We start from the raw sequence: 60,948 nt of genomic DNA, 5'->3' as shown, positions 1-60,948 counted from the left end.
ACATCATTATATAAGGGACCGGATCTTCTAGTCCCCTTATCCTGATCTATTTTTGATTCAGGATAAAAAGATTGATGGAAGATAATGACCTTTATCGACTAATAGATAAAGATTCATTAACTTCTATCAATATAAACATCGGACCATAAATTAAGCCAGTCTTTACAGACCAAAAATCCGCCCCCGTTACATAGACCATTTGCGCGGAGACCTGAGACGTCCTCGAGTTGCTCACATCGATTGGAACGCCCATAGAAAATATTGTGCACCCGTACCAAACTCTTTTCCATAATGCTCAATAATTTAGACTTTTTTTAAAAAAAGTCTCTCTTATCTCGCCTCAAATAATAGAGACTTTTTGAAAAAGAAAGGAAATAATACGTCACTTCACTCCGTACCCGCCACCGCTTCTGAGCAAAGGGATGAGCAATTAATCCGTCAATTCCATTAATCCGCTACCCGTTATTTTGCACCCGTACCAAACATAATGCTCAATAATTTAGACCTTTTTTTTTTAAAAAAGAAAAGTCTCTCTTATCTTGCCACAAATAATAGAGACTTTTTGAAAAAATAAATAAATAATACGTCACTCACTCCGAACCCGCCACCGCTTCTGGGGGACGAAACAGTGGAAGGGCCCATCCCTCCGGGTACGAGTTGGGGAAATCGTCAAATTGTTTTCTTTAAGAGCCGTTCCTTCTTCGTCCCCCGAGGAGAGAAATCGAGAGAAAGCGAGAATGGCTACGGAGGCGGCGGCGGCGGGGAAGCCGGTGATAGTGGTTGGCGTCGATGACAGCGAGCACAGCTTCCATGCCCTCCAGTGGACGCTTCTCCACTTCTTCTCTTCCGTCGCTCCTGGACATAGCTCGTCGTACAAGCTCGTCATTGTCAACGCCAAGCCCACGCCCTCGTCGGTCATCGGCCTCGCCGTCGCCGGCCCCGGTACCAACCTCTCCTCCTCACCGTTTCTCAATCTTTCAGTGGTTTTGCTACTTACTCTGATTGATGAAGTACTCCGATTTTTCTAGATACATACTGTTGTCGTTAGATATAGGGATTATTTGACCCGATTGGGCCTCTGGATTGTCGATCGCAGGAGCTTCTGATGCGCTGCCGTTTGTGGAGTCGGATCTGAGGAAGATCGCACTGAATGTGCTCGAGAAAGCTAAGGAGATCTGCATTGCTCATTCGGTAATTCTATGGCACTCAGATGCTAATTGCCGTTAAGAGTTTCGCAACTTTAGCGAATGTTCATGATTTGCCCTCATTGTGTATTTGCTTGGTAGTGTTTATACTCGACTTGTGCTTTCGTTTCTGGAACTGAGCTTCATTTTAGGCAATAATCTACTACTTTTCGTCGTTAGAAAATTTGTTACTGAGAAGCAATCTGTTGAATCATCTATTCCCAATACGACAATAACAATAGGACAACAAAACCAAACCCTAACTTTTTGGATTTGGCTGTATCTATTGAGTTCCTGTAAAGTAAAACAAGGAAACGCAATTTAGAATCCTAGACCTTCTATCTTTTCAATCACATACTTAATGGTATTCTTTTATGTTATACGGTGAACATAGTTCATCACTATGCGTTTTTAGGAGATAGACGAATACATAAGATGTACAGATACACCAAAAAGTAGCTGCCTCAACTTGAAACTGAAAAAAGGCACAGAGCAACTTTCTGTGCTGAAGAAACATATAAAGATAAAATGAGAACCAAACTACATGTATATTGGTAACAATCCCACCAAATTGTATTGATAAGAAGCTTGATTTGCTGTAAAAAAAAAAATTGCATTTATAATCTGAAGGCTTGTCCACATGTACATAAAATTTTACCAAGAATAAAAAAAGACCTATCTGCATCTTTCATGCAACCGCCGTTGCCAAGTTGAAATGGAGTCCACCAACTCTGCCCCTTTGCCAATAACAGAACAACATCTTTCAGTCAATATTGAGTGTAACCATGTGTAAATGTAGCTCAACATATGCTGATTCTTAGAGTGAAGATGATGTGACCAAGAGATCCAACTCCAATTATACAAAGTAGGATTAAAAGAATAAGGAAGATTAAATATATCCTTAATTAGATACTAGCCTATCTAGACAAAGCACACAGCCCAGAGAAGGAAGTGGAACACCCTTTCTCCAAAGGTTAACTGTAAATTTAATTTATCGTTGTAACTTGCCCAAATCAGCAGTAGCCAATTGCCAATGGGTACCCGTGAAATATGTCAGACTAATTATGCAAGCTCATAAGGAATTCAGTCTCAAGAAATATTGCCACCATCATTTGCAAAGGAAAGCTTAATTGACTTTCATATCCAGTACACCAAGCCCACTATAGTCTATCAAAATGTATTCACAACTATAAAGTCTTTTGTTTGATAGAGAAACCTCCATTTGTTGCTAAGACTTGTTTTTCCCTTCGTTTTATTTTATATAAATATAGGAGATTTCATTTCGAGTATCAATGGCACTTTTCGTATAATGGGTGAAGTTATACTAGCCAATATGTTCTTTTTTCTTCCCTTTTTATCATTCTTAATTCGCCAAGTCCCTCAATTTAGCCAGCCAATGTGATATAACAAGAGAGTTTCTTTCTTCATGAACTGTATATGTTTCATTCGACAAACATGTTAAAGGCCTTGTTGCATCATAATCCACAATATCAATTATGTATATGCTTTTGAATTCTGGAGTTCATCAGGAATTGCTTTCCTCAACCACAGGTGACTGATGTGGAGTACGAAATCATGGAAGGAGATGCTAGAAATGTCTTGTGCGAGGCGGTGGAGAAATACCACGCTGAGATGTTAGCTGTAGGAAGCCATGGTTACGGAGCAATTAAAAGGTACCGCAGCTTATCCTTTTCAAGCAACCCTCACATAACATGTCAAGATCATAGCAAACCATAAATGTGCTATGAGACTGATCAGAGCTTCTACTTTTTAGTTTATTCCATCAATTCACATTTCGGTTCCTTGAATAACAAGAACAAGCATCCTGATTTGTGCATCTGTATCTTCTTTCAGGGCGGTGTTGGGCAGTGTGAGTGATCACTGTGCTCACCATGCGCATTGCAGTGTGATGATCGTGAAGAAGCCGAAGTCAAAGCCAAAACACTAAGTTAGTCGATATCTCAAGCTACTGAAACACTACTTGGCTCATTTGGTGCACATAAATAACACCCAAAAGATGTGATTGGTAAAAATAAACTCTTTTTTATCGTCTTGTATCAATGTTCTCTGGATTCATGGCTTCTTGGTAGTAACTTTTTGCTTAGTTGTTGGAATGTCGATGTATCGCCTACAATGTGGCATTCTCCTCCCAAAGAATCTAGCGCACCTTCCCGACTGCAAATTGTGATCCTCAACAATATACCTAGGTCCTTGATCGAGGATACAGTCTACTGCCACATGTACCTAAATTGGTTAGGTTCGACAAAGGTTGCAGCCATGTTAATAAGATTTAAGAATAGAAAATTGTAATAAAATTTAAAATTTCTTTTTCTATTTTAGTAATCTAGGTATTTAGTTTTTAGAATATGACTAATTCTGTAGTTATTTGGTCTGATTATCAGGATAAATTGGAAAGTACATATAGTACTTTAGGTGAAATTTTAGAGTCAGAGATTTTAGGAGAAAATTCTGATGGTCGCAAATCAGGTGGAAGTCTGGACGGGTCATAGAGCAGACGTTCAGCATGAAAACTTGAAGTCTCAGACATTGAGCAAAAGTCTAAATGATCTGGAGGACCGATTCGACAAACCTAAATTCTCCTGAGAGGAGTAGATGGGGATACGTTCCCTCGATAAGGAAACAGTAGGCGTCAGTTCGGTCCAGAGTTTCAATGAAACTCAAAGTTAGAATTGGATAGTCTGAGACTGTCAAATTCATAGTAAAAATTCATACTCTGGATATTGGTTTTTACTTGGACTAATTTTATTTTGCAAAAAATAAAGTGCTGGAAAAAAACTGGTCCAAGCCCCCGGAATGCCATAGTCTATCCCTTTGACAGGTTGGAGTGTGCTGATTGGACGGGTTGACATCACAGTCCAGGCGTCTTGAAGGGATTTAGGCGTTTAGAACAACCTATATAAGCAGCATTCGGCTAAGAGACAAATACACACTTTGATTCGCGATTGCTTTCTTGCGTGTTGTTCCAAAGACGTTACGCTCCTGGAACTCCACGACGTGACTTTGACGACCGAGTGACGTTGCTCCAATGACTAAGCAACACAACTCTGACAACTGAGTGACACGACTCCAACAATTAAAAGCATAACCTTTCAAATCTCTATAAGTTGTTGGTATACTTTTAATTATAACACTTAAATTATAAATTTATTGTACTCGTTTCTGAAAAGATTTGCCGAATTGATAGTGAATTGCCCAACGAAAACAATCAACGATCGTCGCCCTTGAAATAGGAGTCGTCACAGACTTTGAACCAAATAAAAATAAACTATATTAGCTTTGTTTGTTTTTCGTTTCTATTTTAATTCCACTGCATAAATTGTGTTTTACTTGACTGTTTGAAACGAATTGACCTTATTCTCCCCTTCTAACGTAATGATCCTACGATACAAATTGTAAACTAATTTTTATAACAGGCACAAGCTACCGGTTAATTTTTATACGTTATAAAAATGATTAGACAGTTGTTACAATATATCTTGCAAGTGAGTTGAAATTTAAAATTTACATAAAATCTATCTAGTTACGGGTACAAAGCGTTTAGGATGAGTTTAAGGTAAGAGTTTCCAAAAAATCAAATAGACGCTCCTATAGTTTTATTCTAAAAATATCTTTGCATATAACGTTATTAACTGAAATCAACGGTTCAGATTTAAGGGAAGGGGAGACGGATGGTTAGATGCATGGACAGACGTATTCTATTTGTTCGCATCGATTGGAACGCCCACAGAAAATGTTGTACACTCGTAGCAAACTCTTTTCAATTATGCTCAATAATAGAGACTTTTTTGAAAAGAAGAAATCATACGTGCACTTCTTCTTTACCCGCCTCCGCTTCTGGTGGAAGAAACAGTGCCAGGGGACCATCCCTTCGGGTACGAGTTGGGGAAATCGTCAAATTGTTTTCTTTAAGAGCCGTGCCTTCTCCGTCCTCCGGCGTGAGAAATCGAGAGAAAGCGAGAATGGCTACAGGGGCGGAGGAGACGGCGGCGGCGGTGGGGAAGCCGGTGATGGTGGTGGGCGTCGACGACAGCGAGCACAGCGTCCATGCCCTCCAGTGGACGCTTCTCCACTTCTTCTCTTCCGTCGCCCCTGGGCATAGCTCGTCGTACAAGCTCGTCATAGTCAACGCCAAGCCCACGCCCACGTCCGTCATCAGCCTCGCCGGCCCTGGTACCAGCCTCTCCCCCTTACCTTTTCTCAATCTTTCAGTGGATTTGCTACTTACTCTGATTGATGAACTATTCCGATTTTCCTTGATGCATACTGTTGTCGTTAGATCAAGGGATTATTTGACCCGATTGGACCTTTGGATTGTCGATCGCAGGAGCTGCTGATGTGCTGCCGTTTGTGGAGTCGGATCTGAGGAAGATCGCACTGAATGTGCTCGAGAAAGCTAAGGAGATCTGTAGTGCTCATTCGGTAAATTCTATGGCTCTCAGATGCTAATTCCCGTTAAGAGTTTCCCAACTTTAGCTATTGTTCATGATTCGCCCTCATTGTCTATTTGCTTGGTAGTGTTTATACTCGAATTGTGCTTTCGTTTCTGGAACTGAGTTTCATTTTAGGGAAGAATCTACTACTCTTCGTCATTAGGAAACTTGTTACTGAGAAGCAATCTGTAACAAATACGGCAATAACAATAGGACAACAAAGCCAAACCCTAACTTTTTGGATTTGGCTGTATCTATTGAGTTCCTGGAAAGTAAAACAATAACAATAGAACAACAAAGTCAAACCCTAACTTTTGGATTTGGCTGTATCTATTGAGTTCCTGGAGAGTAAAACGAGGAAACCCAATGACTAATTTAGATAAGCCTAGACCTTCTATCTTTTCGATCACATACTTAATGGTATTCTTTTATGCTGATTAATAGGATGGCTTTCTTAGATTACTTCACCAAGCACTTGATTTGCTGTAAAAAACTTCATTATAATCTGAAGGCTTGTCCACATGTATATAAAATTTTACCAAAAATAAAAAAGATCTGTCTTAGTCTCTACTCACTCGCCCTTGCCAAGTTGAAATGGAATTCACCCTTTTGTCAGTAATAGAATCGACTTGAGGAGGTTTTCCATCAACATGACTCTACATCTTTCAGTCAATATTAAGTGTAACCATGTGTAAATGTAGTTCAACATATGCTGATCGTTAGAGTGAAGATGATGTGATCAAGAGATCCAACTCCAATTATACAAGGCAGGATTAAAAGAATAAGGAAGATTGAATATATCCTCAATTAGATACTAGCCTATCTTGACAAAGCACACAGCCTAGAGAAGGCAGTGGAACACCGTTTCTCCAAAGGTTAACTGTAAATTTAATTTATCGTCATAACTTGCCCAAATCAACAGTAGCCAACTGCCAATGGGTACCGGTGAAATATGCCAAACTAATTATGCAAGCTCATGAGGAATTCAGTCTCAAGAAATATGGCCACCATCATTTACAAAGGAAACCTAAATTGTCTTTCATATTCAGTACACCAAGCCCGCTATAGTCTATCAAAATGTATTCACAACTATAAAGTCTCTTGTTTGATAGAGAAACCTCCATTTGTTGCTAAGACTTGTTTTGCCCTTCGTTTCATTTTATATAAATTTAGGAGATTTCATTTCGAGTATCAATGGCTCTTTTCGCATAATGAGTGAAGTTATACTAGCCAATATGTTATTTTTTTCTTTCCTTTTAATCATTCTTAATTCGCCAAGTCATGTATCAATTTAGCTAGCCAATGCGATTTAACAACTCGAGAGTTTCTTTCTTCATGAACCTTATATGTTTCAATTCGACAAACATGTTAAAAGGTTGCATCATAATCCACAATACCAATAATATATATGCTTTTGAATTCTGGAGTTCATCAGGAATTTGTTTTCTTCAACCACAGGTGACTGATGTGGAGTACGTAATCATGGAAGGAGATGCTAGAAATGTCTTGTGTGAGGCAGTGGAGAAATACCACGCCGAGATGTTAGTCGTAGGAAGCCATGGTTATGGAGCAATTAAAAGGTACCGCGACATATCCTTTTCAAGCAACTCTCACATAACATGTCAAGATCATAGCAAACAATAAATGTGCTATAAGACTGATCAGAGCTTCTAGTTTAAAGTTTATTCCATCAATTCACATTTCGATTCCTTGAACATCAAGAACAAGCATCCTGATTTGTGCATCTGTGTTCTTCTTTCAGGGCGGTGTTGGGCAGTGTGAGTGATTACTGCGCTCACCATGCGCATTGCACTGTGATGATCGTGAAGAAGCCGAAGCCAAAACACTAAGTTTGTCGATATCTCAAGCTACTGAACACTACTTGGCTCGTTTGGTGCACATAAATAACACCTAAAAGATGTGATTGGTAAAAATAAACTCGTTTTTATCGTCTTGTATCAATGTTTTCTGGATTCATGCTTGTTAGTAGTAACTTATTGCTTAGTTGTTGGAATGTCGATGTATCGCCTAGAATGCGGCAGTCTCCTCCCCAAGGATCTAGTGCACATTTCCGACTGCAAATTGTGATCCCCAACGATATACCTAGGGCCTCGTTCGAGGATACATTCTAGTGCCTCGTGTACCTAAATTAGTTAGGTTCGACAAAGGTTGCAGCCTTGTCAACACCCCCCAAATCCTCCCTTGGTGTGTTGGAGAATTATTCTAAATTTAGTTCTATTTATGAAATTAGATACTCAAAAAACGGTTAACAACTTAAATGTTTAGAATATTTAAGAATAGAAATTTGTAATATATATATAGTAATTCACATATTGAGTTATGAGATGATTAACCTGATCACTAGGGTAAAACGGAAAATACAAATGATTATATAATGATGCGGTGATGGAGGGAGATCTATTTGGCACAGGGTCAATTGCTAGGTTGGAGGTTAAAATCAAGCAGGTCAATGCTTGGATGTCAAAGGGTCGAATGGAGGACAATAACAAGGGTTGGTCAGGTAGGCAGACCTTGACCGGCGGGAGATATGTTTGAGCAAACCATCCATTTGACTTAGGATGACACGTAAGGCAATTGATGCTTTGTACACAACAGTAAGACGTCAAGGGAGAGTGGATAACTTGTCTAAACGGGGGAGAATATGTTATTACACAGTCACCACACAGAAGAACCACCTGAGGTCGTCAGAGTGGAGGTCTCCCGGTCAAGCGGCTACCTCGCAAGGCCAAGCGGCGGGACCTGACCGCGGACGGAGCGGAGTCTCGGCTGAGCGACTACCTCGCTTGACCCAACAACATGACCACTATAGAATCTGTCGACATCCTTTTGGAAAATAGTACGCTAACACGAGGCATGGTCGACAGACGAATCATACGACGAAAGCTTCTAATGCCTTGTCAGGGATATCCTGTTAAGGTATGATGTCAGAGGTATTTTCTTGACAAGCTCTTTCGAGTAACACATTGGAGAGCATGTCAATGCCTTGAGAAGCGCACACGTCACCCATCAGAGATTTATATAAAGGGGGTCCATTACCGGTGGAAGTACGCGTTGTCTACTTTTTACGTACTATTGTTATTATTGCTCTTCTTATCTCCATATTCCGATGACTAACTTAAACATCAGGAGGTCAACATTGAGGACTCATTTCCTGAACACTAACATCATTTGATTTGTAAAGTGAAATGAAGTTCACGTCCTGTTAGTGGAACCGTCATTTTTAAATTTTTCAATTTTATATTTTTTGGACAGAATCATGTAAGTTTTTTTAAACTCCCCATGTCTTGGTGAGAGATTTGAATTTTTGTTGTCTCAGGATGTTGTTCCACCACTTATTAACGTTATAATAATTTATTTTTAGATTAGGTAAAGAGAGATAAATTATAAGGCATAGTTGACGTTTGTAAAGAAAAAAAAATTCTTTTATATCCCTAATAAAATTGTTTTTTTTTAAACAATATTTTTTAAGCCCATTAGAGGCGTGGCCCGGCCAAGATGCAGCCTAAAGCGGTGTGGGACGAGCAAAGAACAAAGTTACTAATCGCCTCTATGGAGATCAGAATCGGAGTTTGATTTGACTTCGATGGAGATCGAATCGGAAGACGGCGCTACGATCCCCATCGAGCGGGACTCGTCGACGGAGATCGGAAGACGCCCAGGTCTACTAGGGCTCCGCCGTCCCTCGCCCCCAGACTGCACCGTCTCGCGCCGCCACCTGTCGTTGCGACTCGTCGGAGGCGACTCCGAAGACGGGCCGAGGGTTCTATTCGAGGTCATCGGGCGAAATCCCGTCGTAGTTTGTGGCTGCGGCGGCAGGCCGAGGGTTTACAGGAAGTCAGAGAAGGGCGAGCTCAGAGACGGCGACCGGCTGTCTCTTTCTCTCAAAAATCTCTCCTTCTGGGTTCTGAGGAGGCGGGGAGCTGCGCCGGGAGCCGTGGACCAGAAGGTCGTCGACGCGGTGGCGAGGAGGGAGAAGAGGACTTCAGAGAGGAAGAAGAATGAAAGAAAATCAGTGATCGAAGCAATCGGAGCCGAAGAAGAAGATCTGGAACATGAGCTTGCTGCATTGGATGCCTCCCAAATCGATCCTGTCAAAGGTCAGAACCGAACTTTCCATCATAATTTCATCCCTTTTTTACTGCAATTTCGTTCGATCAACCCTCCTAGCGAATACTTTGTTCTTGCGGCCGTCTGTAGAGTTTGGGTTTTTGGTGAAAGGCCATGAGTTCGATCGTTTCCCAAGGCACAAGATCCGATCAGTGAAGGACTGGAATTGGTTCCTCGACCGCGACGATGATGATGATGAACATGAAGGAATTAGGAGGAATAGGAGTCTCGGGAAGAAGAAGAAGGGCGATGATTGTGAGGATGAGGAGTGGGCAGATGTTGAAGATGTTGTCGAAATGAGGAATGCTATTAGGCCTATGTACTCTACTAGGTCGAACAGAGCAAAGAAGCCTAAGAAACATGAACAAGAAGAAGAAGAAGAAGAAGATGATGATGATCATGATGACGATGATGAAGAAGAAACTTTAGGTGGTTTCATTGTCGATGATGGTGGTGATGATGAAGAAGATGAAGGGGAATTGGAGGAGGAAGAAGAGGAAGAAGAATTCGATGGCGAGGACGATGAAGAAGATGAATGATCCTGTAAAATTGGATGGTGAAGAAAGCAGAAGAGCTGTACCACTAGGAAAATCTTGAGTTGTTCTTGTCATCTCATTACATGTTGTGTTCGAGTTTGAATGATGTGCTTATTTTTTTTGAATTTTGTCTCAACTAATCTAACTATAACTCAAAGTTGTAAAACCTGTTTTTGTGATCCAAAAGGTTTCTTTTCAAATGATTTCGAATCTTAAATAGGATGAATATTCAAATTTAAAATGGGATGAATGTTAGAGAGAGATTTATTTAGAAAAATAATGCTATTTTATTGGATTTGTATAGGGGTGTAATCGAGCTGAGCCTGACTTTTGAATGTTTGAATTTGACTCGTTTATAATTAAGCCAAGTTCGAGTTTTATTTAACGAATATATTCATGACTCATAAATTTATTCAAACTTTTATTGAGCTTAAACGAGTTTAATAAATTTAAATATTCATTAAAATTAAATTATATATTTAGAGAAAATTATAATATTCTTATTAAAATTTATAATTTTATTTTAATAAATAAATTTAATATATTTTTCTATATATTTCATAATTAGAGTGTAAAATTTATAAATTTAATATTAAAATTATTATTTTTTATTTAAAAGTTGATTCACGAGCTAACGAGTCGAATATTGTGAAGTTTGAACTTGATTTATTTATCATAACGAGTCTCATTAAATGAGTTTTTATTGAACGAATTTCGAATAGTTCATGAACGGTTTGGTTCATTTACACCTCTAGATTTGTACCACTAATAGTGTGTATTTATTTTATTTTATTTATTCTAAAAATACCCTCTTCTAATAATATATGAAGGTTAAAGTTACCATACTTAGTAGTAATTTTAACAAATTAATAAGATTTGTTAGTAAGCAAAGCAGGTTTAATGAATGTTTAAAGTATTTTTTAAACTAATATTAGAGTAGTATTTATTGTACTTTTGATCAAAATTACTTGGTGATAATAAAAAATAAGAAGGTAAAAGATCCTTTTAAGAATAATTATAAATGATATTGCAATTAACTCTAAAAAATTTGAGCAATTCATTTACTTCGCCCTCTTAATTTTGTAAAGTCCTCCTATTCTGTCGTGGGCAGTGGCTGTTCAAAGGGAGTCCATCAAGTTTGGACTCGATTCCAATCCTTCGTGCGATGGCCGCCATCGCGGTGTTCCCTTCTTGCGGCGCCCGCCGCCTCAATGCTCGCCCTTGGCTCCGCGCCGTCCGCGCCGCCTCCGGCTCCTCTGCCTCCCGTTCCCCCTCTCCTCTTCCTCCGCCCTCCGGGATCGATGCCATCGTAGATGCGCCAAGTTCTGGCGCCGCTCCCCCTTCTCGCTCCTTCTTCCCGAAGCGAGGCCAGACCCTGGAGCTCGTCTGCGAGTCCCTCGCTTTCAAGGCCAAGGGAATCTGCAAGGTCGCTGATTCCGGATTCGTCTTAATGTGCGACCGCGCCCTCCCGGGCGAGCGCTTCCTCGGCCGCGTCTCCCGCAAGAAGGACAGCTATGCCGAGGTCGTAAAATCCCCCCATTCCCAGTCACTATTTCTATCCTATTAATACATCAATTCTCGATTAGTATGGTAGTCTCGGTTGTAGGTGACGAAGCTGAAAACGATTACTCCTCATTGGGACGCCGTGGAACCTCCCTGTCAGTATGCTTCGTACTGCGGAGGGTGTAAGACTCAGAATCTTTCGTACGAGGCTCAGATTCGAGCCAAGGAGCAACAAGTTCGGGATTTGATCGTTCACGTCGGCAGATTCTCAGACAAAGATGCTGGCTTTTCTAAGGTTATGAAGTCTATAGTGCCCTGCGATCTGCTGTTCCACTACCGTAACAAGGTCTGCGTCTTCTTTAGTGAAAGGCAATTTTTTGCCCTACTCGCTGTAGTAAAGTTGCAATCTTTACGTAGATGGAATTCTCATTTGGTCATGAAAGATGGATGCCGCCAGATGTATTGACTTCGGAGGATAAGATGGAGAGTGGTTATGCTTTGGGTTTGCATGCTCCAGGGTTCTTTTATAAGGTCCTTCATGTTGAGAAATGCTTATTACAGTCTGAAGTAGCTAACAAGGTAACACTTTATTTTCTTTTGGTGGATGGAAGTTTGATTTGTTGAAATGTATTTTTGCATCACGTGCACGAAATTTGATTTGTTTTTATTTTAGCATTAATTTTACTTTGGTTGAAATGTATTTGATTTGCTCATTTTGATTCATTCATTGATTTGTAGAATTTGGTCTTCATTAGGTTGATTCAGCAAATTTGTGTTCTCTGCTACTCATCAGTGGATATGGAATGTATTTCAGTTGATTGTTTCCTAATTTTATAGGTTCTTGCAGTTTTTCAAGATAGTTGGATGGACCCCGAGCTGGGCCTCTTGCCATATAATGTCCTTAATCATAGTGGATTTCTTAAGCATCTAATGCTAAGAACTGGAAGGTAAGCCATCTTCTCTGAGATCTATATGTAGATGAGAATATGCAGATGGATTAAATTTCCATATATTGCCACAATCGTTTTGGTTTACCTCCTATCATGCCTTTGCTTATCCGGTAATCAGTAGACTTGTTACTATTTTAATGTTTAGAAGTTTCTTCTTAAATGCATCCAAAGATATCATCCAATATCAGAACATGTTCTTTATGCTCTTAAAATTACATTTTTAGGTTGTTTCTTAATAATTTTTAGTAGTCCATGCTACGAAATTTTTATTTGATTCAACCCGATAGTCTCTTTTTGAATAAAAAGGGATCTCAAGTAATCAACTGGAAGGGATGCTGCAGAACAAAATTTGTATTTGTCTACCATAAGAGTGACTGGTCCAATTAGAATAGATGTTTAGAGTTATCGAGGAATTCAACAATCTATCTATATTTTTTAACATGTGTAACAATCCTCATATCATATTATTTTGACAATATTTTGCATTCAATAATAGTTTTTGAAATATTAAGGTTGTTAAATGTATTTATTCAAGTTACTTCGTTTTTTCAAACAAAAATATTATGGGAACCATAGTTGAACTATAATGTCCATCACCTATCACTAAATCTATAAAATTACATATGTGATGTTTGATCTTATTCATATATATTGTGTTGGACTCTAAGTGAATCTATTTAGTTAGCTGATAACTATAAAGTGCATACTTCACTTGACCCGGTAACATTCTAGACTCCCCACTTCCTTCTTGTCCCTTAAAGCATTCCATATCTTGCGTTCTAATCTGTTCTGGTTAACATCTGCATTACTAATTTCAGTAGTATTTTTTTTTTCATGTTTTTTCTTCTGTTTAGAGCTTTCTTCTGGCCATGCTAAAGAATTTCCATTTCCTGTAATTGGATTTATATACTGTCTCAGAGATGTCAAGACTGGCACACCAGAGGTCATGGTCAACTTTGTCACGTCTTCCTACATGCCTAGCCTGTTGATGCCTCTCGTTGACAAAATCATTGCATTTCCTGAAGTGGTTTGTACAAAATTGCATTTCATTACTTAATAAAGCCGTATGGTTGTACAAAACTACATCAACACCTCAATATATATATATATATATATATATATATATATATTTCAATTGTGTGAATAACTTGCCTTTGTGGTTGATCATAGGTCAGTGTTGTGAATAATGTAAACAGATCAGTTGGGAATACATCCGTAGGGGAAGAAGAATATACTTTGTATGGAAAATCCTCTATTACAGAGATGTTAAGAGGACTTGTATTTCAGATATCAGCCAATTCCTTCTTCCAGACCAATTCTCACCAGGTAAGCGATAATACTTGCACTGCTTGTTTTTCCTCCTGCTTTACATTGTTTTAAATTTTGATATTGCCAAAAGCTGTGATATATCACTTCCATATTGCATTCCTCTTTCTTCTGGAACAACTTTCTTCAAGTTCATGGAGAATGTTTCAATGATTACATAATTGAATGTGCAAACATCAGACATATTGCAGTAATGGTTTGATAGGAAGGTTTGAATTTCAATCTTTGACTGAATAGCATGGTCTTGATACCATGCTGAAGTGCCAACGGTTGATGCCAATGGCCAAGGGAGGAGAGAATTAAATAAGAAGAACAAGAAGAAGATTAGAAAACTATATAGTGGGGGAGGGGGGCTTGCAAGGTTTGAGGTACCATTTCATACTAGAGTTTTGTTCTCGATGTGACATGGTACTGCTTTGACAATGTATTGCGTTAATAATTGTAGCACTTTTGGTAGCATCAAATCATTGCCAACATAAATTTAGATGTGTTTTATTCTTTTAACACCCTTAAGTTTATTTATTTTTAAAAATAAGAATAATAATTATTATGTGGTAAAGCAAGCTAGATAAATTAAATAAGTTTTACTTATTTAATTATCTTTCACTTAGATTTTCAATTTTTAATAAAAAGAAATCAATTATGAATTGAGTTCAAAAATGATTTTATTTTCTATTTAAATGTGTGATTCATATAAATGTTAATCTTATAATTTTATTCCACTTAACATTTTTATTGATAAAAAAAAAACTCTAATTATTAGATAATCAATTTAACTAGAATTTTAGAGAAATGAGCTACAAAGATATAACAAAAATATGACATTACTTGAATTCATTTTGGCCGGGGTCATAGTATGCCAAGCCATAACGACTGATATCACAACACAATGTTTATTGACATAATCAGTACAGATGACACAGGATATTTTATCAGACTCAATTAGTACTGATTTCAGAATATTACTGTAACAATACATTTCAGCCGTGCCATTTGGCTTGGTGTGAGATTTCAAATCATGGTTGATAGTGATTTGGTGTTTTGGCTGGTATGTTTACATGCTTTGCTAATGACACATTAACTAATCCATGTTGTTCAAAATATTTGGTTACATTTTGAAAGACAATATTAGCGGCAGAACTTCTGCAGTTTTGCCTACTAAATGAAAGTGATGCTTAGGCTCATAGAATAAGCAAAGCATTTCCCTTAAAACAAGCAAAGTATAATTTCACTAGCTGTTTTCAGGCAGAGGTGCTGTACAAGCTTGTTGAAGACTGTGCTAGACTTAGAGGAGATGGTTCAGAGATTGTACTCGATCTATTTTGCGGTACAGGAAGTATTGGTTTGAGCCTTGCAAAAAGGTACTCTCTGATAGTTGAGTTACATGCTCGCTTTTAGTAGGAATCTAAAAAGAAAGTCTTGTTTGTTTTAAGGGTTAAGCATGTTTATGGATTTGAAGTCGTGGCTGAAGCTGTTTCTGATGCTCTCCAAAATGCCAAGTTAAATGGCATCGAAAATGCAACATATGTCCAAGGAGATCTTAATAAAATCAGCGATAGTTTTGGGAAGGATTTTCCAAAACCTGACATTGTAATTACAGGTATTGCTCTTGTTTATAGCTGCTTCCTTACTTTTTGGGTGAATTTTTTTTAGCTTGTCTTGTCATGAAAAATTCATTCCTTGATTATATTTATAAATGGTTCCTGAAATTTTGATGGATTTAACGACTACAACTTAAATACTCCAGTCTTTTTTTTTTTAAAAAAAAACAGTAGCTGATAGAGTCACGATATGAAATCATTGAATCTCACATGTGTTCTTGAATTTCAAGGTTCTGTTTTACAATTCTGCAGATCCAAACCGGCCAGGCATGCATATGAAGTTGATCAAATATCTTCTTAAACTAAAGGCACCACGCATTGTCTACGTCTCATGCAATCCAGCCACACTAGCTCGTGATCTTGATTACCTCTGTCATGGTGTTGTATGTATCCTTGAACCCGCTCTTTTGGTTTTAATGGTTTTTCATGAAAATACACATGCAGGGCATTATGAAGTTAAATTTTTATCAATTTTGCACAGACCGAGCAAGGAATAAGCGGATGCTACAGTTTGAAAAGTGTTCAGCCAGTTGATATGTTCCCTCATACTCCCCATATAGAATGTGTCTGCTTGCTGGAGCTTAGTTGATTGTTAGCTTTATGTCTCGTATGCCTACCGTGGGAATCAATGAAATGTTCGCTTCTCACAGCCGTACGTACTTGCCTATGATGATTATATTCCAATTTTACAGTGTTATGTGCCAAGCCTTTTGCAATATACGCATATAATTTTGCTCTTGTTTAATGTAGTTATTTTTTAACATCAATGACATATTATACTCTTTTTTCCTCAAACAGGTTGCTACGTTGCTAAAAATTACCGATCATGATTTTGTAAACAAGATGAGCTGCGAAAAATAATGTGAGCTTAAAAAGATGCACATTGAGATATTAAAATACAACCATGGAGGACAACTGCTTCAATTGAACAAACAATCAAAGGAGGTTATTTCATTATGCATGTGAAAGACAACTTTTCTTCAAACTCACATTGTCAATTTTGTAATTTCCATAAATCTGTTTTTTTTCCCTTTCACCTTACTGGTAAAATTAACTTGTATTTCCTAATGGCTTCGAGTTTGTTATCACTATTTCTTATAATCTTCAGTGTTTTAGTGAATTTTAGCATCTACCTTTCCTGTGTCATGTGGATTTGATTCTTTGTTCTTGGCATTGACAAGAACAAAAGAAGTTATGAAGTTGGAGAAATATACTTGGACTTAAACTGTTACAAATAAAAGGGTCTGGCATTCTCATTTAAGCCTACATCATTTGAGGGAGATGTCATTAGTACGGAGCAGGTAGTGAAGGATTCAGAGGCTGGGCGGGGGGCAGGGGGCACATTGCAGCTGGAGTGGAAGTTCTCATAGGTGTTAACAGAGTGCTTGGCAGCTAGGATGTCTATAAAGGTACGACTTCAACTATTTGTTATTTGCGATCCCCTTTCATTATAAATCTTGCTGCCAGCGAAGCCATAAAATTGTGTCTCCCCGCTTGAGGATTTGCTTATAGGTTTCAAACAGTATGTTTTAAGTTCTATAGATAAAACATGAGTTATAACATGCTTGATGTTGAGGAAACACTTCTCATCTTCAATGAATTTTGGAGTCAGTAAGATTTGTATTGAGAACTTTAGAGCAGGTTTTATAAAGTGTCTCCTTGTTAATCTTTTTGCAAGTAGTCTTGAAACTTTGTTGTATCTGAAAAATTGAAAATCTTATTTGTAAAAACTTTATTGTAAACAACTGTAAAATCAAAATTAGGTGAAAAGTTTCAATCTTGATAGAATATGGTTTTTTTCCCTCTGAATTTAGAGTTATCTGCGGTAGGCTCACATAGAGTTTGTATCATTTAAGCGAAAACTTTTGTAGTTTTTATTTCAAATATGCCATAAACTTGAAATTTATGCTGTAGTTCCTATTGACAGTACCAGAAAACATGCTGAAAAATAGAATTTAAGTCTAGATAAACATTATGTTTAGGTTTTTCGATCTTTATGTCATACCTAATACATGGTTTTTGTTCAAAGCAAAAACAGATGACACCTGAAATGATGAACGCTACATACCACCTCTGTATCGATGGTTCCTTCTACTATCAGCATGCTTCCTACTTAGCCTAGCCATGAATATGGCTGATGCAACATACAGTTGGTTAAACAAGTTGTCCAACACGAGGAAGTATGATCTTCTCCAACTGCTATTCAACAACAGGGCGATAAACAAACCCCAAAGTCCAGTGATGAATCCCAATGACATGCTAAGATATAGCCATTTCCTCTCAGCATTGTCTTCATGCCGCAAATCCTCCCGAGGAACTGGTTCGCTGCTGGAGCAACTATTTGTAAGTGGAGGCCCGCAAAGATTGGCATTGCCAATGTAGATGGAGGGATCATTTAGTGTTTGGAGCTGATTTCCCAAGGGAATTCTTCCTGACAGATTATTGTAAGACAAGTTCAAGTGGCTCAGGAAAGTCACTGTTGATATGCCTCGAGGAATGCTGCCCGAAAGTTCATTGAATGAAAGATCTAGAGACTCTAACTCTGGAATTCTGCTGACCATCTCAGGAATCTTTCCTGACAGAAGATTTCTCGACAAATTCAAATTCTTCAGTGCCACAAGCTGACCAATCTCTTGGGGGATTTGCCCAGTTAGATAGTTGTCTGAAAGGTCTATAATCTTCAGAAAAGACAGTATCTTTGTATACTCTTCGTCTTGTCCTTTCATCATGACATGCAACCTCTCATTGTAATAGTAGTCGCCGTAGAGCCCGAATGTCCAATATTGAAAATTCGGTAATTTTGTTGGCGAGCGTGAAGCCATTGCACTGAAATTGCCAAAACTTTGAGGAATTGATCCAGATAGATTGTTACCGGCAAGATCCAAGACTTGAAGGCCATGAAGCCATGCGAGTTGGGGAGGAATATCACTGAAGAACATGTTTGACCTCAGCTGCAGAACTACCAGGTTTAGTAGACTCTCTCCGATCCATGTTGGTATTATCCCGGAGAACTTGTTCTGGCCAAGATCGAGAAAGGTCAGTCTGGTGCACTGTTGCATTGATGAAGGAAGTTCTCCGCCAAAGCTGTTGTTGTCCAGGTTCAGTGATACAAGTCTAGAAAGATTAGCAACCGAGCCAGGAATTTCTCCAGAAAGGTTGTTATCAGACAAATCGATCAAACTTAACTGTGAGTACTCCATCCAACAGTTAGGAAGTTCACCTGTTAGATAGTTGTTTGACATATCCAGGAGACTTAAAGATTGCAGCTGACATACAGAGGGGGGAATGCTTCCATTTATTTGATTTTGCGAGATCAACAAGGCATACAAATTTGGAGTCATGAAGTTTGAAGGTAAAGGTCCTGAAAATGAATTTTTTGAGACATCTAATGTGGTAAGGCTATTCGGCAGTGATGGAATCGATCCCTCAAGTTGATTTGAACTCAACTCGAACACGGATAGCTGTGCCATAAACTCCATGTTTGATGGCAGCACGCCGGAAAGTTGATTGTTTGACATGTCTAGAACAGAGAGTCTAGAAGAAGTTATGTTCCAAAACCAATCAGGCACTCTGTCTGCAATGCTCGTGTTGGATAAATCAAGGGTCATTATATGTGTTTGCCATCTAAGCCAAGGAGGGAAACGGGGACCCAGACGACAATCACGAAACCCGATAATTTGGAGTTGGAAAGGAGGAATCCAGCTTTGATTTAACAACACAGTTAGGGGATTCAGCGACAAGATTAGCAAGGACAGCTTTGTTAAATTATGGAAGTGAACTTCGGTGATGACACCCGCAAACGAGTTATATGAAAGATCCAGGTAAGTTAGTTCGCTAAGCTTTCCTAGTCCTGTAGGTATAGGACCATCAAGTTGGTTCTTACCTAGATCTAAAAATGTTAGGCTGGTCATATGCTTGAGCCAGTTGGACAGGTTTCCATAAAACTTGTTATCCCCTAGACTCAGTTCTTTTATGTCGTTCCATATGCAATGAGGCAATGGATCGGTTATATTGCCGGTAAAATTGTTCTGTGACAAATCTAGACAAGTCAATCTGCAAAGGTTTCGAATCGATCCTGGAATGTTACCTTCCAGATTATTTTGACCTAATCTGAGGACATTAAGAGAAGTCAAGTTCCCAAGTGCATAGGGTAGAGGACCATGAAACATGGAAGCTCCGAGATCCAGATAAGTGAGACTGTTGAGCTTCCAGAGCCAGTTGGGTAAGGTCGAGTTGAAACTGTTGTCTAGAAGATTGAGGGTGGTGAGACTCGTGAAGTTTACGATGGAAAATGAAGTCGGAATACTTGAAAGACTACATGAACTCAGATGTAGGACAGACAAGGAAGGAGACATCATATTCACAACATCTAACCAATCTGAGGCTGCAGTGAGGTTTACAGTACTAAAGTCTAAGTACTTCAAAAACGGCAGTCGAGTAAGCCACCAAAGATTGCCAGAAACTAAGGAAAATGTATTACTGAGATCAAGATAACGAAGTCTTGAGAGGTTTCCTAGATTGGGAGGTACCTCTCCAGCAAAACCAGCCAAGGAAAGGTTAAGATATTTCAGTTTCTTGAGCGAACCTATGAAGGTTGGTATCCGAATTCCGCCGAAATCATTGATGCTGAGGTCTAGATATGCCAATTCACTTAAAGATACAAGAGATGGACGCAGCTCACCGCTCAAGCTGCACGTGTAGTAGTTTGGATCCATGTAGTAGTCGCAGGGATTTCGGAGTTTGAGCTTGAGGACGCCGCTTGTCCCGTTGTTGCATTCGACGCCTTTCCACCTGCAGCAATCTTTGCCTTTCCAGGAAGACAACCGATCGCTGGGATCATTGAGGCCAGCTTTGAAGTTCAGTAGTGCTTGCCTCTCCGATCCAAGGCATGCGTCCAGATTTCTTGCAGTCAAAAGCCAAAGGATCAAGTGGAGCAAGATTGTCGGCATTTTGAGTACCAGAACCAGAGTTGGGTTCCTCTTACAATGAGGTGAGTTTATAGAACTTTCATTCTTGATGCAAATTGCAAGTTTAACATTTTATGAATCACTCAGGGTTTCTTTTACTTAGTCTTCGATAAGATAAAACAACAGTATGATTCAAACCGAGAGTGACTTCCTGATAAAAAAAAAATGCTGATTAGGTGAATGAAAATGACAAATTGTTGGCATGCAATTCTCCCAGTTCCTTGATGAAACTCCATCAGAAGTAAAATAATGTAAGTGATGATGTAGCCATAGGAGAGCAATTCGAGGACTTCAAGTCTAGAGATTCTCTTTAGTTATAGTTTAGGGTTTAGAAACTGCAATATTTATATTAGCAAATTACTGCTCCATGCCTAATACAAACATTACTAGCAAACTACTGCTCCATGCCTAATACAAACATTACTAGCAAACTACTGCTCCATGCCTAATAACACCTAGATTTCTAATTTACTAGCATCATATCAGTCTATATACATGTGCTAACAACATATAGCTTGCTAACTAAAGCATATCATAGTCTGCCATTTATATATGATTAGAATAACCAGATGCGGTTTAGATAGATAACTTAGCCAGTTGTTGCACATTGATTGGGTACGCCACTGCCTTGCGATAGGAACCGTAAGCCTCGCGAGCGATCCGCTCGTTGACAGCATCAGTGGGGTGGAGTCCGTCGAAGAAGACGTGGGAGCTTCGGTGGCTGCACGCGCGCCCTCCTCTTTTGCACAGCACCCCCCTGCCTTCCTCCATGGCCGACGACAACTCGCAGCATGCCCTGCTCGTCTCGTGGAACCCTGAAGCCTCGTCCATTTCATGATCAGAACAGGCTACTGAATTGGCCGATGAACTGCATGCGTCGTTATGGTTAGCTGTTTACCGGTTCCGGTGGGGTTGCCGATGATGTCCCTGATGATCTTGTAGGAGTTGACATAGACGATGCTGGAACCCGGCATGGAGTGCTTCCTCTTGGCCAGCCGTCGGAGGTGGCAGTTGAAGAGGTCGGCGGCCTTGTTCACAGCTTCAACGCAGGCGCCGCCGCCGCCGCCGCTCCCGGTATGCGCATCGTGAATAGCTCTCACCACCGGAACGCAACCCATCGCCTGGACGGAGAAGAGCACAAACTTCCTTGCGCCGAGGTCATAGAGCCTCTGCCCGACACCGTAGTGAAAAAAAAAGTTAGGGTTTAGAGTTTTGGGGTTAGAGTTTTGGGGTTTGAGGGTTTAGAGTTTCGGGGTTTAGGATTTTGGGGTTTGAGGGTTTAGAGTTTTGGGGTTTGGGGTTTGGGGTTTGAGATTTTAGGGTTTAGGCACTTGTGTCATGTTAAACATTGAAAAAATTACCATAAAAAAATGTGGAGCGAAATGAAAAACGAAGCGAGCGAGTGCGAAGTGACCTTGAGTTGGGCCGACAGGGTAGAAATGAGGAGCCGGGTGAAGTTCGATCGGGCGGTCGAGTTGTTTAAATTTTCAGCCCTGGCAAAGTAATTGAGGAGGTAGTCGTTGCCTCCGGTCCCGACCACAAATAAATACTCTGCAAGGTGGTGGTTGGAGAATCCGGGCAGAGACTTTAACTCCACCAGTGTCTTCTGCTCAAACGCCTTTATTTGCATCCTCATACTCATAACTTCACCCTGCCATCAAAATATATTTTCTTAAAAGTTTTGATGGTGGGTTCTGATGGGATCAGTGATCGATTATTACGGTGGTGGAGCCGGTTTGGTCCAGGATGCCGGAGCCTCCGGAGGCGAAGTTGACACCGCAGACGATGCGTTCACCTCTGGTGTGGGGGTCGGCGTAAGGAGGAATGAGGGAGGGGAGGCGGAGGAGCTGGGAGAGGACGTCGACGGCGTTGCGGCCGTTGGAGAAGCGGCCAGAGGGGCCGCCCGGGAAGTCGATGCCGTAGGGGGCGTAGTCGGCTCGCACGGCCGAGCGGTGCAGGAAGTTATTGTTGCCGTTGTCCACCAACGAGCTCCCGAACACGAACATCCCCCTCACTTCACCACTGTGGTTGCCGCCGCCATTAATGCAGTGGCATTGAGGCAGTAGAAGGGAGGTGAAGGCAACGAAGAGGAGGATGAAGAAGAGTCGAGACATTGAGTATCAGACAAGAAACTAAATGACACGGTGATTTCTCACGGGAGATGGAAATGGTGTTACTTATAGACTAAGGTAGAACTCGACACTCCCTTTGAAACTTAACCAAGAGTGAATCATCGTCGGTCTGGTTAAATTCGGTTAGCTCAATTCCATTCAATTTAACTAGTACAGTTAGGTCATAAGATCACTAATGCATATTGTTTGGGGGAGGCCTAAAGGACGGTAGGTCATGGTGAAGGAGTAGGACAAATAATTCACCTATTCCGATTAATTTACTTGTGTTGAATAAATGCATTGGATAAAAAAGTTATGCCTATTTATTTGGGAGGACAGATTCAAAATTGAAGAAAGTTTTCCATATGGATTTTGACGTGGTGATGATGAAATGTCCTATCTTACTCTCACGGTGGAGATTAAGGAGGTCAAAATTAAGACGATCAATATATATAGGGCACTGGCTGGTCGGGTGAAGCATGCTCTGACCGGGAAGAAGGATCCGATCTACCGTCACCCTCGGCACGGGGAGCATTCAAACACCCAACGCTCAAGAGAGAACGATATGCAGAAGCCGAGCTGAGCGGCTATCTCACTCAGCCAGACAACAAGGTATGACATTGACAGAGTTCAACTTCGGCCGAGCAACTTCTCCGCTCGGTCTAACAGTAGACTTGACATCAGCTGAGCACGCAGACAGTGGACTTCCGGCCGAGCGGCTGTCCTGCTCGATTCAACAACAGAGTAGGCAGATAGTGGACTTCTGGCCGAGCGGCTATCCCGCTCGGCTTGGCAATAGACAATACTTGGACAGTTGACTTCCGGCCAAGCGACTATCTCACTCGGTCCGACAGCGGATAACACACGGATGGCGGAATTCTGGTCGAGCAGCTATTCCGCTCGGCCAAGCAGAAAACACAGCAGACTATCTTTTGATATCTTTTTGGGAGTTAGTGTCGTTGACAATCGGCATGGTCAAATAGAGGATCGTACGACGAAAGATTCCACTGTCACTTCAGAGATATACTCGGTCCGTTAAGGTACTGTGGCAGAGACATTTTATTGACGAGTCTTTTCAGGAAAAACTTGGCTATATAAAGGGGGGTCCGAGCATCGACGGAGATATGCGTTACATGCGATATTTATTGTTGCGCTATAGTTTTCTTGTTGTCCCGCTTCTTTGTTTTTCTTCGTCGGAGATTGACTTAACGTCAGTTGTATTGCAGGTTAGAGCAAAGTCCACATGAGATAAAAAAAAATATCACATCCTTAACATCTTATCTCATCGATTTTCGGGCGGTAGGTCATAAAATAAAATGAAGGAGTATGACAAATAATTCTCCTATTCCTATTAATTTATTTGTGTTTAATAAATACATTGGATCAAATAATTATGCCTATCTATTTGGGAGGAGAGATTCAAAATTGAAGAAAGTTTTCCATATGGATTTGTTTTAAAACTTATTTTACGTAAAAGATGGATTACTTATTCGTTCAACCGTTTTATGAATCTTGTGAACATATTTTTATCCATTCAAAGCATATCCCTCAACAACACGAGCTACGGACGACCCTACGCAGCGGGCCCTATGCGTGCAACACTATGCAACCTCTCGCCCCTTACAACCGATCCTATGAGGGTGGCATTGCACGGCCTTCCACCCTACCCTCCCCGACAAGCACTCTGCCACCGACTTCATCCCTAAAATCCCTAAAGATTCTTTTTTATTTTCTTCCCTGTAAATTTTTTCTCAATCCTAACTTTTCTCGTTTGTTAATTTTTTCCCAAACTTAATGTTACCTTCAGGGCTTTGGTGTAATGGTAAATGATGAAATTATTGATATGTATGAATGGAGAAGAGGTGTTATCTTCGGAGTTTTGGTGTAATGGTAAATGATGAAATTGTTGAATAAGTATGAATGGAGAAGAGGTGGAAGAAGATAGAAGTTTCATTGTGAATGAGATTTTAGTTCCACATTGAGAGTTTTATGACATGTTGATTGGTTTAAATTAATTCACATGCATTGAGGATGTGAACAAATACATGGGGAGAGATTCTCTTTTACGCGTGAGTGCGTAGGGGGTGCAAATCCAAGGTCTTGATTGTACTGAACTATGTTGACTTATGTGTGGGCACGATCTGTGCGCGTCGAATGTCGGACCAGAATTGAAACGGTGAGTCAAAAAATATAAATAAAATTTCCATTTATGGTCATTTAAAGTTGGTAGGTCTGCATAACTGACAAAGATATTAAAATCACAATTGAATTAGGTGTTGACTAGACTCGAACTCAATAAATAGCTACATCTGAATGATTCAGACTTTGTAATTCATCAGTTGGTTCGATTTTGGAAGTACTGATATTTGATGATATTCAAGTTGTATATTACATGAGAATATTAAAAAAAAGTAGTTCGGTATACGAAATTCTCGTTATACGAGGTCTTAAAAAAGGATTCATTGTACGTAACTTTATCTTACTTTTTACAAGAAGTTATTTTCATTATTCGAATCCGTGACCTTTTGTTAATGAGAATATAACAAAAGTTAAATTTATCATTTTACTATGTAATATATAATTCTTTTTTCTTAAAAATAAAAGAAAAAAAATAAATTTTATTTATTTATTTATTAAGTAAAAAAATAGAGTCATCAATTTAGATCCGTCCGTCAAATAATTTATGCATATTAAGTTAAAATTTATCCTAAACGGATCAGTTTACTCGGATTATGAGTCCAGACAAATAAATACAAGCTCAGGTTGGCTTGCGTATTTAGAAGGATTTTTTTTTTTTTCAAAATTAGATTATGAATATATGGTGATATGTGTTTTTTTTATAATAAAAGTTATGAATTTTGTTTTTGTCAAGCTAAAGTCTCAAATCAAGAATGATCCATTTTAATAAAAAAAAATTTAAAATATATTTATTTTTGAAATGATCAAATCCAATGAATTCTTTGTAAAGTTTTTTCTATTTAAAGTGAATTTTATTTATTTATTTGATAAAATTTTAAAATTAGAGTCATCAATTTATAACAAAACTAAACAAGCAAGTCCACTCGAATTATGAGTTCACCGGATGATTGGCTATTGACAGACTATTAAAAGGTCATGCCTTATTTTTGTTATTGTCGAAAACAAAAAAAAAATGAAAGGTGTCTTATCTATTTTTTATCTAAAAGTATTTTATATTATTTTAACAAGATTAAAATACTTTTAACCCCTTAGTATTTTCTATCCAATAGCATTTTACCTTCTAATATTTAAAAAATAATATTTAATCATATTTGACCAAAAGATAAATGTGAGAAATTTTATAAAAGATAATTATGTCATTGTCTTTTTTTTTTTATCATTTTTCAATAATAATATCAAGAGAGGAAAAATATATTGAATTGACTATTATATCTTTTGGTATAAATCCTCACAAAATTTATATATGTACTAACATAAAATAACTCTTGAAGGGATAATCAGTCAAAAATTCATCCCACCATCCTTACTAAATTAAAAAAAAGTCAGAATTCTAAATTAATGAATCAAAATTAAATAAAGATGAAATAAAGTTCATTATTAAAATTCTTCTCTTTATCATCAAATGTGGCGTACACTTAGTGATTTTAGTTCATTAATTTAGAATTTTGGCTCTTTTTTAGTTTGGTGAAAGTGGTGGAATGAGTTTTTGGTTGATTATCTTTTTCAGAGTTATTGTTTTATGTTATTTATGTAGGTGTGTATATGAATTTTACGAGTGTTTTATCGAAGAATATAATGACCAATTTAATATATTTTTTTTCTTTTGAGGTTATTATTGAAAAATAAAAAAAAGGTAATGACATAATTATTTGTTATTCATTCTATGTTACATTTAATGAGAAATGTATTTTTTATATGAATTTTGTTTTATTTTCATTTGATTTTGGTTCATTAATTTAGAATTTTGACTCTTTTTTTTATTTGATAGGGACGGTGGAATGAATTTTTGACTAGTTATCCCTTTAAAGGTTGTTATTTTCTATTATTTATGTTGGTGCGTGTATGAATTTTATAAGGATTTTATCGAAAAATATAATAGTTAATTTAATGTGTTTTTCCCTATTAAGATTATTATTGAAAAATAATAAAAAAAAATAAGGGTACAATTGTCTTTTATATGATTTCTCACATTTGATTTTTGGTCAAAGGAGGTTAAATATTATTTTTTAAATATAGGGGATAAAATGTTATTGGATAGAAAATATAGGGGTTAAAGATATTTTAGCCTTCTAATAATTTTTATCAATCAACTGTATAATAACTAGAGTAATTTTAATAAGTTAAAATGATTTTGATTAAGTTTTTTTGTTTTTTGTAATAATTTTGATAAGTTTGGAGTTGTTTTAGCAAATAAAGACACTTTTTTTTTAATCATAAATTTGAGCTAAATTGGACATGGGCGAGTTGAAGCCGGCCCAATACTCCATTGGGCCGGTCCAATCCACGTGGCCTCTCGGTCCACATGGAGACCTCGTGCTTGGGCTTCCAAGAATCCGACCGTTGGAACGCCAGAGCAATAAATACCAGTTCTACGCCCCCTTTTCTTTCCCTCACGTTGCGTCGCGTCGGCGTCGGGCTTCGTCTTCCTCCGAGTCAAACTCGTCGAGCATCTCCTCGATTGCTGCTCAATCGCTCTCCTCCATGGCGGTCGTCGCGGAATCGCAGTGGGAATCGGAGGTAACCTTCGTTAATTTTTCGATCCCTGTGGTCATTGTTGGTGATCCTTCGACGATTAGGGTTTGCCGTTTATCTTCTCCCATCCAGCCGATCAGCTTCTATCTTCTATATCATTTCTTCGCGTTCGATCTGTTATTTTCTCCATATTTACACGGAGATTTGGTGGTTTGTTAAGTTTCTTTTTTGAAATCTTTGGGGTAATCTTACTGTTATGACTCTTGAATTTATGTTAGCAGATCTAGGATTTCTATTTTACTATTCTTGTTTTTCGTTTTGGTTGGATCACAATCCTTTGTTTGCTCTACAAATTTAGGCCCTTTCCCCTTCTCATTGTCATGGCTTTCGTATGACTTTGTTTTCTTCTCCCAATACAGTCTCCTTCGAAAGCTTCGACAGTGGAGAAGCGATGGACGCTCAGTGATTTTGACATCGGGAAGCCCCTAGGAAGAGGAAAGTTTGGCCATGTTTACCTCGCAAGGGAAAAAACGGTATGAGGAATCACTCATCACAGATTTTATCTTATGAATCCTTCTTGAAACTAATAATAAATATGGATAAATTATGAATAATTCAAGGCTTGAAATTTGCACTGGGATGCCCTCTTGTATTTTGTCCACGACGAATTTATGTTCAAATCCATAGCATTGTAGTGCTTGTTTTGCTGGTATTTTTGATCCTGTTATCTCGTACCTGAATTTTGAGCTGCAAATTGGTGAACAGAGCAGCCATATTGTAGCATTAAAAGTGCTTTTCAAGAATCAGCTCAAACAATCTCAAGTTGAACATCAACTACGTCGGGAAGTTGAGATTCAAAGCCACCTCCGTCACCCAAATATACTACGCCTGTATGGATACTTCTACGATCAGGTTGCTGAAGGCTTAAAGTTGTAATCATTGTTGTTGCATTTTAGTTGAATTCTGTTTACAGCTCAGCTGACCTAGATTCTCATTTGTTTCACAGACTCGAGTTTACTTGATCTTAGAATATGCAGCCAAAGGTGAACTTTACAAGGAACTGCAAAAGTGCAAATGTTTCAATGAGAGACGAACTGCTACTGTGAGTTCTTTTCTAACATGCTTTACCATAGCTTTATTCGTATTCGGTGAATGACAATTATCATTTGCTTTCTCTTTTTCTGTTTCTTTATGTGTGTACACAAGTTGTAGATTTGTTAATTCATCCAGTTTATTGTAAATTCTTTACAAACATGCTTAACAACTTTTTTTCATCATCTGTCAATGGACACTAATCATTTTCATTTAGCATTCAAAATTCCTTTTGTACTGATTTGTTCATTGTGTTAACAAATTTTCAGTACATTGCATCTCTAGCACGAGCATTGATTTATCTCCATGGGAAACATGTGATACATAGAGATATTAAACCTGAGAACTTATTGATCGGTCTCCAGGTAAACTATCTTCCGTTTTTGTTTGACTTCATGTATTATGACTAAAATGCTTACAAAATGCATTCTTGGTGTTGCTTAGGGTGAGCTGAAAATTGCAGATTTTGGGTGGTCAGTCCACACATTCAATCGTAGGCAGACCATGTGTGGAACGCTCGATTACCTCCCCCCTGAAATGGGTATGTCAAATTTTACCGCAGCGGCACCCACAATAAGTTTTTTTTTCCTCGCCTTACATTCTTCCTCCATATATTTGTCGTAGTGGAAAGTGTACAACATGATGCTAGTGTGGATATTTGGAGCTTGGGTGTATTGTGCTACGAGTTTCTTTACGGCGCACCTCCATTTGAGGCAAAGGAGCATTCAGATACTTACAGAAGGTAAACCAGGTTCTCCCAGATATCAATTCTATGCTCACTAGTATGCTCGATCATTGATTGTTTCATTGACTGCAGGATTGTGAAAGTTGATCTTAAGTTTCCCTCGAAGCCAATAGTTTCCCCTGCCGCGAAGGATCTTGTTAGCCAGGTGTGCAATCAATGAGACCTTTGGAGTTTTCACACCAGTTTATATATTCCATCCTCTTTCGCAGCATGACCATATGATCTTGTTTAGATGCTCGTCAAGGATTCATCGCAGCGCCTTCCTCTCTACAAGCTGCTCGAGCATCCATGGATAGTGCAAAATGCTGATCCTTCAGGTGTATATCGAGGCTGACTGCTGCTGCTGCTGTCTAATGTTAGATATCTGTTGTCCAATTTATGACCGTCATTAAAGAAAGACTATGGTAGGAAGAGGGATGCCAAGGAGCTCAACCTCTACCTCAACATCAAGCTAAGGGATTGAGAAAGCATGAGTACTGTTAGCATGTCAATTGTTTTTTTTTTTTTGATAATTCAAATGCCCGATTAATCCTAAAAATAGATGACCTTCCCTGAATAACTACATCATACCTAGAGAATTGAAAGTTCGAATGATCAACTCCTTAGAGAGTAATTATAAATAAGAGGATTAAAGTGCCAATTAAGTAATTTCATTTTCTTTTTGTCCAAGTCATTTTTTTTTTTTGGTGAGCATCCGAGATTCATATCTATGAATTGAAAGATCCTAATGATTAACTTTGTAATCAATTGTTAGAATCAATAGGAATAAATTGAGATGATTCCACGAATAAATAGGGTTTGATAGACAAATTAAGAGGATATATTCAGAATTAATCACATGAAATTTGAAACATCTAAATTATTAAAAAATGGGAAAAAATATTATTTAAGTTAATCATTATAATTATAATAGAAATCCAATTTTCTAACTTTTTATAAAAGATTAATTTTTAATAAAATATAATTATATAATGAGGTCAACAAAATCATGGTAAACGTTTTTTTTATATAATTTTCAAAATTACTTTAGTGGGAAAATTAAAAATAAAAATTAAATGGACGTCCATCATTTATTCACAAATAAGACTCTTATATTATTCATTTCTGATTAAAGTCAAATAAGACTCTTATATTACTTGATCATTTGTTCGTGTAGAAGTTAACATTTAATTTTTATAATATGTAGAAATTAACATCTAATTTATATAATGTGTAGAAGTTAGTTGTTAGTTTCTACAATAATAATTCTATATATCATTTTTATTTTATTTATTTGAATAATAACTTGATTAAAATAATATTTTAAAGAATAAAATAAATGATTAAGATTCTGATATTTATTACATTTTAATGAATATTAGTTGATCATTACACAAATATAATAATAAAAAAATAAAAGACAGAGAAAAAAATAATAAAAATTTAAAAATAATAGAAATTTTAGGATAGTTATATAATATATAGTAAAAATTGATCATTTAAATTTATTAAAGTAAATTATTTATCTTAAATTTTAAATATAATGATTGCAAAAGATTCGTTCTCAGTATGTCAATCCGTCTCAGATCAACACGAATAACATGTCAATCCGTCTCAGGTCAACACGAATAAAATAAAAACCAAGACTACATATAAGGGAAATTTGTCGTGGGTGGTCTAACATTTCTAAACATGATAATCAAACTGTTGCTTGTTTATTTTGTACCCCAGACACACGATACGGCTCCTTAGCGTGGTCCAGCGGCACAGTGAGACAACTACTTCCTGCGGCCGTAGATTGTCTCTCCTCCTCGGATCTCTCTAGGGTTTCTTCCCTCGATCCGTTCCCATCCCATGGGCTCCGGCTTCTCCTCGGTGTCGCCGTCCGAGGACAAGGCCTCCGTCACCCCCGTGGTGCTCAACGTCTACGACCTCACCCCCTTGAACAACTACCTGCGCTGGCTCGGCCTCGGCATCTTCCACTCCGGCATCGAAGGTGAGTAACCGCACCTCTCTTATTCCTTAAAAAAATCATCATTTTTTTCTTTTCTCCTAAACCATTGCATGATGATATTTGATGCGATTGGCGGAGCCGATTTGATGAGTTGTTGATTCGTTTCTTTGTACTTCTGTCTACATTTTTGGCAAATTCATCCCCTTGCCTCGAACTTGGTTGTTCTAAGTAAATTGGTTCACCGACAAGATTGAATTGATGAACGGGAAGGATGATAGCAATGAACTGCTGGTTCTCTGATCTGATATATCTTTGTCATCGTTAGGAATTTTCAGCTCATAATAATAATAATAATAATAATAAGCTACCAGAAGAAAATTGATATATGAACCAAACTGTCAAAGAATTTTGGCAGTTGCAAAGGGGAAATGAAGGAGCTGACTTTATTGTCTTATTTTGTTTTACCTTTCGTCATGTAATGTCTTGTTTAATGATTGCAATCTGAGTAGATTAAATTTATGGTAGACAATCAACATAGATCATATTTCTTCTCTGTTTGAAAGTTCTAAATTGAATGTTAGCAAGTATGAAACTTTCTATTGTATCAAGGAAGAAGATCATGATGCCCCCAGGGTTATGATGCAGCGGAAGGGCATCAAGTTGTCACCCAAGCACTCGTCGTTCGATCCTCAACTACGGTGCATTTGCAGGGATTTTTCCTCTAAATGTGACACGCAACTATGGAATGCTGGGTTTCTGAGCCGTCCACTCCAAGTGCTTCCCGATTTACCCTAGCAGCCAATGGAAAACTTTCTTGAGGTCAGACCGATCACCCTAGGTTTGATGTTACCTGGTTCAATACATATTTTTTTTAAGGAAGAAGATCACGATGAAATAGATTAGCAATGCAAGCAATGGTAGATACTAGATAAAGAAAATAGTGAGAGTTTTGTCCACTTCCATATAAGAGCTTAGAACATGAAATAGAAGTATTGTTGGACAACAAATGCAGAAAATTTAAGATTTTTTGTTTTCAAAAAATGGATACTTAATGTGAAAAAGATCAATACCATTTTAATGCAACATCTATTCACTATTAACACCGATGACAATGTTTTGGGTATAAATTGATCAAATGACATGATTTGAAAGATACGTGGTTCTAAATAGGAGAGATGATTTTTTTTCTTAATTTTAAGTTATTTGGTAAAATTAACAAAATATTTGTAATAAACAAATATGTTGGAAATTATAGGCTCATTGTAGAGCATGTTACTATGGTTATTTGTCTCCATCAAGATGACACTGGCTGCTAATTCATTATGCTATAATTTTAGCTAAGAAATGAGGCATAACCTACTAGTTTTTATAGGAAATGCATTCAATGAATTGTGCAGTCAATGAGCTTCCTGAAGAGTATCTAGGCACAAGAGATGTCTTTAACCAAAACAATCAAGAGCTTTGTGATGATAATCATTGTATTAAGTCAATAAGATCTGTGAAGTGGGCAGTTGCCACTTGAGATGTTAGTGTTATTAGTTATGGGCTGTATCGATGCAATCCACTTAAATCTCTTCATGAAAGATTTCGAGGCGCCACAGTCTCTCCCTGATATTCTACCTTCTACTGATAGGATTTTTACTTGAGTAATTCTCATAAAAAGAGAGTTCTATATACATAGCTCTTACAAGTTTGCAGGATTGCTCTAACACCCAAGATTTTGAACTAGTCTGCCTTTCATCATCTACTAATCAGATTTCATTGCTATTATCATGACAGTCCATGTCCTTAGCCAAAAACATGAAAAAACATTGGAGTTCATTATCATTCATATAATGAAACAATATGGCCACTACAGAGTTAAGTGATCTTATGGATAGTCTAATGAAGTTATTTTATTCAACTAGACATGCTTGACTTTCAAACTATGAGTGCTTAATGTAATTGTCTCCAGCGTTTGGACAGAACTTTTGGAGAAGATTTATTTTATGTAAAATATGATGGCAAGTGCTTGAAGATTCTACTTTTTAAGTTCTCCTTCAAATTGGTTGTCAGTCAAAAGAATGATTGACACAAGATTATTTTTAATTTTTTCCTTTTAACCTGAAACTCTAATTACAATTCCATAATTTAAACAAAACCAACACACAACCTTAGCAGTTTTTAGTTAAAGAGTAATGATAGTAGCTCAAGTTGTCGAGTTCTGTTTTAAGAAAGGCTCTCAATAGGGACAATGAACGAATAGGTGGATAGGTGGTGCCCACTGATAATTTTATAAGTTTAAGGGTACTACACTCTAATTCTTATGTAGTAACCAAACAAATGCTTTACTCGTTACATAAGATGGCTTTTAGTACTACACTAAAAGTGGCTGCTTTTCGACCAATTTGGGATTGATTGTCTTGACTCTTAATAGTTTCTTTAATTTGGGAGTTAACTCAGGAGATTCTTCACACGAGTAAGTGATAGGTGACACCATCACTAGTATTTCCAGATGAATCCAACAAGATCAGATGTGAGGATGCATATGGATCATGCATATGTTCATTCTTTTTAACAAGATTTGATGGTGGTTCTGTAATTATATTTCAGTAAATATAAAGTGTGGAAGGAATTTTTCTTAATGTATTAGTATCAGATTTAGTGTATACTATTTTCTATCTGATTGAATTATCGATAACTCCAAATGTTGTCGTTGCAACAAACCCGATAATGATTAATATCAACTTCTCTCATCATCATAGTGATGATCAGATGTGTCCTTCCTAGCTTGTTATTTCCTAGTGAAGGGAGGATAAATAGCCATTCAGAAATAAGATCAATCAGTTGATCGTTAATAGTTGGTCATTGTTTCATGACTTGTAAAAAATATACAATCCGTCAAATGCTTATTCGTTGTAATATATGTTGTTGAGGGTTTATCGAAGCAGTCCATGGTTCGGAGTACGGTTTTGGAGCCCATGATTTTCCCACAAGTGGAGTGTTTGAGGTGGAACCAAAGACCTGCCCTGGGTTTCTCTACAGATGTTCCATCTTGCTGGGTCATACAAATATGCCCCCGTCTGAATTCCGTGGATTTATAGAACGCGTGGCTTCAGAGTATCACGGAGACACCTACCACCTCATTTCAAAAAACTGCAATCACTTCACAGATGATGTTAGTAAGAGACTCACAGCTCGACCGATTCCACAGTGGGTTAACAGGCTTGCAGGGCTAGGTATTACAGTATTGATTCCTAGGCTTTCTTTGTTTCAAATGTCATAATTTGAAGTTCTAGTCTTTGAGTTGCTTATAGTATGGTCGAATGTAACTGCATAGGCGCACTTTCAAGTAACTTCAAAGTTTCTCCTGCAGAGGATGGCCCAGAATCCTTCTCAGTCATCACCACAACAACACATGAACTACAGGAAAGTGACGATCCCGATCAAGACAAGCATCTTTTATCGCCCTCCGGCGGGGAGGTGACTATCGTGAAAGAGGTTAACAGGTGAAGCTTTCATATCTGTTCTTGGTGGTGCATTTGCAACACCTGGTGATTCAAATGGATAATTTGCATTAGTTTGTTGTTTAAAAGTCGATAAAACTTTGTAGGCCATGAATTTCATAATTGTATTCATTATTGTTCATCTAAAGGGTATGGTAAACATGTCTCTTCTTCTTAGTATGCATTATATGGACCGGAAGTAGTGAAAAGAATAGTACAAATGGTGGACTGATGCTATTATTATTCTGCAAGCCAGGTTGTGTCGAAGACAACAAGTACCATTTGATTCTTTTCATTTTTCATTTATATTATATATATATATTTTATTTAAAAAATGGCATGTAGGACCAAGAAATAGAACTATTTTGGTGGAACTAACGGTTCTCCTGAAAGGTTCTAAAGTCCTTCTCACTTTAAGAACAAGAAAAAGAACTACTTTTTTCAAGCTATTTTCGATTGATCTTGACTTGAGATTGAGGTTCATGTTGCTGTGCCTCAAAGCAATTTGATTGTCTTCTCTACTGTCAATTTTTTTTTATTTGACATCATATATTTAATTTATATCGATTAATTCTAAGATGATTGATTAGGTCTCTTGAAAATTTTTATGTCACCGAGGGCGTCTTCCCTACTCTTATGGATCATCCATAGTGAGTAGTAGATATTTTGGGTGATGTATATTTCTGTTGTTATTTGAGTTTGGATTTTCATTCGGTAGATAATATAAGCTTCTTAAATTTGTAAATAGCTTGTTTAAAAAAAAATTAATCAGGTCAAATAATATGAGGCAATCGGTTTAGTTATATAGAAATTTTTCATCAATCGATCAAGGTAAATCAAGAAATGTACATGACGAGTAATTCAAAAGTCTAGCATCCCTTGATTGCGAATCTCATTTAAAGAATTTTTTTTTTATAAATACGTTGTAGTTGGGATAGTCCTTTCACTACACCATAATCCCAGAATAAGTAAATTGATAGTTTAGTTCAATACCATGTCGTCTCAAATTGAGCTCAGATCTTCTTATCCGTAATCTTTGGTCTTCTTTTGATCTCTTTCGTAATTTACACATTGAATCGCGATCGGATTCAATCGGAATCCTATCAAAATCATCTGTAATTTCTCTAGATTCACTTTCCTTTCTAAATTGCAGGTCGTCTCTGATCGGTGCTATACAATCTACAGAGAAATTGTAATCAATTTTAATTAAATTTTAATCACGATTCGAGGTACAAATTATAAATTATAAAAGAGATCGGAACAAACCATAGATTGAGAATCAACAGATCAGAACTCTGATTTAACATATGGCCCGCTAATTATTAAATGCAAATAAAATCAGGAAAATGAAGAGAAAGAAACACCACTGGCAATCCATATCGACCGTCCATATTTGAAATTTGAGATCTCGCCCGTTCAGATCACGAAAATAGACTCGGATATTTCTCTCCCTTTTGTGGCGGTTTCGTAATTCCAACGCTATTTATTTATGCTATAAATAAATCCCCTTGTCTCGCTATCTTGTCCAAGTGAGAGAGATCGGAGAAGAGAGGAAGTCAGAGCCAGCAGCAGTAGCCGCCGGCGAGACGAAGAGGAAGAGGAAGAGGAAGAGAAGGAGAGAGGATGTCTTGGCAAACGTACGTCGACGAGCATCTGCTGTGCGATATCGACGGCCAGAAGCTCAAGGCCGCAGCGATCATCGGCCACGACGGCAGCGCCTGGGCCCAGAGCCCCTCTTTCCCCGAGGTATGATCTGATCCGATCCGATCCGATCAGGTGATATTTGATTTTGTGATTGAGAGGGGAGGGCGAGGAGGATCTGAACTCCGCTTCCCCGATGCCGTCTGTTGGTCTTTGCTTTCGGATTGATTTTCTAGTTTGATTGATGTGAGGGTTCTACGTCTAACTGCTAAAAGAGGGAGACTTTAGTTCAGTTTGCGAGTTTTTGTATCATTGATCTTAGAGATCTGACGGTTGACTACTTTGGACTTGGATTCTAGAGGTTAGGGTTTTCACTTGCTAGTTGACTGTGGAGATTTCTTATTGTAGGATTAGATAACTCTCCTAATTTTCTGTTTCTGGATGGATATGACTGTTTTCGATGTTTGCTGCGGTTGGTTTCTACGGCCGTCGATGATTGATCGTGCTGATTTATCATGCCCGCTTATCACCAGGTTTGTATATATCTATCCGGAGAAAACAATGGACTTGCTGATCTTCGGTGGTGGCGCAATGCTTAGTTGCATGTGACGATAGTTAACCATGTGACAGTGTGAGCAGCGACAATTGAAGAGATGAGCTCGATACTTATATATTTCCAAGTCAAATGCATGGGGATCTTTATATCCATGTAATTTTGGAGGTCGGGTATGTGGATGTATGAACAGCATGTATCTGTGTTACGTTTCCCGGGATCGGGCACCATGGGCAGCAATAAGGAGATGTTGGCACCAATGGCGATGGGTCAATGGTGATGCCGCTAGCTTAGGGCAGTGGTGAGGGATAAACTGGGAGTGAGTAATGTTGCCCTCAGGTTGATGGTGCCAACATGCTCTGTCCACGTCAAGAGAGATATGCACGATGAGATACAGATTTGAAAAGGAGATTGAGAGTTGCATAGAGAGAGAACATGAGAAGATTTTTTTGTACTCCTTATGAAATAGAATAGAAGAGAGAGAAAAGGATGGTAGCGTATAGGAATTAGAGAGGAACTGATAAATTAGAACTTCTTATAGCCATTTTTTCTTGCTACGTCCTGTGTTATTTTATAGATTAAAAATTTCAATTGTCTTAATTACTTAGTTTTCCTTTGACTAATTCAAGGGTAGTTTATTTGACAAGTGTTTTCATTCTTCCATTTTGGCTGGTGCTCCTATCACAAGTGAGTCTTTGCATCCCTTCAATATCCACTAAAACCCTTTTCTATTACTATTTGTTTTGGTCCAAGTTGTCAATTCCATTTGATGGTTTTTTTTTTCTTCCAAGATTCCTCCCCACCTTGGCCTTTCGGGAGTGAACTAGGTTCATTACAGTTTGGTAGGCTAGTAAATTTGTATGCTTCCTGCTTGGTTCTCATCAGTAGGTTCTCTCATCATTTTCTTCACCATCTCAAGTTGTGCATATCGTAACTATTTCAAGACAGCTACATAATCTAATCCTTCTATTGTGCTTTATTCAAGATTTTTTACTTATATTAATATTTCAATTAATTAAGTTATTTTATTATATTGACTAATAATTTCTTTGGTCACTCTTCTAATTCTAGTATCTATTTATCACCTTTGAGAACTACTCAACTCTTTTAATTTTAGTGTCTATTTGTCACCTTTGAACATGCCTGCACCATCTTAATCTGTTTTATTTCAATTTATCATCTATTGTGCTCTTCTTTTGTATTGTTTTGTCATGCATCAGACTATACATCACTCAAATAATTTGAGCTCATTTGTTCTTTAAGTTGACTTTCTTTAAGTATGCAAATTGCATTGAATATCTACTTCCAGTGATGATTTTTTCTTTTTCACAAATGTATTTGTAGAAACAATATTCAGAAAGTTTCTTTAGAAGTGCAGCAATTTTCTCATGTGCTAACTATAACCTAAACATATTTTTACTCTATTTGATGCCCATTTCAAGATGAGTGTTGATGCTTGCATGTTGAACAGAAGTGTTTGTTTGGTTTCCAGATTTATAAACCAAGGTAGCATATTTGTAGGATTAAATTTTTAGAAATTGAGATTGTTATAAATACCAGTTTGTGTCCTTTTCTTCATATTCTCATATGGATAATATTTAGGAAAATCAACTCATTGGAGTTCTATTGTTCCAAGTTTATTGACTAAAAAAACTATGATGTGCAAATTTCAGACCAAATGAATTCTATTAGAAACACAAGATTTGCAGATTACCATCAATTACCATGACATGGGAATTGAATGCACATACGCATATGTTGCATTAATTATTTACATTGTGATTAGATATTTTCAGATATAAAAAACATGTAAATGTTTGTGCTGATGTAACATATTATGATTGTTGTGTTGAGGGTATTTTTTCTTTGCCTTATTGTAGTTATGTGTATCAGTGTTCTACTTGCTTGTCAGACTCAATTTTTGAAGGTTGTTTCATTCATTATGTGCAGTATTCACTATTAGAAAGAAGAGAAAATGTCTGAGCTTAAACCATATATATACATACATACTGCAGATTCTCTGTTTCCTACTAATAGTTGCGTTACAATGGATATGGTTTCTCTGATCTTGTTTTATCTTTACTAATGACTTCTGTGTTTTCTAAACAGTTTAAACCTGAAGAGATTTCTGCAATCATGACCGACTTTGATGTACCCGGTTCTCTTGCTCCAACTGGATTATTTCTTGGTGGGTTGAAGTACATGGTTATCCAAGGCGAGCCAGGTGCTGTTATTCGAGGGAAGAAGGTTAGCGACTCGTATAATATTACCATCATGCTAACATTTAAGTTTGTAATTACTTTTTAGAGAATAACATTGCCTATATACCATGGACCAACATCCATCACTCAGTTGTTAGGCCAACTTTGTTCTATTCGCAAAATCTTATTTACATACATGCTTTCAGGGTACTGGTGGTATCACTGTCAAGAAAACCAATCTCGCTTTGATAATCGGTATATACGACGAGCCGATGACTGGTGGGCAGTGCAACATGGTAGTCGAGAGGCTTGGTGATTATCTCTATGATCTAGGTTTTTGAACTTGGTGTTTCGGAACTTAAATCCTGGTATTTGCCATAATTCCTTGCATGGGCTTGAACAATCTACTTTCATGGAGTCTGTCGTACATTGTTTAAAATCTGCTACTTCTGTTCATTGGCATGATCTTGTTACTGGATTTTCCTACTGCATCTGCATTTAGGAGTTGGCATTTCTGTGTGATTCATGTGTGTATCTTTGCCAAGGTTGAGAAATGAACATGGTTTATGTATAGCTCTTATTTTTCGATATCTACTCAAATTTGGTTTATGTAATTAGCCATATTTTTGTTCTTTTAGTTCATCAATCAGATAATTTGAGACTGTTTAAGCTAGGAAAGATCAAAACAATAGAAAAAGATGAGTTAGAATTAGTCGAAGTTGGTCCATTCCATGTGATTATCAAGGGAATCATCATGGGAGAATGTGAATGAGTTTGAGGCTGTCGAAGACAAATTGGTTTGTTTTCTATCAAACCTCTATCAAAGATGAATAATACTTCAATAGTGTTATTGGGGTAGCGGCAACTACGACCGACCACTGCAGTGAGCATAGTGAGAGGCGGTGCTACTGTCTCCGGCCACCGTCTCTGGCCACCGCGGTGGCAACCTGCTAACACACAAAGGTTGAGTAGGAGGAGATCAATATACACTAAACCAACACATGTTTTTTAAAGCGAAATTCTGTATTCCTTTATTTATTGCATTTTGTTCTTCAGCTCAACATTAAAATGAACAGGGAGTCCTGTTCTTGCTCCAGATTCAAATCCTTTTTATTCATAAGTGTGGATCACTGGCTTCGTGATCTTAAAGGTGTTGTTCCTCCTCGGCTCCCGTCCCAACCGCCGCCGCTTTAATCCTGCAAAGGAAACGATCGATCAGAACGATCTGAATTGAGTCGTTGTGGATGGATTTGTGGCTTACGTGTCGCAGTGGACGTCGGGGGTGAAGTCGAACGTGGCGTCGACGTTGCAGTGACCGGGTAGTGTGGTGACGCGGCCGTAATCGATGCCCTGCATCTTTGCGGCGGCGGCCTGGAAGCACGTGCAGGCGGCGACGCGGTCGGCGCGGGTGGTCATCATGCCGGCCATGGACTTCACGCCGTCGCAGCACGGCACTGGCACCGGCACCGAGGGTCCATGCCCCGTGGCGTACGACGTGCAGGGCGTGAACGACTGCATGAAGGTGACGCAAGGATGCGGGGCGGCGGCGACGGCGGCGACCGCCAGAGCTACGGCGAGGAGGCGGGCGGCGGCGAGGGGAGACATTTGCGATCGATGCGTGAGAGATGCGAGTGAAGGCTGTGGCAGTGGTGTTTGTTATATAGAACGGTGGCGGTGGTGGTGACGGTGGTGGTGGTGGAGCCGTGGAAGAAGGGGATTCAGGTGCGTCATGCTCATGCGAAGGGAGTGAGCGGTATCCGCGTGATCGGTTGGAGTTGGGCGCAAGGAATAAAAAATCCAACCCTAAATAAACAAACAAATAAATAAATAGAAGGGCTTAGTGGGTTGGAATTGCAAGTCCGATTGGCTGGTCGAGCTCGAGCTGGATCGTGATTTTAGCATATTTGCACAAGCACCAGCACGGCGAAGACCGAATCATGTGAGGCTTAACGAGAACCTTCTCAGTTAAAATTGTTTAAGGTTCATACCAAAATTATTTTAAATTTGTTAAAATCATTTTAAAATAATTATATAATTATAGTATCTATTTAGGGAGTTGCTACAATATCTGTAAGTGGTAAAAAGAGGATGAGGTAAATCACGATTATTAGGAGTCAAATAGATGGGAGATCAGTTATACATTTGGTAAGGATTTATGTTCCGTCAATTCCGAGGCTCGACCTCTCAATCTCAAGTGGTAAATCTTTATCTATTTATCATCTTAGTTATGATTATAGCCCTAGCCCCGATGTTCGACCTCTCAAGTCTCGAGTCTCGACCTCAAATGATAAATCTTCATTTACTTACCAACTTAACTATACCCATGGGGCTATACTATTATATATGTATCTATAACACAGAAGTTAATTATTAATGTCTATAACTAATATTCGTAGTTATTTAAATAGTATTAAAGTATGCGTAAACACGAGATTTATCCACCATCATCTAATATCTATGTATCTATATATCCGTGGAAGTGATATTAATGCTATGTTTACTCTAGAGTGTGGATGAGGAAAAGAAAGGAATCAACGATAGAAAGTTATCTTTGGAGGAAGAGAAAAGAAAGGGTGAAGAAATCTTTTCCTTTGTACACTTGTTTACCTTAATAAAAGAAGGTGAATACTTATGATGTAATTTTGTAAATAAAAAAGGGTGCATGTGTCATTTTTTTTGGTACATAGTGTAATTTTGTGAGTTAAAAAGGCTACATGTGTTATTTTTTTTGGTATATGGTGTAATTTTGTGAATGCAAAAGGGGTACATGCGTCATTTTTTTTTCCATCCACGGCTTTCCGTCCGATTTTGAGGTGATTGATTTTGGCTCCAAAATTATCCGCTGAGGGATTGCGTTACTTTTCCTTCGAAAAATTTTAATGAAGTAAACGACGGAAACTTTTCCACCGTGAAAACTTTTCCTTAATTTTGCTTTCCACTCTCCCAAGTAAATAGAGCCTAAGAGTCCGTTAAGAGATTTACCCCTTTTTTGAAAATAGCAATGAAGTAATAATATTTTTAAAATAAATAATATAATAGGGGCATCTTTTGATTTTTTTTTTTTTTTTAAAGCATCCTTTCTCTATACATAATTTGAAGCGCACGCTTTGATTTCTATCCTTTTGTAAATATATATAAAAAATTCTAATATCCAAATAATCTGATTTGAAGTTTTGAGTTTAAAATTTTTTATACATTTAATTTTTTTAGTTTTTGAATTGAGAAAATTCCATTTTTAAATACTACATTTTACCTCCCATAATCTACAAACTAGAATAAGTTATCCCTTCTTTCAACATAGCTTGATTTTATAAATTATACAGGAGTAAATTTTAATATCTTAATATAAAAAAGGTAAAATAAAAATTAGGTAAAATATGAGGAGTAAAATGAAACTTTTTCTCTTGAATCGTTTTTGTTTTTATTTTTATTTTTATTTTTATTTTTATTTTGTTTTAATAAACTTAGAAGACGAACCGTGCCAACGGCCGAAAACCTCTTTGCTTCGAACCTTCTATTGACGTTATTTAATTATACATTTTTGTCTTAGGCCAATAGTGCTGTAGTAAGATATTCAGATTGTCATTTAAATATCCGCGATTTAAACCCCCACTACGATATATTTATAGAAATTTTTTCTCCAAATGAATGGCGTAACCAAAGGATACTGGACTTCGATCTTGGACGGCGGAGGAAACCCGATTGCTCACCTTACATGTTAGGAAAATTTTACAATTTCTACCTCCATCCTTTTTATTATTTTCTTCCTATTGATTGTGAGATTCATCTCCTCTGCGAGATTATTTTTGCAAGCATGATATTATCTCGTGATTTTGAACGTCCAAACATAATTAAGATGAAAATTTCCGATTGATTTTCAACTGTTGGGGGAACAAAAGTTCATCATTGTTCATATTTGCCTTTTTACTGTCATCATTTTTAAATCCACAGTTCGCAGCCCTTTGTGTTGCCTGACTATGCTACTGTGGTTTATGAAATTAACAACTCTTATTCGGAAGCTTATTATCGAAGTTGTCATTCAACTTATCATGTGCTGAGATGCCAGACCAACTATGTTGTTGATTTCTGTGCAGCGGTCTCACGTCCAATTATTCAGTAGTTTGGGATGGATTTGCATATAATATAATCAATTGTTCATGAGATTATCCGAAGTTGGTCCATGAGATTATCCAAATGCGCTCTCCTCCGGCGCCGACAACTATGATCGCCGCGGTGAGCATAGTGAGAGGCGCTCCTGTCTCCGGCCACCGCGGTGGCAAGCCGAGAACACTCATAGAGGTTGAGAAGGAGGAGATCATTATACACTGAACCAACACACATTTTTTTTTAAAAAAAAAAGCCAAATTCGGTAATCCTTTATTTATTGCATTGTGTTTATAAACTTATATATATATATATTTGTTCTTCAGTTCAACATTAAAATGAACAGAGAGTCCTGTTCTTGCTCCAGATTCAAATCCTTTTTATTCGTCAAGTGGATCGCTGGGTTCGTGATCTTAAAGGTGTTCCTCCTCGGCTTCAGTCCCAACCGCCGCCGCTTTAATCCTGCAAAGGAAGAAATCGATTAGAGCGATCTGAACTGAGTTGTTGTGGATTGATTTGTGGCTTACGCGTCGCAGTTGATGTGGGGGGTGAAGTTGAACGGGGCGTCGACGTGGCAGCGGCCGGGGAGGGCGGCGACGCGGCCGTAGTCGATGTCGGGCATCTTGACGGCGGCGTCCTGGAAACACTTGCAGGCGGTGACGCGGTCGGCGCGGGTGATCATCAGGCCGACCATGAACTTCAAGCCTTTGCAGCACGGCACCGGCACCGGCGCCGAGGGTCCATGCCCCGTGATGTACGACGTGCAGGGGAGGATCGGATGCAGGAAGGTGGTGCAAGGAGGCGGGCCTGCGTGGACGGCGGCGACGGCGGCCACTGCGAGAGCTACGGCGAGGAGGCTGGCGGCGAGGGGAGACATTTTCGATCGATGCGTGGAGAGATGCGAGTGGAGGGTGTGGCAGTGGCGTTTGTTATATAGAACGGTGGCGGTGGTGGTGGTGGAGGCGTGGAAGAAGAGGATTCCGGTGCGTCATGCTCATGCCAAGGGAGTGCGCGGCGGTAACCGCGTGATCGGTTGGAGTTTGGCGCAAGGAATTCAAAAACCAACACTTAATAAATATATAAATAATTAAATAATTGAATAATTTTCACGAGCAGGTGCAAATGGTTCATACATGACATTGTCGCGTATAGTCTGGGTTGATTTTCAGTTAGGGCAGAATGTTCCACTGATGGTCTCTCGCATTTGTTGCCACGATTGATTATAGATTGATCTCATCATTTATTTCTCTAAGTATAATTTCTCTTCGTATAATATAGGTACAGACTATGAGCAGTGTCCAGAATGAATACTGATCGTGTTCAAAAGTTTAACAAGATGATTAGTTATGAACGTAGTTCGACTGTTGATCGGATGAAGATTCTGCATTATTTTGTAATATAGTAAGCGTTAGTGTCAGGTCAGGGAAGAAATTTCATCGTTGACCCTCCGACGCTTAAGTTAATACTCAATTCGGAAGAAGAGAATAGTAGAAGCAAACAGAAACAGAGAGCGTGTAAAATAATGGAGCATCGTATATCTCCGATTGTAGATGGAAATCACCTTTTATAATGTCATTGTAGCGTCTATACATGACCCCACAGGTCATTCGAGTTAGTATGTGGTGGGATGTTTGCCACATGAGGTCACAGAGTCGAAACTCGGGGTAGTCGGGGCGTAAATCCCCCGTCCCTGTGCAACTCACCTCACCTGCCACATGCTCGCTCAGGATGTTGTGATTTACCTGCCTCGTGATGGCCTTGGGTCGGGTGCGACGAGGGCGCTGGGGGCGAGCGATTTCACCTTTTGCCACATTGTAGCGTTTATACACATGAGGTGTCCTCTTGTGACGGTCTAATGGCTAGCACATGAGGTGTTGTCATTATGAGGTCTGAGTTCAAATTTCGACAAAGTCTAGGTAAATTCCTCCCTTATGTGCTAGTCACTATTCCAAAGGCTAGTGGTCGTTTGTGATTTATCTCCTCCGCGTTGACCTTGGGATGGGTTGGCGGTAGGGGTGATAACGGATCAGATTGGTTCGGTTATTGGGGTAAAAAACTATCCGGCCCTACTAGATCAGATAATGTAAAATCGGGACCTACATCCGGCCCTATATCCGGCGGTTCTTATGTTTCAGATATCCGACGGGTTATCAGTTATTTCGATATCCGACCCTATATCCAATGAAATATAAAATATAAATATAAATATAAATATAACAAAAAAAATAATTTTTTTAAAAATGATAATAGACATTACTCATTACACGTTATAACAGCTAATCGAAAATAATTATTACAACATGTAGCAGCTTATCGACAGTAGTTGCTACAACGTGTAACAGCTTATCAACATTAGTTGCTACAAGTAGGGATGATCGGATCGGGTTGGTTCGATTATTGGGATAAAAAACTATCCGACCCTACTAGATCAGATAATGCAATATTAGGACCCTACATCCGACCCTATATCCGGCGGATTATTTTTTTCGGTTCGGATCGGGACGGTATAAGCGGGTTGGTCGGTTTGGCGGATTGACTGCTCACCCCTAGTTGGCGGAGACGCTGGGGGCTATTCGCCTTTTACCATCATTGTAGTGCCTATACACGGATCTTAAAGCATATATACGTTTTCCAAAGTCTTCATAAGAAAAGATAAGTCGAAAAGTGTCTCTAATATCTTTCCTTAAGCGAGCACGTAAGTTGTCGGCAACACAAACTTCTAACTCGGTCGGTGGATCGCCAGCTTGTCCTTACGGAATGCGGTTAGCTGTTCGTTCTTCACTCGACCTTCATTTTATCGCAAAGTCATATGTCCGATCAACCTTTAGATCCGATCGGATAGGTAATATGTCAGACGAAACCTTGTTTGTTTGTTTGTTGGGAAGGATGGTTGATCGACCATCCTCCCTGCACGGCTAAGACAATTGGTTATGTTACTCAATACCTAAGTCGAAATAGGAGGATTGTCCAGACGAGTACTCACACAGACCAGCCCTATGGCCAATTTACTTTGGACACATTACTAATATTGTTGATATCTTTGACTTCTTGACTTTGATAACTACCTTAGTCGATCTTTCCCATTTAGACCTATTATTTGGGGGTTTATTTTAATCGTCGTATCAAATATAATAGAGATGGTGAATTATTCATGAATAAAGTTCATTAACAAAGTTTGTGAAGATGGGGAAAAAAATGTATATTATTAAATTTAATAATCAATTTGATAAGTTTTAAAATTTTAAATAATCAAATAACCTTAAATTCCTAGTAAACCAATCTAATTCAAATCAACCAAGCTCAAATTAATAAAATAAATAAATCAAACTTAAATAATTATTTAAATTGTTTAATTCATTTTAGACTCCGTTTTACTTAACTCGATTATTCTTATAAAATAAACTTGAATATAATACATTTAACTCAATTTGACTCATTATCCGTCCATAAATTTATGTTTTAGCCCTAACTTGCACGACTCATGAGTTATGAGTTGAGTTTAGTTCTTCATTAACTCTACTATAAACCCTTTTATGAATATATAAAAATTTAATATCCAAATAATCGGATTTGAAGCTTTCAGTTTAAAATTCTTTGAGACATTTAAATTTTAGGGTTAATAACTTTAAGCCCCCCTTATTTTCATAGCAAATTGTATTTTGCTCCCCTCTATTTAAAAAATTACACTTAACCCCCCTTTGACATGAAGTAAAAAGACAAAAAAAAATGATTAAAATAACCCTAACCTAAATCGACTTTAGAACAAAATGAAAAAAAAAAAAAAAAAATCCCACAAGACCGTTGAAAGCTTAACCTTAACCAAATATGATTTATATATAGGCCCAAAATTTCACTTATTCTTAGAAAAATTATCCTCACAAAATTCATGTATGCACCAGTATAAACAACAGAAAAACAACAACTCTGAAAGCGATAATCAGTCAAAAACTCATTTTACCAAATAAAAAAGTGTCAAAATTCAAAATTAATGAATCAAAATTAAATGAAGATGGAACAAAATTTATCATTAAAAATTAAAATGAAGACCCTTTGACGATTTAGAAAAAAAAATCACTCTTTTAATTTTTGTCCAAAAGTAAATTTTCATTTCAAAGCGGCTAAAAATACTTTTCGTTTCAAAAGGGTGCTGCTTTGAAATGAAAATTTACTTTTGGGCAAAAATTAAAAGGGTGATTTTTTTCTAAATCATAAATGGTTTTCATTTTGATTTTTAATTATAAACTTTGTTCTATCTTCATTTAATTTTGATTCATTAATTTAGAATTTAGAGTTACTGTTTTTCTCTTGTTTATGTAGTGCATATATGAATTTTATGAGGATACTTTTTGTAGGAACAAGTAAAATTTTGGACTTATATATAAATCAGGTTGGGTTAAAGTTAAACTTTCAATGATTTTGTGGGATTTTTTTATTTTTCTTTTAGAAGTCTGATTTAGTTTAGGGTTATTTTGATCATTTATATTTTTTTCCCTTTTTACTTCATGTTAAGGTGAGTGTAGTTTTTTAAATAGAGGGGGGACAAAATGCAACTTGCTATAAAATTCAGGGGGCTTAAAGTTATTAACCCTAAATTTTATAGTCTTTGAATTGAGAAAATTCCATTTTTGCCTCTCATTTTTTTTTCACTTTCTCATTTTCTATCCACAATTTAAAATATTACATTTGACCTCCTATAATCTACAAAACAGAATAAGGCATCCCTTACTTCAACATAGCTCTATTTTATAAACTATAGAGGAGTAAATTTTAATATCTTAAAATAGAAAAGGCAAAATTAAAATAAGTAAACTATGAGATGTAAAATGAAGATTTTTCTCTTGAATCGGTTTTTTTATAACAAACTTCGACCGAACCGTGCCGAAGGCCGACACCTGTTCCTTCGAACCTTCTATTGATTTGGGTGGATTGATTTGATCCCTTGGACGGCGGACAAAACCGATCGCGAGTCCTCGAAGACTTCTTCTTGACTCAGACGGCCTCCGACTCCATGGCCTACCGGCGGCGTATGCTTCTCAAAGTCATCATCCTCGGGGACAGCGGGAGATTTCCATCTCGTTCACCAGCAAAAAGTACCTTACACACACATATGCTGCTTTTGTGTAATTGTCTTCTTTGTTAGGGTTGGGAAGACATCGCTGATGAATCAGCGTGCTCTAAACCGCTTTACGCATTTTTTTAAACTTAGTTTTGGACAGAAAGTTAGTTCTTTTGGTGGAATTATACATCTATGTTGCGGTAATTTGGGATTGGATGGTATTTGGTATTGGTTAGATATGTGAACCAGAAGTTCAGCAACCAGTACAAAGACACCATATTTCTTGACCAAAGAAGTTCAGATCGATGATAGATTGTTCACTTTACAGGTTAGGAAAATTTTACAATTGCAGCTTTCTGTGATCCTCCTTTTTCCATCCTTTTTATGATTTTCTTCCTGTTGATTGTGAAGTTCATGTTCTCTGCGAGATTATTTTTAATGGTGCATTTTTTTAAGTGAGTGAAAGTTAAGTAGTTGTGGGTGTTAACTAGTTGTTGATCTACTGCGTTGCAGTCATAATCTTGATCAAGTTGTTTGGTTATTCATTGAATTTTACCTCTGTATGCATGATATTATCTCGTGCTTTGAATGACCGATGGATCATAAAGATGAAATTTTCCGATTGTTTTTTGGTTCGTGAACACAAGCTCATCATTGTTGATATTCTCCTTTTTACTGCCATCATTTTTAAAGCCATAGTTCCCAGACCTTTGATTTGGATTGCCTGACTATGCTACTGAGATTTATGAAATTGACAACTCTTATTCAGAAGCTTATTATCGAAGTTGCCGATCAACTTATTACGCGATCAGATGCCAGACCAACTATGTTGTTTAATTTCTGTGCAGCGGTCAAATAATCAATTCTTCTTCTATTTTTCTCTATGTTTGTACAAGGAGTTTTCATAGATTCTCTTTGGGTAGATAGGATATGCCTTATTGAAGACATTTTATTGATCAATGCAATGTGGAAGAGAATTAAAAGTTTCAGAAACATCCCTAGTATTTCCTACATACCTTACGATATAGGATATAGCGAGTGTTAATTGTTCTATAATGAATTAAATCAGGATTTGACTAAATTTGTTTTCACTTTATAGTAATTTGTTTTCCCACATAAACCTTTTGCAGTTTCTGACTTATAATGGCATGTATTTTTGGATTTATGGAGGTGTTAGTCACTTGTCTAGCTATACATATCAGATAGTCTTACAGTCTCATGCAAGGTGACTAGATTAGATAATCTTGAGGACTTTGGCAATTGTTCTATCATTTTCCAGGAAAAAGTCATTGTTCATTGTGTAATATTTATGGTTTAAGAGAACGCTTTTACATTCTTAGAACAAACTGGTGAAAGTACACTAATAATAATACAATTGATTAAGCTGCCATCATCTTGCTATAAACAAAGGTATAGAAGGCGATAATGTGAGTTCATATATCTTTCTTTTTTACATTTTGGTTCTCTGCAGTGGGTTATGCTTCAGGTTCTACTAAATTTGTAGAACTTACAAAGAAGTTTGCCCTTAAAAATTTGATTGTTTAGGTTTAATAGTTCCTGTAAGCTCATTACTTGATGTTTTCATCTTTAGATATGGGACACAGCAGGGCAGGAAAGGTTTCAAAGCCTTGGTGTGGCTTTCTACCGCGGAGCTGATTGCTGTGTCCTTGTCTACGATGTTAATGCCATGAAATCATTTGATAACTTGAACAATTGGCGGGAGGAATTTCTCATTCAGGTAGATTATGTTTGACCCTCTTCGGAGATTCACCGCGAGATAAAAGAGGAAATGAAATGCTGGTTATGTTACTTCTGTGGTTACCTCATTTTCAGGCTAGTCCATCAGACCCCGATAACTTTCCTTTCATAGTGTTGGGTAACCAGATTGATTTTGATGGTGGAAACAACCGAGTGGTAAGATACAATATGTGAACCTTTTATGGGTCTTTTGACTGAAAAGCTCAATGATAAAGCATGATTACATGGATTCGTATATAAAAAAAACCTTCTAAGCATGTTTAACATGCTTCTTTCAATCTCTTACTTTCAGGTCTCGGAGAAGAAAGCTAAGGCCTGGTGTGCGTTGAAATAGCTTGAGATATCTGATGTAGACATGGAAGCGACAGAATAGCTTGAGATATCTGATGTATGCTATCTCGAACCGCTTTTGTCAAAGAAGCCATCACTCGAGCTACCAACCTTCTATCATTGCCATTAAGGAAGACGACGAAGAGGAGCTACAAGATGCTCTACCGAGCAACGGAAAGCCACAGCAACCTTGGTTATGACTACTTTATATAAATAGAAGTTTTGAAGTCCCTTCCCTATGAAAGTTGAAACATTCTATTTGGAGCAACTCCAACTAGTCCCCTGCCTACATGTAGAGAATGTAGAGAATGGAGAGGCTGAGAGAGGAGGAAGGAAAACTTGCTTACCTCTCAAGAGAGATGAAAAAGAGTAGGAAGTGATAGATTAGTAGTTTATTTTTATAGTAATAAAATCTTAATGCACATTTTGTATTTTTCTTAGCTAAAAATTCAAAGGATGCGTTTTATTTTTATTATCGTAAAAAAGTCTCTTTTTTTTTTTAAAAAAAAAAAGATAGTCAATTTTCTGTTTTATTTAAAAATATTTTTATTTTAGCATTGTTATAGTAGTTATAATTATTATAAATAATTTTAATTAATTTACATTGTTAGCAATTATAGTTGAAGTTGCATTTTAATTAATATATATATATATATACTCCTTTAAATGACTTTTTTTTTTAAAAAAAAAATAGATAGTCCTTTAAATAAAGTCGCCCTTTTAATTTTTCCTCCTTTATGTTATAATAGGATAAAAATTAAAAGGACGCTACATCATAATTGCTGCCAAACTGTTTTCAAATGATTTTATAATTTAGGATTTATGGTTTATAATTTAAGATTTAAATTTAACTATTTTAAAGTGTTTTTTTTTAATTTAAAATTATTTTTATAAAGTTTAAATAATTTCAATGTAAAAAGAATATAGCAGCTAAATTCTAAACTAAATCTTAAATTTTAAAATCTCAAACTTTAAATTTTTAACTTTGAACAGTATCAAAATATTTTTTATCAACTTGATGAAAAATTATTTAAAATTTATTAAAATTATTTTAAATTAATCAACATCATTTTAAATAGTTATATTAGCTACTTAATAATTTTTACAATTGTAACAACTATAAAGTAATTTTTTATATATTATAGCAGCAATAACTAAGACTAACTACTATCATTGGAACTAAGAAACATTATTGTAGCAATTATTATGTAATTTTTATATATTATAGTAATTATTTACTAGTTTTTATATATTGCAGTAATTATTGGTAAAATTGTTTGAAACTTGCTATTAACAAAATAATCTTCCTCCTCAGTCCCTAAATGAAAACAAGTTTATTTTCACTCTCTACATGTACACTGTTCTTACATGTAACTTCCTAATACATATTGATTTATCTAATAAAAGGTGAGTTTGTTTCCACTTTCTACATATAGATTGTTCTTACATGTAACTTCCTAATTGATACTGATTTATCTAATTACCTTTTATTTTTTTAGGTACAAAAAATTTAAAAGAAAGTATAATTTTTCTAAATTCAGCACATTTAGACTAGAATCCAATATATTTTCTATCAAATTGAGCACGATTTTTTTTTTAGCATATCAATCAATTAACTTATAATGAATCGATTGGTCAATCGATACAGCCTAAATCAATTGGCCTGGTAAAAAAAAAATTGTACTCAATTTAGATGGAAAATATATTAGATTATCTTTAAATGATATTGAATTTAAGAGAAATTATATATATTTTTAGATTTTTTGTACTTATAAAAAATGAGGATTATTAAGTAAATTGATGTTGCTTATATTTGATTAGGGAGTGAGAATAAATATTTTCTGATTTAATTAATTACTTTTTATTTTTTTATAAGTATCAAAAGTTTAAAAATAAATATATTTTTTTTTTCTAAATTAAACATATTTAGATTAGAATTCAGTATAATTTAACACTTTTGTTTTTTTTTTTTTACCTAATTTAATATATCAAACTATGCTGGGGAAAATTGTATATATATGAAAAAAAAAAATCCCATATCGAATCCCGTCGACACGTAAAAAGTTGCGCTTGTCGCTTTGTCTGCGGTCTTATTCGCTCCTTGGTGCCTGCTCCTGTTCGTCATGTATTATACGTTCCCTTCCTCGCTACAGATCGCTCTACTCACTTACTCTTCTGAGAAAGGACGGCGGAGCTGAAAGCGGAATCGGCATCATCTCCACGCTCCATTTACGAATCCTTTCCCTTTTACCTTTCTCCATCGTCTCCCACGCCCATCCCTTTCCTTCCGTCTCTTTCCTGCGGAAAGTTGCTCAAGAGATATATAGAAAGGTGGGAGCTTTCTCCGATCTCGCCGCCTCCTGCGTTACCTTTTTTGCCAGAGAAAGATATGGCTTCTTCGTCGGCGGGGCTAAAAGCGGACAGGTTCCCCGGAGGCGCCGGGGAGGCGGATCAGGAACAGGGTCCGTTTCTGCGCCGCCCGCGGTTATGCTACCGCCACGTGCCTCAGCAGAGCCGGCTGGGGAAGCTCCGGTTCCCGCTAGAACAGAGCCGCCCGTTCTCGCTCTCTCTCGACTCGCCCCCGCCACCGCGGATCAGCCGGCCGGCGTTCGGCCCGTTCACCGGCTACGCCGCCGTGCTCGGCCGCTCCCGGTTTCTCGAGCCGGCGCGGAGGCTCCTCGAGGAGGTGTGCCGGGTGGGGCAGCAGCGACGGCGAGCAGGAGGCGGTGGGGAGGTGTCTTTGGCTGTGAACCCGGCGGAGGAATCGCCGCCGCCGCCGCCTGCCTCCCCTGTTTCACGGCTCGATTCCATGCTCGATGAGGTGAAATTTTTTTGTTCAAATATATCATTCCTCCAAGTAAACAAGGCCTTATTTTGAGTTAGATTGATGAAGAACATCAAGGCATTTGACCGATCTTAGGCCTTGTTCTTCAACTTATCTCTTAGATCACACTTGAATTCTTTAAGAAGATTTACCATGTTAGTTCTTCAAAAAGAATGTTAGATAGGATTTTCTTTGTTCTTTTCTTATCAATCTACCTTGTGATTATCGATTTGTAGGTCTATAGAAGATACAAGCAATACTCTCATCAGGCTCAAGCCGTCATTACTTCCTTCGAGTCCATTGCCGGATTGAACAATGCGGCTCCGTATGCCTCGATGGCTCTTGATGCCATGGCCAAGCACTTCCAATGCTTGAGGAATATCATATCCGGCCGACTTCATCAAGTGAACAATGCTCTGGATAGTGAAGGCATCGCCGGAGAACCGATCGCAAGCTCCATTCGACCGAACAGTAGCGGTGGTTACTTCCACCGGCCGACGAAAGTCCTCGCGGCCCCCTTCGCTCAACCGAACTTCTGGCGACCGCAAAGAGGGCTTCCTGAACGGGCAGTTGCTGTGCTGCGCGGTTGGCTCTTCGAACACTTTCTGCACCCGTGAGTCCTAGTTCTTATTCTTTGCTCAAACCAAACTGATCCAACTTTGCAAATGCATTTTAGAAACAACGGATCACATTTCTGCCGTGTTTTTGAAAAAATTTCTAGGTATCCAACTGATGTCGACAAGCAGAATTTGGCTAAAGAAACAGGATTGACCAGAAACCAGGTAACGAAATCCGACTCATGGAGTCGGTGAATTTTGGGAGATTTGGTGATGTTGTAGCTCAATTTGATGCATGATTCTAATGGTGGTTCTTTCTTCATCAGGTTTCCAACTGGTTCATAAACGCGAGAGTGCGACTATGGAAGCCGATGGTCGAGGAAGTACACACCTTGGAGATGCGCAAGAAGAGCAAGATATCGCAAAGTAACAGTAATAGTAGTAGCCGCCAAAATGATCACATTCAAAAGCCCTCTCTTAGCTCTACATCTTCCGGCCATGGCAATGGTGTCTTGCTTACATTAGGCCTCCATCGGAACGACGGGGTTCGTTTCTCGGAATCACTTCTCGGCCTGGAGGACCGCTGCGACGGCTACTTGTCAAGCGCGCTCGGTGACCATCACCCGGAACAAGCCGTCAAAGTCAGTGGCAATCGTTCGCTTCACGACTTCGTAGGGTGATTCAAAATTGTACTTGAGCTTGCCACAAGTTTAACAAGGATGATTATGCTCGCAGTCCGTCCCCGGTTACGTGAAGGGAGTATTGTCATTGTGTTCCATGTTCAAGTGACTGATAGCTTTTCTCTTTAGGTGAGTAAGTGTGTAGGAAGAAATAAGGCGGTTATCTATAAAATAAGGTCAACTTTTGAATGTGTATAATTGGTACTTTAGATATATTCGATAGATCAATTAGAAGGTTGGTTGTCTATTGATCTCGTTTGAAAATTGAGTGGATATAAATGATCAATAATAAGGCATGAACTTACATATACTATAAAGAGAGTAAACACGAATATCAGAGAAAATTAGGAGGGGTTTCTGGCGATGCTCTAGTTAAAACCGTAGCTCTCGTGAAAAATGGAGAATAAGATGAATAGCAAAATAGTAGTGTGGATGTGTATGCATGCAGGTGTGCCTCTTTGGCTAACAAAGAGAACTTGTTTTTATACTACCTTTCATAACCTCTGTAATAATGAGGCGTCAGAGAATATTAGTGTCAGAATATGCCGGGTAGTGAAAGATGTACAACAACCTTTCCCTAGGGAGAGGAATATTACGTTGCATGTATATGTCAGAGTAGTAGAATATTCTCTAATGAGTAGCCATTATTCTTTGATAGGTGGTTACGATTCTCTGACAAAGTTGTCTCCTAGAGGGAGTCTGATCGCCTTGGAGTTGACTGAGTTTATCTTGGGAGTCATACCCATAAGCAGTGGGGAGTTGAGCCCCGGAAGTCCGACAAACTCTAGGGCCGATCGTATTTACACTGTAAGTCATGCCCTGAGAAGTGGAGAGTTGAGCCCCCGAGATCCAACCGGTTCTGGGGCCGATCGGATTTATGTTGGGAGTTATGTCTATGAGAAGTGGAAAGCTAAGTCCCGGAGATCCGATCGACTCTGAAGCCGATCGAGTTTACACTGGGAGTCATGCCCATGAGAACTGAGGAGCTGAGCCCTGACAGTTCAACTAGTTCTAGGGACCGATAGGGTTTATGTTGGGAATAATGCCTATGAGAGTGGGGAGTTGAGCCCTAGAGATCCGATCGACTTTGGGGTCAACTAGATTTATGTTGGGAGTTATGCTCATAAGAAGTGGAAAGCTAAGTCCTAGGGGTCTAATTGACTCTAGGATCGATCGGATTTATGCTAGGAGCCACACTTATGAAAAATGAAAAACTGAGCCTCGAAAATCCGACCGGCTCTAAAATCAATCTAATTTATATTGAAACTCATATCTATGAGAAATAAAGAGTTACCCATTAAAAAATGATCTGTTTGGATAGACACAACTTAACTTTAACTACCATTTCACTTTAACTTTAATTATTACATCATCTGAACTATCCATCCCATATTACTGTTTTTTCAGTTCATACTTCCAGAGTTAATAGATGAATTTAGATTATAGACGGTCAATCTTTTGGGGGAAGAAAATGAATGAATGATTTTATATTTCTAGTTACTATTTGTGTTTTTTTTACAATCTAGAAATTCAGCTTTTGGAGATTTAGATTAATTTTAGAGGTGGAAGGTTCCATAAATGGATCACGGGATAAATCCGAAAAGTATGGATAAGCCATGGAGAGGTCCCTAACTTTTTCAGTGGTTCGAACTCTTGAGCGTTGTGAGCATTTAGAAAAGCTCAATCTGAAATTCAAACCCTCTCGTGAAAAAGAATCCGCTGTGGCGCTGTTTCACCATCGCACTGTGCCCGGGCATCTAGTTGTATGTTTTTGATGTAATCTTTTGTGCTTCTTTGTTTTTTTTTCCAGATTTTTAATTGGTTTGAAGGTTTCTTGCCAAATAGATATATATTGAAATGCCGATGGAATTGCATGTAATGTTTGATTGATAGAAAAATGTATGAGTTGAATTGATTTGAGATTTTATCTTCATCAAAAAGTATGAGTTGATTGCTTGGAGATTATAAAATATCAAAAATTATTGGGTAATTTTTTTTAAAAAAAAATAGTTAGGTTGAAAGGATATTTTAGGTTGAACAAATAATTAAAGAGTGTCTAATTTTTATTTTTAATTATTTTTTATTCTAATATTATTATAATAATTTTTGTTGGAACTATTATAAAATTATTGTAACTGAAATTGAAATAATTGAGTATAATTATTTAAAGCAGCTTCGTTTAAGATTCTTCCCTTTGGTAATTTTGGTTAAAATTTTCAAATAATATTAGAATAAAGTTATTTTTAGATTAAAAATTTTTATTAAGATCTTTACTAACCTATTTTCATAAAATCTAAAATAAAATTATGATATTATCATTTTCCTTTTCACACTAAACATAATTTTAAACTTTATTAATAATTTTTTCTAATTATTTTTTATATAAAAAAAAATATGTATTATCATAATCCTCTTTAGTTCTACATTTTAAGATTCACAACATCACGAGTAAAGTAAGTGATATTAAAAAATATATCTTTTTTAATTTTTTTATCTAATATAACATCTATTTTTATCAGTTTAATATTAATAAAAAAAATTAAATTAAATTAAATTTTTTTATAAGAAAGGTCTGTTACTTATTGCACATGGATCATTGTTACCGTAATTTATTGCACATGGATCTGGCGCACAATTAAGAAATGTCTTTTAATTTTCATCTAAAAATATTTAATTATTTTTTTTCAAATTTATTATTTTAAATTCAACGCACTTCCATTAAAAATATATATATATATATTTATTGACCATCTGGTCAATCTAACATATATGTCTAAAAAGATTTATATCACAGCTTTGAATCAAATTAATAATAAATTTCTAAATTTTTAAAATCAATAATTATAAAAAATTGAAGGGGAACTTTGTCAATGATAAATTTGTTGTAATGTAATTTGAAGATTATGTGATGATAATGTAAGGTAAGATGGTATATAATAAACTCTTCTCTAAAATCCAGTATTAGCATGATTTTACTGACCGAATTATACTTTAATAATCTTAAAAAATAAAAAATAGTATAAATTAAATTTATAAAAAAACTTTTTTCTAATTACATGTTCAACAATTTAGAATTTTTTTTACCTTTTTTAAAATTTTAAATAGTTTATCATTTTGATAACTCCATCTATGACAAATTAATCATGGTTAGTCTCAAGCTCAAATAATTAGAAGGGTTATGTTAGGTTATCAATAAGTATTAAAATTATGAAAAATATTCAATGAATGAATCTATTAAATTATTGTGTTAATGCTAGGTTGATTCTTGGAAGAAACATGTTACAGGGTCTAACTATAACTTCTCGGCAAGGACCGCTACATCTCTAGAATTCAGGTGTAGTGGTAAATATACAAGAATTCGTATTGTAGAGTCCAACTGTAACGTATTGACAATGACTGTTACATCTCAAAAAAAAAACTTGAATGTAATGTTAAATAGGTAAGATTTCTCACATCATAGGTTAGATAAAAATAAATATAATAAGAAAACTAATAGTTTAAGATTTAGAACATGAAATATAGGAACCTTCACTCGTAAATTAATAGAGGTGGTAGATATGATGATTAAGAGAAGAATTAGTATTTTATGAGTATAAGAGATAAAATGGGTAGACGAGAAAAGAAAGATGATAGAAAACTCAGATTTTAAGTCATGATACATAGAAAAGAGTAAAGTAAAAAATAGAGTGAGTATTATTGTACATAGTTCATTAAAGGATGAAGTTGTAGGAGTAGATCGAAAAGAGAATCAAATTATATTCCTTAAGATAATAGTAGTGAAAGAAACTATGAACGTAGTTAGCGTATATGCACCGCAAGTAGAATTATATGAAGCTACCAAATCAAGATTTTGGGACGACTTAGATGAAGTATTACAAAATATTCTGTCAAATGAAATAATTTTAATAGGAAATGATCTAAATGGACATGTTGAAGTGAAAAATGAGGAATATAAGAAGGTACATAGGGGTTATGAGTTTTAAATGAGAAATAAGGGAAAACTATATTAGATTTTACGATAGCATATGACTTTATATTAACTAATACATTTTTTAATAAAAGAGAAGAATACTTAGTCACGTTCAAAAGTGAGAATAATAAATCGTAAATTGACTTTTTTAGGGGTAGGAAAAAGGATAGAAAGATTTATAAAGATTGCAAAGTCATCTCTAGAGAAAGCTAAACTATCTAACATACGTTAGCAGTGTTGGATATACGCCTCAAATATAGTATTAATATAAATAAAATATACACGACTCCTAAAATTAAGTGGTGAAAGTTAAAGGATGAGAAACAAAATATATTTAAGAAGAAGGTAGGAGTACAAATATTAGATGAAATATACGGTGATTCTAATACGACATGAGATAAGATGATATCAAAGTTAAAAATAGTAGCTAAGAGTGTACTCGATGAGTCAAAGGGTCATGCACCACTAAGTAAAAAATCTTGGTGGCGGAATGAGAAAGTACAAGAGAAAATAAATGAGAAATGAATAGCTTATAAGGAATTATATATTTATAAAAATGAGAAAAACTTAAAAATATATACAATAATCAAGAAAAAAGCCAAGAAAGTAGTGAATAAACAAAGAATGAAACTTTTAAATGATTATATCAAAAATTGGATGTCAAAAGAAGGAAAAAAAAAGATAATTATAGAAAAGCTAAAGTAAGAAAAGGAAGACAAGAGATCTAATCCAAATAAAATGCATTAAAAATGAATATAATAGAGTACTAGTAAACGATGGAGAAATAAAAAAATGGTGGAAAATGTATATTCATGAATTTGTTAATGAAAGTTTATGTAACTAATTGAACTTAGGTAATTTAAGTAAGTCAAATGAGTATAGAAATTTAAATTTTGATCGTAGAATTCAAATTTTAGGAGTAGAATAAATTTTAAATGGGATGTATAATGGAAAAGTCATTCGATCATATGATATTCCGATAGAGGTATAGAAGTGCTTAGGGAAATAAGGTATAATGACTTATAAAATTATTTAACAGGATATTAAAAATGGAAAAAATGCATGATCAATAAAGGGTAAGTACTTTAGTTCCCTTATATAAAAGTAAGGGAGACGTATAAAATTGTGTAAACTATACAAGTATTAAAGTATTAATGAGTTATACCATGAAACTTTAGAAATAAATAATATAAAATAATTAAGGAAGGAGACAACTGTGCCCAAAAATTAATTTGGGTTCATATTTAGAAGGTCGACAACAGAAGATATACATATTCTTAAACAACTAATTGGAAAATATCGGGAGCAAAAATAAGAATTACATATGGTATTCATTGACTTAGAAAAAATTTATGATAGAGTTCTAAGAAAAATTATATTGAGAATTCTAAAAAAGAGAGGTGTTAGCGTAACATATATTTAACTAATTAAAAATATGAACGAGGATGGAACGACCAGAGTAAGGATTTCAGGCAGATTAACTGAAGTATTTCTAATAAAGATATAGGATTACATTAAGAATCAACTCTAAGTTCCTATCTTTTTAAACTAATTATAGACGAACGAACTACACACATTCAAGACAATATTGTGGTGCATATTGTTTGCAAATGATATTATTTTGGTAGATAAAACATATGAAGGAGTAAATACTAACTTAGAATCTTGACACAAAACATAAGAAAAATTATATGAAGAATTCTAGAAAAAAGAGGTGTTAGCGTAACATATATTGAACTAATTAAGGATATGTACGAGGATATAATGATCAGAGTAAAGACTTCAGGCGGATTAACTGAAATATTTCTAATAAAGATAAGGTTATATCAATGATTAGCTTGAAGTCCCCATATTTTTACACTAATTATAAACGAACTCACTACACACATTTAAGACATGGTATTGTGGTGCATGTTTTTTTGCAAATGATATTATTTTGGTAGATGAAACACGTGAAGGAACAAATGCCAAACTAGAATCTTGGCGGGAAACATTAGAAGAGAAAGGTTTTATCTTAGTAGAATAAAGATAGAATATATAGAATTTAAATTTAGCAATATTAGACGCAATGAGACAATTGTTATGATAAGATATGATGAGTTGTCTGGAACCAAGTGTTGGTGCAACCTTAGGTCAAGGTTGACCTGGTTGACCCGACTCGAGTTGACGTGACTCGAGTTGTATTTTGATGTTTGACTTGGGAAGATTGTCGGTGCAACCTTAGGTCAAGGTTGACCTAGTTGTGTTGCATGTTGATGTTTGACACTCGTGAGAGAGTTCTATTCTTGATGTGGGACAAGAATAGATGTTTGGGAGATTATTGGTGCAACCGTAGGTCAAGGTTGACCTGGTTGACCTGATTCGGGAAAAGTCCAAGTATAAAGACTTGGCACGGAAAAGTCCAAGCAGGGAGCTTGGCACTGGAAAAGTCCAAGTATGGAGACTTGGCACGGAAAAGTCCAAGCAGGGAGCTTGGCACGTGAAAAGTCCAAGTATGGAGACTTGGCACGGGGAAAGTCCAAACAGGGAGTTTGGCACGGGGAAAAATCCTAGTGAGTGAAGCTAGGTGAAGGTGAAAGTCCTGGTGAGTG

The 60,948-nt window shown here is 37.1% G+C and overlaps 11 protein-coding genes and 1 pseudogene across 17 annotated transcripts; 8 read left to right on the top strand and 4 right to left on the bottom strand.

The window, feature by feature from the left end:
* The first annotated feature begins 685 nt into the window (after window positions 1-685).
* LOC122004749 lies at window positions 686-7,649 on the top strand. The gene is made up of 9 exons (XM_042559588.1): window positions 686-942; window positions 1,097-1,191; window positions 2,736-2,857; window positions 3,039-3,129; window positions 3,587-3,671; window positions 4,860-5,375; window positions 5,530-5,624; window positions 7,094-7,215; window positions 7,398-7,649. The coding sequence occupies exons 1-9, from the start codon at window positions 738-740 to the stop codon at window positions 7,483-7,485; spliced, it is 1,419 nt and encodes a 472-aa protein (XP_042415522.1). The 5' UTR covers window positions 686-737; the 3' UTR covers window positions 7,486-7,649.
* A 138-nt stretch (window positions 7,650-7,787) lies between these two features.
* On the top strand, window positions 7,788-10,496 carry LOC122007258 (uncharacterized protein DDB_G0283697). Its single transcript, XM_042563088.1, has 2 exons — window positions 7,788-9,753; window positions 9,854-10,496. The coding sequence occupies exons 1-2, from the start codon at window positions 9,240-9,242 to the stop codon at window positions 10,300-10,302; spliced, it is 963 nt and encodes a 320-aa protein (XP_042419022.1). The 5' UTR covers window positions 7,788-9,239; the 3' UTR covers window positions 10,303-10,496.
* A 915-nt stretch (window positions 10,497-11,411) lies between these two features.
* On the top strand, window positions 11,412-16,811 carry LOC122007256 (uncharacterized RNA methyltransferase CT0009-like). The gene is made up of 11 exons (XM_042563086.1): window positions 11,412-11,821; window positions 11,906-12,148; window positions 12,220-12,381; window positions 12,640-12,749; window positions 13,671-13,779; window positions 13,923-14,078; window positions 15,324-15,439; window positions 15,512-15,678; window positions 15,932-16,062; window positions 16,161-16,331; window positions 16,478-16,811. The coding sequence occupies exons 1-10, from the start codon at window positions 11,465-11,467 to the stop codon at window positions 16,266-16,268; spliced, it is 1,659 nt and encodes a 552-aa protein (XP_042419020.1). The 5' UTR covers window positions 11,412-11,464; the 3' UTR covers window positions 16,269-16,331; window positions 16,478-16,811.
* Window positions 16,812-17,575: 764 nt separating this feature from the next.
* On the bottom strand, window positions 17,576-20,849 carry LOC122004748 (receptor-like protein EIX2). The gene has a single exon (XM_042559587.1). It carries the CDS (start codon window positions 20,626-20,628, stop codon window positions 17,740-17,742), a length of 2,889 nt encoding a protein of 962 aa, XP_042415521.1. The 5' UTR covers window positions 20,629-20,849; the 3' UTR covers window positions 17,576-17,739.
* Window positions 20,850-20,973: 124 nt separating this feature from the next.
* On the bottom strand, window positions 20,974-22,849 carry LOC122007257 (GDSL esterase/lipase At1g29660-like). The gene is made up of 4 exons (XM_042563087.1): window positions 22,368-22,849; window positions 22,061-22,297; window positions 21,545-21,815; window positions 20,974-21,461 (listed from the first exon to the last, which is right to left on the bottom strand). The coding sequence occupies exons 1-4, from the start codon at window positions 22,758-22,760 to the stop codon at window positions 21,223-21,225; spliced, it is 1,140 nt and encodes a 379-aa protein (XP_042419021.1). The 5' UTR covers window positions 22,761-22,849; the 3' UTR covers window positions 20,974-21,222.
* Window positions 22,850-27,348: 4,499 nt separating this feature from the next.
* On the top strand, window positions 27,349-29,911 carry LOC122007259 (serine/threonine-protein kinase Aurora-2). Its single transcript, XM_042563089.1, has 9 exons — window positions 27,349-27,473; window positions 27,848-27,961; window positions 28,194-28,340; window positions 28,435-28,530; window positions 28,790-28,885; window positions 28,965-29,061; window positions 29,145-29,262; window positions 29,338-29,410; window positions 29,498-29,911. The coding sequence occupies exons 1-9, from the start codon at window positions 27,438-27,440 to the stop codon at window positions 29,597-29,599; spliced, it is 879 nt and encodes a 292-aa protein (XP_042419023.1). The 5' UTR covers window positions 27,349-27,437; the 3' UTR covers window positions 29,600-29,911.
* Window positions 29,912-30,988: 1,077 nt separating this feature from the next.
* LOC122007261 (deSI-like protein At4g17486) lies at window positions 30,989-34,860 on the top strand. 7 transcript variants are annotated; one of them, XM_042563090.1, is made up of 3 exons: window positions 30,989-31,240; window positions 34,114-34,416; window positions 34,518-34,860. In XM_042563090.1, exons 1-3 carry the CDS (start codon window positions 31,099-31,101, stop codon window positions 34,688-34,690), a joined length of 618 nt encoding a protein of 205 aa, XP_042419024.1. In that variant the 5' UTR covers window positions 30,989-31,098; the 3' UTR covers window positions 34,691-34,860. The 7 variants fall into 7 exon arrangements, 4 of the variants coding, with proteins under 4 accessions (XP_042419024.1, XP_042419025.1, XP_042419026.1 ...); XM_042563091.1 differs by having other exon boundaries at window positions 30,990-31,240; window positions 34,129-34,416; XM_042563092.1 differs by having other exon boundaries at window positions 30,999-31,240; window positions 34,554-34,860.
* A 1,325-nt stretch (window positions 34,861-36,185) lies between these two features.
* Window positions 36,186-39,651, top strand: LOC122007262 (profilin-like). Its single transcript, XM_042563095.1, has 3 exons — window positions 36,186-36,429; window positions 38,987-39,124; window positions 39,285-39,651. The coding sequence occupies exons 1-3, from the start codon at window positions 36,307-36,309 to the stop codon at window positions 39,417-39,419; spliced, it is 396 nt and encodes a 131-aa protein (XP_042419029.1). The 5' UTR covers window positions 36,186-36,306; the 3' UTR covers window positions 39,420-39,651.
* A 431-nt stretch (window positions 39,652-40,082) lies between these two features.
* LOC122007263 (non-specific lipid-transfer protein P5-like) lies at window positions 40,083-40,817 on the bottom strand. The gene is made up of 2 exons (XM_042563096.1): window positions 40,340-40,817; window positions 40,083-40,274 (listed from the first exon to the last, which is right to left on the bottom strand). Exons 1-2 carry the CDS (start codon window positions 40,681-40,683, stop codon window positions 40,223-40,225), a joined length of 396 nt encoding a protein of 131 aa, XP_042419030.1. The 5' UTR covers window positions 40,684-40,817; the 3' UTR covers window positions 40,083-40,222.
* Window positions 40,818-43,451: 2,634 nt separating this feature from the next.
* Window positions 43,452-44,065, bottom strand: LOC122004833 (non-specific lipid-transfer protein P5-like). The gene is made up of 2 exons (XM_042559652.1): window positions 43,710-44,065; window positions 43,452-43,644 (listed from the first exon to the last, which is right to left on the bottom strand). Exons 1-2 carry the CDS (start codon window positions 44,057-44,059, stop codon window positions 43,596-43,598), a joined length of 399 nt encoding a protein of 132 aa, XP_042415586.1. The 5' UTR covers window positions 44,060-44,065; the 3' UTR covers window positions 43,452-43,595.
* Window positions 44,066-48,190: 4,125 nt separating this feature from the next.
* LOC122004747 lies at window positions 48,191-50,798 on the top strand (annotated as a pseudogene).
* A 1,698-nt stretch (window positions 50,799-52,496) lies between these two features.
* Window positions 52,497-54,636, top strand: LOC122007255 (BEL1-like homeodomain protein 9). Its single transcript, XM_042563085.1, has 4 exons — window positions 52,497-53,147; window positions 53,387-53,763; window positions 53,872-53,932; window positions 54,034-54,636. Exons 1-4 carry the CDS (start codon window positions 52,716-52,718, stop codon window positions 54,385-54,387), a joined length of 1,224 nt encoding a protein of 407 aa, XP_042419019.1. The 5' UTR covers window positions 52,497-52,715; the 3' UTR covers window positions 54,388-54,636.
* The last annotated feature ends 6,312 nt before the right edge of the window (window positions 54,637-60,948 follow it).

Source organism: Zingiber officinale, chromosome 7B, assembly GCF_018446385.1.
Source record: "Zingiber officinale cultivar Zhangliang chromosome 7B, Zo_v1.1, whole genome shotgun sequence".
In the NCBI taxonomy this organism is placed as follows: domain Eukaryota; kingdom Viridiplantae; phylum Streptophyta; class Magnoliopsida; order Zingiberales; family Zingiberaceae; genus Zingiber; species Zingiber officinale.
The sequence above is the reverse complement of the archived record's forward strand: the minus strand, read 5'-3'. Positions and strand labels throughout refer to the sequence as shown.

Coding starts and splice junctions, on each gene's coding strand:
- LOC122004749 (XM_042559588.1), top strand. CDS start 738: ATGGCTACGGAGGCGGCGGCGGCGGGGAAGCCGGTGATAGTGGTTGGC. Junction 943..1,096: donor CCTCGCCGTCGCCGGCCCCG/GTACCAACCTCT, acceptor TGTCGATCGCAG/GAGCTTCTGATGCGCTGCCG. Junction 5,376..5,529: donor CATCAGCCTCGCCGGCCCTG/GTACCAGCCTCT, acceptor TGTCGATCGCAG/GAGCTGCTGATGTGCTGCCG.
- LOC122007258 (XM_042563088.1), top strand. CDS start 9,240: ATGGAGATCGAATCGGAAGACGGCGCTACGATCCCCATCGAGCGGGAC. Junction 9,754..9,853: donor CCAAATCGATCCTGTCAAAG/GTCAGAACCGAA, acceptor GGCCGTCTGTAG/AGTTTGGGTTTTTGGTGAAA.
- LOC122007256 (XM_042563086.1), top strand. CDS start 11,465: ATGGCCGCCATCGCGGTGTTCCCTTCTTGCGGCGCCCGCCGCCTCAAT. Junction 13,780..13,922: donor TCATTGCATTTCCTGAAGTG/GTTTGTACAAAA, acceptor GGTTGATCATAG/GTCAGTGTTGTGAATAATGT. Junction 14,079..15,323: donor TCCAGACCAATTCTCACCAG/GTAAGCGATAAT, acceptor AGCTGTTTTCAG/GCAGAGGTGCTGTACAAGCT.
- LOC122004748 (XM_042559587.1), bottom strand. CDS start 20,628: ATGCCGACAATCTTGCTCCACTTGATCCTTTGGCTTTTGACTGCAAGA.
- LOC122007257 (XM_042563087.1), bottom strand. CDS start 22,760: ATGTCTCGACTCTTCTTCATCCTCCTCTTCGTTGCCTTCACCTCCCTT. Junction 21,816..22,060: donor CCCTGTCGGCCCAACTCAAG/GTCACTTCGCAC, acceptor GGTGTCGGGCAG/AGGCTCTATGACCTCGGCGC. Junction 21,462..21,544: donor CGGCAACCCCACCGGAACCG/GTAAACAGCTAA, acceptor ACGAGGCTTCAG/GGTTCCACGAGACGAGCAGG.
- LOC122007259 (XM_042563089.1), top strand. CDS start 27,438: ATGGCGGTCGTCGCGGAATCGCAGTGGGAATCGGAG. Junction 27,962..28,193: donor ACCTCGCAAGGGAAAAAACG/GTATGAGGAATC, acceptor ATTGGTGAACAG/AGCAGCCATATTGTAGCATT. Junction 28,531..28,789: donor ATGAGAGACGAACTGCTACT/GTGAGTTCTTTT, acceptor ACAAATTTTCAG/TACATTGCATCTCTAGCACG.
- LOC122007261 (XM_042563090.1), top strand. CDS start 31,099: ATGGGCTCCGGCTTCTCCTCGGTGTCGCCGTCCGAGGACAAGGCCTCC. Junction 31,241..34,113: donor CTTCCACTCCGGCATCGAAG/GTGAGTAACCGC, acceptor TATGTTGTTGAG/GGTTTATCGAAGCAGTCCAT. Junction 34,417..34,517: donor TAACAGGCTTGCAGGGCTAG/GTATTACAGTAT, acceptor GTAACTGCATAG/GCGCACTTTCAAGTAACTTC.
- LOC122007262 (XM_042563095.1), top strand. CDS start 36,307: ATGTCTTGGCAAACGTACGTCGACGAGCATCTGCTGTGCGATATCGAC. Junction 36,430..38,986: donor AGAGCCCCTCTTTCCCCGAG/GTATGATCTGAT, acceptor TTTTCTAAACAG/TTTAAACCTGAAGAGATTTC. Junction 39,125..39,284: donor CTGTTATTCGAGGGAAGAAG/GTTAGCGACTCG, acceptor ACATGCTTTCAG/GGTACTGGTGGTATCACTGT.
- LOC122007263 (XM_042563096.1), bottom strand. CDS start 40,683: ATGTCTCCCCTCGCCGCCGCCCGCCTCCTCGCCGTAGCTCTGGCGGTC. Junction 40,275..40,339: donor CCCGACGTCCACTGCGACAC/GTAAGCCACAAA, acceptor TTTCCTTTGCAG/GATTAAAGCGGCGGCGGTTG.
- LOC122004833 (XM_042559652.1), bottom strand. CDS start 44,059: ATGTCTCCCCTCGCCGCCAGCCTCCTCGCCGTAGCTCTCGCAGTGGCC. Junction 43,645..43,709: donor CCCCACATCAACTGCGACGC/GTAAGCCACAAA, acceptor CTTCCTTTGCAG/GATTAAAGCGGCGGCGGTTG.
- LOC122007255 (XM_042563085.1), top strand. CDS start 52,716: ATGGCTTCTTCGTCGGCGGGGCTAAAAGCGGACAGGTTCCCCGGAGGC. Junction 53,148..53,386: donor TCGATTCCATGCTCGATGAG/GTGAAATTTTTT, acceptor ATCGATTTGTAG/GTCTATAGAAGATACAAGCA. Junction 53,933..54,033: donor CAGGATTGACCAGAAACCAG/GTAACGAAATCC, acceptor TTTCTTCATCAG/GTTTCCAACTGGTTCATAAA.